Raw genomic sequence first — 72,089 nt, forward strand, 5'->3', positions numbered from 1 at the left:
TCTAACGTCACACAGAGCCATACTCGAAAAAAACTTTCCGAAACTTGTGACAAACCGGAAGGAGTATTTTTGGAACAGAAATACTCCTTCAAACGTACAACTTAATTTTTGAAACTTTGTCCATGTTTAGCATGGGAATCCAACTCTTTAACAGTGTAAAAAACTCAGTATGCATGAAATAGCATTTCACCCCCCCTTTAAATAAAATAGAAAATCTAACTAACCCCAAACTTTTAGACAATAGCGTATACATAAATGTTCACAATAATGAAACGAGCTGTTTTTGTCCACAGTGAGCTAAATGGTTTGGGGATTTAGTATCAGCTGGGAAAAGCCACAGGATACAGGATACAGCACACAAAACCTCCTCTACCTCTTCGACTGATATTGGTGTCCCCAGGTAAGACACTTCACCAAAAATACATATACTATATTGCTTGTTTTAATACATATTTCCGTAAAACAGGAGGAGAAAGTATTCATTGAGTCTTGTCGGATAGGAGATATGTAAAATTAAGTTTCTGAGTTGAAAATTCCTCAAGTTCAAGTTCAAGAACAGAATGTACAATAGCATAAGATGACAGAGTATGTTTCCACTGATAACCTGAAGTTCAGCAGGGCCAAAACAGCCACAAGCCAAAGGTGCTCAAGCAGGAGAGACCGCCTTGACGAGAGTGCTGTTGTCTGCTCTGACACACAACACAAACACATAGTTTGCTCAGCGGCCACACACACAAACGCATAGCCTGAAAAGAAGAAGACAGAGAGGGAGAGTGACTTTGTACCTCATCCAACTGAAACATGTAAATTATTAATGAGCAGGAAGTAGTGGGGTTTTCCCTCAGTAAATGGTAAATAAACAATTACTGCTCCCATCCTTTAGTTGATAGAGTCTGTGAAGGTCCCAGCACTGCAGTTAGGGCCAGTAAGCATAAAACTTCTGCAATTTTTTTTTTTTTTTTTTTGCAAGTTTCATTGTATTTCAGTACCTTTACGAGAAGTTGCCATCTCTTTAACCTCAAGACATTGCTGCTGAACAAGATTTGAGATGGTAATATAGTTTGTTCAATGCATCATACTACTTTAGAAGTTACAGTTGTTGGTTGGTTAGTCGAGAAAAAATTTGCTTTGTTCCAAAACCTAGAAAAATAACATCCTAACCTCTATGGAACCGAAAGTGACTGATGAGGAAGACTCTACATAGGCAGAAACTCTGTCAGCCACACAAACTGGACTGAGCATGCAATTGATTTCAGTACATTTTGTTGTTAGCACGTTGCTAAGCTAACTGTGTAATACTAATAAGCATTAAAATATGTTTATTCGTTGAAGCATAAATACATAGTGCACACACATATTTGGTATTTTTCAGCTGTGTTCTTGCTTTTTATTCAGTTATGAAAGTGCTTTAAACCAAATCATTGTATATATTGTAACTGGCAATACTATCATATTTTGTATATACAACATAGCTAGTTTTGCTGTTAAAGGGGTCATATGATGCTATTTCTATTTTTCCTTTTATTTAGTGTGTTATGTAGCTTTTTGTGCATGTATAAGAGCTGCAGAGCAACAAAGCTCAAAGTCTTCCACAAGAGGATTTATTCTAACTAAAAGAGAAGGTTGATCCAAACCGGGCTAAAGCGCCTCATTCAAACATGCCCCATGTCTACACGATGTGGAAATATTTGTGTAATGCCGCCCAAATGTTCACGCAAAGAAAGAAAGCATGGTTTCAGGAACCACAGTAGTGTTGATGCATCCATGTCAGGGAGACGCTGCGAGTTTCTTTGCTAAAGCAAAATTACTTTATTTGGCCTCCCGAAAGTAAATGCAATGAGGAATCATTTTGTTAAAATTTATTGACAACAGAACAGCAACAACCCAGATGTTCGAATTTGTGCAACACATTTTATGGACGACAGTTTTGTGAACCTAGAGTAGTCTACAAGGCTGGCTGCGCAAAGGCTATTTAAAAAAAAAAAGTGTCAATTCCGACTTTGCTATGACACTCTGGTGCTTCTGAATCAGCTACTGCAAGGCCCCGTTTACACTAGTGAGTTTTCGTTTTAAAAAGTCGTTAGAATGAAAATGATCCTTGTCTACACTGGCATTTCTGCTGCATTTCAGAAACGATCTACATTACACAACCTAAAACGCATTTCATGTGACTATTCATGCAGGTACAGCCATAGATATGAATAGGTAGATTCCCTATTTTTTAGATCTGTGATGCGTCTATGTGCTTGACAACAATGATGTTATTGTTTATGTCACAGGTCGGAGCAGACCACAGATGTCGTGGGTCTCGCCCCTCCCTAGTTTCCACCTCGAGGAGGTCCCAAGAACACCCCAATGACCAGACACACGAGAGAGAGAGAGTATAATTGAAACAACTTTATTTAAATTATTTAAAAAGGTGTGAAGGGAAGGGAAAAGGGAATCTAAAATCCACTCTCGAGGCCAGAGAGTATAGGTCCGAGTCGCTTTTGACTCTGTCACGGGGACTCTCAGGTTTCCTTCACGTGACTCAACAGGGTTTTCCTCAGTAGTGCCTTTGTGTTTCTCCTGCAGGAGAACCGTCGGTGGGGCCCTTCCAGTCCCTGCACGCAGAGTAAAGAAGGTACGTAATTCTGATGAATTGGGTGGGGTGCGTACCTGACGCCGTTCACCACGAGATTCTGGGTCCGCGGTTAGAAGCGCCTAAGAGGTCCACAGGTAAGAATGCAGGTGAATATATTGGGGTCTTGGCCTTCGGTGTATAGGTAAGTATGCAAGAAAGATACACAATCCTTAACTTCGTTAACATTTTCGTCCAGGTAAACCCTACGGATGGAGTTTGCAGGTGAGTATGCAAGGGCGATGCACTGGTATTTCACTCGGGGCGCACAGGTAAGTATACAGAAGGACATGAATTTGGGCGTACAGGTAGTATACAAGGGCAATACGCTGGCTCTTAGCTTTAGGCGTACAGAGGGGTATACAGGGGCAACTGGAGCTTGACTTTGGGCATGCAGGTGGGTATACAATGACAATACTGAATGGATACAACTCACAGACCCTCGAAGAGGTGGACGTCAGGCTTAAGCCCTTTTCAGCTCGGGAGTCTAGAGAAGGTGTATATGTCACGACAACTGTGGTCTTCTTCACCGGGGCAGACTTCCCAGACCAACACTCAACACGGTCACCTCCAACCGTGGAAACACTCCCACGATGACTCAGAGCCTCAAGCTCAGACCTGTAGGACTGGTAACAGACAGACAGAGTTCCTTCACAAATTTACTTAGCTTCAGTGAATATATGGAGAAAGACACCACCTCTCGAATTTGACCAAGAGTGGACAGGAGTACAGAGTGAAGTTGCTGCACGTTGGGCCTTCCACGGCCTCAGCTGGTGCCACGACGCTGGGTGACTTCAGGTAGGTTTGTGCCACCGGGTATGTACCTCAGGAATGACTCGAACGCTTCCCTTTCCTCTCTTCCAGACAACGGACCAGAGATCTAGACAGGGGCGAACCTCTGAAAGCACTCCACAAGCAGGTATTCATACACAAGGGCTACACAGCTGGATGTTCGTATAGCAGCCAACACTTCTCTCAGTCGTCGTCCCCCACAATATGCACACTGTTCCTTACTTGCTATTGTTGACACGTCACCACTCGGCGGAGTAGGGGTCCAAAGCCACGAGTGGGCATGTATATAAAAGACGGTCGTCTCACAACACCGGTGCACGTTCTTCTCCACAGGGTTTTCTCTCCCAGCCTAGAGGGTGATTACTGACGACATGACACAGCACGACACTGCAGACTTCAAGTGTACACACAGCAAAGAAAAGGACTCACCCACTGCACTCCACACACTCACAGTGAATTAGGGGCAAAACCACATAGGACCGGGGATTATTTCCTGGACGTTGGGGGCACCGATGCAACAGACGGCCAGAGGAAACGTCACAGCCACGACAAGGCACCAGATTCCTTTTTTGCTGGTCCCGGCTCACCCACCAATCCTATTACGGTGGGGCCCCTCACACTGGTCACAACTCACAAGAGGTATATGGATATTCCACACTTGCAAAATAACTGTAGACTCGATGAATATTTCAGTGTACTCACACTTCCATTAACACTGGATCTTTCCACTTCTCTTCCAGATAACCGACATCCGACACAACTGGCAGCACAATCTCCTTCCTGCAATCCTAGCAGATCTTCAATGTGTGATAACTTCACATCACACAATGCATCTGAACACAATGCTCCAATAAAGATATTCGTATACTCAGCCCTGTGTGTGTATCTCTCTTTGCCCAAGCTCCACAGTACACCATACACTCTCTCTCTCTCCAACTCTCTCCTCCGCTCCGTTGCACCCACAATAACTACTGGGAATCACCAACCACTTCCTGTGTTTCTGATGCCCTATTTATGTCCTCTTCACCAAATTGCCCAATCAGTGATCGCCACGCTCAACAAGACACCTGTTCTCAATAACACGCCGATTTGGTTTCTCCGGCGTTCCTGGAAGCGGCGGTGTTTGCGATATATGGTCCGGGCGGAACTAATCTTCCTCATTTTTGGTTCCGCCCTGTCACAGTCACTCCGTAACATTTATATAGTTGTCAAGGATACACAGAGCAAATGTGGGCAGCCATGCCATCGTTTTCAAAAGTCTCAGTTTTGTTCCGTTTATACTGAAATGCAGTCCCAGAGTTTTCAAACTAAAATGGGTCTGCAGAGTTTTCAAAAGTCTCAATTATCAAGGGTCTAAGAAGTGATGGTAAAACTAAATACATTATTTATTGTCTTTACATTTATGTTGATAGCTAAAAGTGGCAACTATGGAAAAGGGTGTTACATTTCCGACACGTGCCTGTAGTGTTCAGTCAATCACAATGCAATCGGTCAGCTGGCCAATCAGTGTTGACTGTTTTTGTTGCAAGGAGGGGCTTTGTAGAAAAAAACACATTTGAGAGAGACGGGACATAGAGGACCAACAATAATGTACAGTATTTGAAAAATAATGTATTTTTTGAACATTAAAGCATGTCAACATATTCTGTTACACTACATATACAAAAAATTATCTTTAAAATAGCATCATATATATAGCACCCCTTAAATGAAAATTTAGATGAAATTTAAATTTAATGAAGATTTATTTCAAGAAACTGACCATTGCATATGCCTTGTTTTCTATAAATTTCAGTCATCAAAACATATATTGGTTGCACTTTATTTTACAGCACGTGTACTAACATGTACATATAGTGTACTTACAGTGTATTTATCTAAGAAAGTTCTGGTAATACAAGGTAACTACATGGGGTAGGGTTATGTTTAGGGGTAGGTTCAGGATTAGTACCTAGTTATTACATAGTTATTGCAATTACTATGATAAGTACATAGTATGTACATGAGGAACAGGACTGTAAAATAAAGTGCTACCCATATTTTTGATGCATTATCAGATGAATAATAAAGCCCGCCAGTATCCAACAGCATGATACAACTTTATTTATTTATTTTTTCTGACAGTTTTGTTCACTTCAAATTAAGTATGGCATCAATTGTGCCAATTCTAACATAAATTATCTGTCATGATTGGTTGCTTTCATCCCATGACTAGCATAAGACATTCTAGTGGGCACCACTTAGAACATTGTCTGAAGATTTGCTCTTTGAACTTTTGCACAAGGCCAACCTCTGCAACTTACCATGGTTTCGTGGCTTGAATAAAGTCCTTTGTGCAGTGTATGTTTTGGAAGGTGGCAGCTGTAGGGGAGAAGCGTTTGATGTCTGAGTCATCCTACATCCAGTCCCACACATTCCCACACTTTGTCTCACCCTGTTAATTCCTCACTCTTTTGAAACCACTTTTCAAGTTGGAGAAGAATAAATTGTACCTCCGAGCAAGGATCCACGCCTCCCCAGTCTGATACCTGCTGTGATCACAGACTGTGCACTTTTGTGTTGTTATTATATTTCATGCTTCTACATCTGTGTGAATGTCCAACAGTAATCTGTGAATCTGTGAAAAAAAGAACTCGGTTTAAGAGGCACAAGAGGTAACCAAGTGTTTTATTGAAAATGGCGTTGCACTTTCCCTGTTCTGAAGACTTTTAGCATCCTGTTAAATTGAATGTATCCGCTATAGAATAACCCTTTTCTGACTTTTAGTCCATGTCAGTTAGGTTTGAGAACATGGTATTGTTCTTCTAAAAGACAAAATTTGCATTTAGCAGATGACCACCTTTTCTGGCAATTCAAATTATGAATACATTCTAATTCAAAGTATTATTAAATACTAAACTAGTTAGGGCTGTGAATCTTTGGCAAGGCAGCGATTCGATTACGATTCATAGGTTTTCGATTCAAGAATGATTTTTGCAAATTTAGAACGATTCAATTAGATTCGATTAACAATTAAATTTGATTCGATTCGGTTATAACGATTCTATTCTGCATTCTTTAAGTGCATTCACGGGATTATTTAAATGCTTCTACTAAATTCTTTAAATGCTTAGTCAGGGGGCAAATTTCAGTAGCATTTATTGTTAGAGAACCATAGGTTAGAAAAAAAAACTTTTGTCCATTGTTAACCCTTGTGGATTGTTCAAATTCACTACCCTTTCGAGTTGTTCGTGGATGAAAACATCCACTCAATTACACTGCTGTAAAAATGTATCAGATTCATATTTTTTTCATTTTGTTTTTTGCATAAATCTGTTAATCAACTTCAGTCCTGATTAAAACTACCAAATGTTTAAACAAATCCAAGAATTTAACTCTTTAATTGCCAAGTTCATAAATGATGTCACTGATTTGGGGGAAAAAACACACAAAATGACTTATTTTCAATATAAAAAGTGATTGTGGACTGGATATTTTTTTACCTTTTATCACAGTCTTGGGCATGTCAAAGATTAGAAACAAATTGGCTTTGATGCATTGTTAGTTTTTGTGCAGCATTAGATTTAATTTTTTTCTCCCTAATTAGTTGTTGGTGGCTGTTTTTGCCCCATTGACTTCCATTATAACAACATTTTTTGATTGCAAAGCCATGACACCATATAATCATGCATTCTTGATTGTTTGTGGTTTTCCCTTTTGGGAAGAGGTAAAAAAATATATATTTTAAAGTTGATCACTAGGTGGGACCCTTTAGATAGGCCTGTGCAAAAAAAAGGCTTAGTTTCTGGCTTGTATATGGAGTTATATGGAGTATAACAGCAAATTATAGTGTTTGTGTGTGTGTGAGATTCTTGATTGTTGGTGGTTTTCCCTGTTGGGAAGAGGGAAGAGCATGCTTGTTTTACAAACAAGGCCCAGTTTGACGCCGGATTTGCACATCGTTTATTTCTTAAGGATAATGCAGTCCCAATGAAAAAGGGTCACGATAGTGTGTTGGAACCGCAGGCGGTGAGTAAAACTGCTTCAAATATCTCTGTTGTTAACTTAGCTATCGGCACGTAAGCACATCAAGTAAACAACATGCGATGTTGTCATCAAACTGCACTTTCCAGATGTACAGCTTAAAAAAAAAAAAAAAAAAAGACAACATAAAGTGGAACTTAGTCATTTTCCAAAACCGCTAAGTAAATATATACAGTTTCAGTACATACCACATAGAGACGTCGTTGCTGATGCTTCTCTTGTTAAATTTCAGCCTCTGGATCTGATTCTGGATCATAAATATACGGCTGAATCTGACTGTTAGCCATGGTTTGTTTTGGATGTTTTTTTCCTCACGTTAATGTCACAGCTTCCAAACGCTCTCAACGCAAAAGCCTACTCGCGCTCGTGATTCTTTAGCTCTGCCCATACGTCACGCCTCCAAATGCTCGTGTTTTTCCGGGAAAAATCGGTACCTACTATCTTTCTCTTATGAATATAATAAAACTAAAGACTTTTTGGAGTTATGAAGGATGCAGTACTACTCTATAGGTACTCAAGATTAACAGGATATTGAGTGAAAACGAGCATTTGATTCTGAGAGAAAACGCGCCAGATGTCTGTTTGCAAATGAAACAAATGCTACTTTCATGCATCTGATTATCAGAAAAATCTCGCGCTCTTATTTCAGGGTCCTTGTTAATGCTGTGGTTAATTTTCCTTCGTATATTCGGTTCATCCGCATTGTTTAAAAACATTTATCATTCAATTGATCTGTGCGTATGATTTAGACACTTACATTTCTGCTCCGTCCATGCAATAAATACAGCTGTCGACACCTCCGGTAACTCCGTCGGTAATATGCAGAGAGCCATTGACAAACTACAGAAAAGTAAAACTACTTCAAGTTAGCATTACTGGCCACGAGTCCTATAGATCACACGTCAGCTGCGTCACAGACGAACGGAGTGCTAGCGCAATCCTGTGACAGTCTGAGGCGGTAAACAGTGGAGCGCGTGAAGGACAGATAAGAGGCACGATTCACAAACACTCTTGAAGGTCTCCATTAATTTGTGCGTGTAGTAATTTAATGTGTATACATTTTGAAAGCATTGAATCGCTATACAAATCGCGATTCATTCGATTCTTAGCATTTTGAATCGATTATTGCCCAAGATCGGCGATTCACGATTCAAAAATCATGTTTCAAGATTGATGCATATGATTCGACAGGGCTTGTAATCGATGCATCGAGAAAACGAGTGAATCGTTACACCCCTAATACTAGTATATAAAAATATAAAAATAAACTGAATGCTGCTAAAATTTTGGCTTCTTTCTAATTTGTTTAAAACATGTTCATCACATGATTTGATGGGATATTGAAGGTTTGATTAAATATTTCTGAATAAAATGTGATGTGCTTGACATTCCCTGTGATATAACATGATCAATTGTATTAAAAGCAAGAGAATATATTGTTAAAAACAATGGAACAATGATAATAATAAAGGTTTTAGAATAGGAAACCCACGTGTCACATTACAAGGCGTGATGCTGTTCTCGTCTCATTTCACACAAACTACACAGTCCCATCAATGTTTCACTGTTTGGATGACTCTTTTAAGTTGCCTCAAATTTAAATGTATTTTACAGTCATAGGAAAGATGTTTTAAACATAGTCAATATATAATAAATGTTTAATGACCCCTTTAACTTTGAATGCTGGTGTTTTTGCAAATAAACCTTTCTGCCTCAGGCTACAAGGACACTAATCACTGTGTGTGCAGAGTGTAAAGTTGTTTCCCTTGCTACCTGTTTGAAATTTCAAAGCGTTTCTATGAAATGTTGATGTCAAAATAAATAAATAAATATGATAATAATATAGTAATTATCTCAACTCTATCAAGGAGATTAAATACTTGTATGACACTTAGAAATATAAAGTGTGTATAAAAAACAGAAAAATATATTCAGTTGTCTTATTCTTTAGGTGATAACCACCATTTCATTCAGACTGGGCCTGGACAATCCAGTTTTCAAAGCATAGGTTTTACGGTTGTTGTTCTTCAGGGTGAGCTTCTTCTCTCATCTGTGTTACCATTTGTCATCCTGATAAAACTGTCATCTCCCACTCTGATATCTGACCTCTAGATTGACAGAGAACATAAAGTTGCCTTGTGGTAATATTTCGGTTTCTCTTTTTCTTCATAAAATCAAGGTTTCAGGCATTTCTTCCTGAATGATAGGGCCATATACAGTAAGGCAGGAAAAGTTTTTTTTATATATTTATATTTTAAAATACAGTTTCCATTGTGAGCAGGAAGCATTTTTTGTGCCATCCCATGATTCTTACAAAAATAAAATAAAAAATAATAATATTAGCGGCACTAAATAGAATATTTATTTATTTATTTATTTATCATTATTTGATAATAAAATATGAAAATTAAACAAAAAAATATTTTTTGTAGATGACTTCTGTTGCCAAGATTATAAGAATTAAGTTTGTGATCTCAAGAAAACACTAATGATATGTCAAAAATAATGAATTGTTGAAATTATCATTAATTTGTGATACTGTTTGATGCCAACAGTGTTGCAATGATTACATGTATCAGCTAACAAATGCTTTATGATAAAATCTGCATATTTCAGTTTGTCCTGTAGCAGTCCTACATGGATTTTTGTATCGATATATTGTCTCAAAATCAAGTCATCTGTGACTCTCTGTATGACAGTGCAGGTGCTTGCTGGCACAGGCCGTATATGGGAACATCTCCGATTATGAGTACTCTATACACCATATGAGTGGCACTGATGGATAGGTGTCAGTGTTCCCACTTTTTGTTGGTTTCTGTGACCTCTGTGTCACCTTCTCAACATCAGCTCTCCAAACAATGGCTGATCTACCAGTTCTCAGGGAAGGCAGGCCCTGTACGAGATCTGTTGTGACACCATCCTCAGATGTGTTTTTCAGACACTCTTCTGTGTACCCTGTCCCAGAATGTTCTAAAAAACCTGCAAATTTTCATACACATTAAGTAAACTCAAACTGAGCAGTGCCACAAGCAATAGAATCATCAGCAAAGATCTGTGGCTCTTTAGAGCATCTACACTCCCATATTCCGCCGCAGAATTCTTCAAGATTCTTCATTCTCTGCACCTGACATGGAACTTTAAGTGAGGTAATGACAAGCTGGAAAGCCGCCGCTACAGAGAGCAGCTGTCTACAAGCCATGGTTTGTGTGGGATGCCTGCTAAGAGCAAGCGCTGAGGTGTTGTCATCGAGGATCTCGGATGAGTGTCAAAACACCGGCTTCCAGATTCCTTTCAGTTTGCACCATATTATTTTTAGATACCAATTTTATCCAAGTCTTTGCCTCACTGTGAAGGCTTTGGCAAATTTGTCCACAGTGTGACAGATGTTCCCAACGTCTCCTCCCCAAGACGCACTTGTGCTTCAGGTTCTACATCGATGCTTTCTTGAGTTTCTCATCAGCCACCCATTGAGATTCCAGCATGTGGGATTGGGCTTTTGATATTGATATTACCCAGACTAATTAGCTCCTTTATTAGGCTCCTCCAAATTTCCCATGCTGTAATTTTGCCTTGCTAGTAAATACTGTACAAGTTAGCATCCATTTACGTTCATGCAACAGTACACAAATTGTGTTCCGCTTCATCACTGATGGTAGTCCAACAACAGTTTGGTCTTATTTTAGTCTGCCTACACTACTAGGATGTGTTTGTCCTCTCATTTGAAGAATCTGTTCTAATTTGTCCAGTCCTTCATCCCAAGTCGAGCATCTTCCTCCACCTACCAGGCATTGTGATATTCTTGAGTGCTTGTCTTTGTGTCCACTTGTCTTCCATTTTGGCCTTATTAGGAATCATCCATCAACTGTTCTCCGAGTTCGTGCCTTGAGACCCTTGTCTGTCTTCAAACTCCCATCTTTTTTGGCTTCATCCCTGGTTCTAAGTGGAGAATGTTGAAGATCTAAAATGTCATAAGATACAGAAACAAATTGAAGCTTATGCTGTGGTATACGAGCTAAATTGTTTACGTTTTATTCCCAGTTCTCTTGTAAGTCTGGGAGGTATTGTGGTATAATTTATTATTCAAAATAGAGATTTGTGTCAGTGTGGCTTTGATGGGTTTGAATGATGATTAATTGCAGTCGAAATTCCAGTGGCCTACGTAATGCAAGCCTTGCGCTGCCGTTGATTATGTAGCCTTGTTTGTATTTTAAGAATTAGATGTGTGATTGATATGCCATATGCTACCCAAAGCCAATGTACCCTAAACCGTTAAAAGCAGAGAATTGGGATTGAGTATGGTTACACTGTTTGACAGCTCTGAAGATAGGAAAATGCTTGCTCCTGAAAATTATATTGATTCGAGCAAATAGTTTTATTTCACTTTTTGAGAGGCAGCTCAGATAGAAAGTATTGTAGATGTTGTTGTTGGTGGGTTTTTATTTTTATTTTTTTGTAGGGGTTTTTGGGTGCTTGATACTAGCACAATGAGTTGATCTATTTAAATCCTGTATTTTAAACATCTAAAAGACATTAGATAATCTTAAGATGGTTGATTTTCTAAAGACCAACTCTTATCTCTATTTTGACCTTATCAGGTGAATTTGTGTGTCGTAAACAGGCTTTTCACTGAATATATCTCATTTCCATTTTCTGTATCACTAGGTATCATTCACTGTTGTTTTGGCTTGCTCCAGTGACTGGGGTAGTTGAGGCAAGTTTCGACGAAAGAGCTTCTGGACTGTCTTCTTTCAGTTTTATGGCTGTTTTTGAAATGTCTGGATGCGCGTAGAGCCATGTCCCTGGCTTTCTCTTTCCCCTGCATTCGAGTCAACCTTTGCGAACGAAGGCGAGTCTTCATTAAATGTGGCAATCGGTTCCACAAGATTGATACCAACTTTTTAAAAATTCACCACTGGGCCGAATTGAACACGAGCAAATGCTGATGCAGATGAACATAGAGAAGTTGGCCCCATCGTGAGAAATAAATCTGAGTTGCAGGCTTCAGTTCATAAATACCACAGGCTGTCAGGGAGCTTGTTTTATGGCCCCTGATAGAAATTACTGCATTTATTTATCTCATCACACCTGATAGATATGCAGAATTGCCACTCACGGCAGACCTGTCTTCAGTTTACTCACGAGTTGAATACTAGAGCTGACCCACAGTTCTCATTCATTAATTCAGATGAATATACAGTAGATCTCTGGTGGACAGAGTGTAAAAAAAAAAAAAAGAGAGAGAAGCGATGACTGTGTTTTGCTAATTCAGTTTTTGGTTTGGGGACTTCTACACCAAAGTAACCAACCAGATTTGCATTTGCATCCGTGCCCGGATTGAGTGCTTCAACCATTTCATCTATTTATTCCAAACGTACCCCTCCTCAATTTTCACCATCAAGACATCTCCTGCTTTGCATTGAGATCATATTTCAGAAGCTTTTCCAACATCCACTTCTGCACTTACCGTCCTGACTTACTCTCAAACTCAGATTCTTCCACAAGGCTAAATGACATTTCACTCTCCTTGGAGGTCACTCCTAATCTTCTTCCAAACAAGACTCTGTCTGACTTTAATGCATCAGATGCATCCTGTAACCTGTTGGAGATGCTCATTTGGTCTTCAAAGCATGTTTGAAGCAGAATTATGCAGCGCTCCTGATGCAGAGAGACTCAGGCAGCAAGGCACTGAATTTATTGATTCCTTTGATTGAGTCAAAGAGTGTAATTCACCAGCACCTGATTGATGAGGAGAGCGAGTTCAAACTGTCCATGGAGTGCAACACATGCTATTTTTGCTCTTTCCCAAAACTTTGGTGTGGTCAAGCAGTTTGACTTGAGACCAGTAGAGGATTCTTATGTTTGTGCAAAAAAACTAATAATAGTAGTTATTATTAATATTATAATTTGCTCTTTGACAAATTGCTTTTGTTCCTCTTGTCAGTCATCTAAATGCATAAATTTAATGAAAATGTATTATTAATAATAATGTTAATAACAATAATAGATAATGATAGTACAAATATAAAATATATAATAGTGAAATGCATTTATAAAAGTATAAATGTAGTGCTATGCCTGTGCTATGTGTGTGTGTTATGCCATACTGGCTTAGGAACCTCTTCTTATTACCACCGAATCTATGACATACTGTCACAGCCTCCTATGAACCACAGCAGGGAAAGAAAACAAAAAAATTAAAAGAGTTTAATGATCAGATTAAGTCTGTGACTTACAGTGGTTAAAGATGGAGATGTGCAATCCCTAACATCATTGATTCCTGTTACATTTATATTATATTTATATTACAACACTCTAAAGTGTTTAAAGAACTCTTTAAAGAGCTGATTCATTTGTGGAGCACAGTGTTGTACAGTCCCAGTAAAGTATGCCAAGTCTCATCAGTTTGCTTCGTGGTTCACAATGTGGCACTTTGAAGACAATTTGAATTGCACTGTGTGAATTGTGTTCATGACAGATTTTGTGGGGCGTGTTTGTCTTGTTTCTTGATTTGTATAATTCCTTCATAATTCTGCACAGGCAAATAGACAGTGCTGAAATTCTAGAAAGCAGAAAGTTTTCTATGAAACTGATGTGTGAAATCTCCTTCCAGAATCTTTTTATTGAATACATTAATTAATTTGAACATTTCAATTAAATATTTCCAATGTCTTTGTGCATTGTTAACCCTTTCCTTGACAATTTGCAGAGTCTCCGGCCTCCAGTTCTACTAAAAAGAACACCGTCAGGCCAGGCTATGAACACCAAATCTACAACTTCTACACCAAATCAGTTCAGTCCTCTTGTACCTATTATCTCAAAGGTTCAACATTCATTTTATCTAGTGTAGCAAACGTATACAGCATTTCTACACAATCTTCTGTGACAACCTTGACTTTAGAGGCATCCCAATGTCTTTCAGGTCCAAGATAACTTGAGATTGGGATGTGAAGGTATGCTTGTGTGCTATTTTTCTGGCTGGAGAGAGACACCATGTGGTTAGGATGAGCTAATCTGTAGCATAAAGGAAGAAATCATACTTTACTGAGGTGAATCCAGGTCCAGAATTGACATTTGGTCACACCTGCTAACAGCGAGTGAATTTAGAAAAATTGACCAGTTATAAATATATCTTAAGTGCTTTTTATTTTTTTAGATACATTCGTATACATATGCATGTCCATCATTCCTTCAATTTACTAAACCGTGGACACGATTACTATTGCGTTCGCTCGATTTACTATTGTGTTCACTCGATTTGCTAAATCATGCACAAAAAAAATAATAAAATAAAAAAAAATCATGTTTGTTTGTTTTGTATAATACCTCTTTGGTATTATCAGCCTTAAAGAGCCTTCAGTAAGTCACGTATAGATTTTATGCATACTGTAATTGTGTGATTACACGCATGTTGTTCATATCAAGGCTTCAGTGGTTAAAATAAGTGACTGACTCGTTAAACTCTGCCACTTGCCTTTGACGTGGTTAAAGTGACTGCAGATTGACTTGTTCTCAAGTGAAGCCAAAGAGAGAGGAAAAGTTCTGTCAGGATGAGGGATGATGCATGCTGCTTTCCTGTCGCCATGGTAATCCCATTTGACTGACAGGCAGACACCTGCTGTGCCACCAATCATCACTCTGTCACCACAATTAAAGTGTTCTATTGATCCTCCTTTAGCAACTTCTTTGTAACCATCAGGAACTGTGTTCACAGGCAAACTTAACAGCGGAACTGTATGTGGTCTATTTATACAGTGGATATTTTGATATTTTATTGATGGAGATAGTAGAGAGGGAATGTGTACAAAAATTGCAATGCCACAATGTATAATGCTGTCTTGAATAAGATGTAATTATACTATAAGTTAATTATGAATCTATTTTTACTTGAAATACATGTAGGTTTATTATTATTATTATCATTATTATTATTATTAAAGACTTATTGAATTTCTTCCTGAATTGAGTTATAACCTGAAAAGCAAGTGTGGGGTTTCGAATAGACAGATGGATTTACCTTAAACATTGGGGACTCCGCGCACCACACATGTGCATATATGTATGTGCGAGGATGATGACAGTTGGCAAGGTTCGAGCTGGGCTAAAACCATGTGTGCTCTGTCAGGCTCGTAGCACCAGCTCCTTCAGGATTGATGAATTGCCTGCTTTCTTGATTAAACCTTCCGTCATTTCCCAACAAAACACACACACAAAAGACTAGCGCATGAAAGACTAGCCCAGCGCAGGAGACTCGACATGTCTGGAAATCTGTCATCGTCAGTCACATTATGTACGGATTTGAGGTGCCGGGTGCTTTGACACTTATTAGCAGAGTATTAAAAACTAATTCTCATATATTTGGCAACCTTCATTCACTTGACAGTCCACGCTCATTTTAACAAGTTGAGTATTTCTAGACTTCTCAACCTCTTGCTTTGTTTATCCACTGCCTCTTTGAAGCAGAGCAGATTTTTGGTGTCATGTATTTTTCATTTAGCTTGATGGCTTGAAGGAAATACTTCCTAATTAGCGAAGGAATCAGTGTGAAAAAGAGTCCGCTTGCAACATCTGTGAGGTGATGGATTTGAATGCATTGTTTTTTGGGGATTATTAATACTAATGCTTAGTCACAGAAAGGGGAATATTATGTGTGGTTGAAAAAAAAAAAAAAAAAAATTGACATTTTCGTCTATAAAAACAGGGAACAGATACTCATATCCCCTATGTAACTTACATTAACATATCTATTGCAATAATCGAGAAAAGGACAACAATGCTTTTATTGAAGATAATATAACAGCGATCAATTATTCTTTGGTAGATTAAAAGAAGATCAATTAAGAGGTGAATGGAGAGAGAGAGAGAGAGAGAGAGAGAGAGAGAGAGAAATTCAGAGACGTTTCTGTATAGCCTTAAGTTTGTCAAATATCAGAGCGCATGACAATGATTTTTGATTTTCCGGAACTGATATTAGTCCTCTTATTAAAGTATGTGCATCTGCTTTTAATTTGCTCCAAATAATTGGAAAATGCAAGAGAGCTTTCCAATTAAGACGCCACTTTACACACTTTAATAATACCCCCATAATATTAGAGCTTATGAAATGACAGGTGAGCTGGTGTATGAATAAAACATAAAGGCTCATAATAAGAGACAGGGAAAAAATGGCAGACAGTTGTTGGGGGGGGGGGGGGGGGGGGGTTAAAATGCTTGACTTAATTTGCATATATTAATCTCTTCTTTTCAGCCTTATCGAATATTTGTGCGTATTTGAAGTTAAAATAGTGATGACAGGCCGGGGTACGCTTCATTTTTCCACGGATTTATTGCTCCCATAATTTAGGATCTTTAATAAGCCAATATGACTGATCCTCCGAGTTCTGTGGAATTTTCCTTAATTGTTCCAGATGGTGCTCACTGATTATGCAAAATGACTTCTCTTTTCCCCTGACTTTTTTTTTTTTTTTTTACCATCCCGACCACACTGTTTTTTGATTGACTAACAGAGAGAAAAAAAGGTTATTTTTGGCCGAGCACTTTCATTAGGAAGCCTCTCATCAGGTTTCAAACAAAAGTTCCATCTTATCTCCAGCTGCAGACTGCGCAGTGACTAGCGCTCCAGCTAGCGCCTGGCAGTCGAGGAGCTCGGATCCCATAGGCTTTTAATCGTAACTCTAATCTTGTGTAGCCCGGCAGCTCTCTCCACCTGTGTGGCCATATTTTACAATACCAAAACACTTTATGCTGAAGGATTAGAGAACACACACTTAGGATAGCGACACAAAATCTCATCTGCTAAGTGCCCTGCTCCATGGCTGGATGACTAGCCTTGAGGAGCCAGTTGATTAAAACCCCCCAAAGCTATGCCACTATTTCTCTGCTCTTCCTCTCTCATAGCTGAGAGCCCATTGAAAGTTCACCTTGATTCTGTTTAGCATCAGCTAAATTGCCCTAAATGAATTGTGTATGGATATTTGATGGGTGGCGGTGAGGGGACTAGGAGGGGAATAGACATAGACCAGATTTACAGCTATGTTTTACTTTTGATGGGTACACGATTCAAGCCATGCAGTTTCGGGGCAATAAAATCGTTCTGAAAGGGAGCCAAGGACTTCAGGTTGGCGACAGGGCATGAAAGACTGCATACAGCTTCTTTTCCAAAAAGCCATTAATGATTTATTCCCGTGGCCTGCGTAGAGGGAGCCTGTGGAAAATGCAGAGGGGGTTTACAACTTGCTTGGCTTGTGTGCATGATAGCAAACGCCACTAAACCTATAAATGGTGTGTCATCTAAAGTTTTGTTTCTGGATTAATCTGGATTTAAGACTTAAGTCTTCCTTTAGGGGATTTAAGTCTTCCTTAAGGGAGTCATTTGGCATTACTAGAGTATTGGGACCTATAGTAATATACACATTGTGCAACAATGAATAAAAATGTGCTCTTCTATTATTTTCTAAATGTGTCTGTACTGTAAGTTTCTTGGAGACTTAAGTCAAGCGTAAGACTAATGAGAGGCACGTGCCTGTGGGCCTAATCACAATCTGGGGTATCATTCCTCAGCCGTCCATCTCCCAGCCCAGAATAAGTTCTGTTCCTTCATTAGTCTCCAGCCTATCAAACATGGCCTCCCTCAATAGATGGGCCTGTCTAGCCTTCCCATTGCCCTCATGTTCAGCAGTCTTTGTTATCGCACATCTAATTAGAACTTGATAAAAATATTTCCCTCGAAATCCCGCCATTAAATATAGGTTAAGAAGATTTATGATCAAATATGCTCTTAAAGATCTTTTAATGGGTCTGTGGACTCGTTAAGTTGGTTATTAACGAGCCCCTAATACATAGTGCGATTTAAACTCACAATGAGATTCCGGGAATGGAGCCATTTCTGATAAGGGGGAAGTGGGCCCCCCAAAGGCTGCTTTGAAGTGTGCTGCCTGCTTTGTCTCAAAATTTATTAAGAGACTCATCTATAGCTGTATGAATAGTTTATTCTCTGAAACAATGGTCAAATTCCCACACCAGTCCTCTCAAAATAAATGCTAGTCAGCATGCTATTGTATGTGTTCATCACATGAATATCCTTTATTATCTGTAATGGGTCGTAGTTAATTTTTGTTCGTTTTTTTTTTTTTTTTTTTTTTTCCTCTGTTTTTCAAGATTATACGACAGCTTACAATAAAGAAAATCTTCATAAAAAGGTAATAATATACATGTACTACGTTTTTAGAAATGTTCTATTTGTATTCATCTCTGGTTTTTATACCATTTTCAAGGAAAGTTGCACTTTAATTTGAAAGTAATATTGTGTAACCAAGTAAAATAAATAAAGTTTTCTTTAGACCTGAAGTAAATACTTTATGTGCTAAGGAAAAAGACCATAACTTCGATTTTTTTTTAAAATTAGGTTATTGATATTTATGGGACACACAAGACATCCTTTATTAGGTGTATAAGTATCTTGAGTCAATTTTGTTGTTTTTCAGAGGAAATAATGTGTAGTCTTAACCGTACCTTTGAAAAGCCCTGGAGAAACCAAAGCTGAACACTGTATAACACCAGTTACCACTCTTTCACTTTGTTTGGTAAGCTCAAACTGTGTTTGGGCTTTCTGCCTTGGCATTGCATCAATATGAAGTTACCGTGCAGGCCGGTTTGGTGTTATACAGTGTTTGCCTTTGTTTCTGACGCATTTTAATTATGGTGCAGACAAACGAATTATATAGTCTGCGATCTACCAAAAAGCTCCATATAACAGAGCACTGTAAAGACTAGATACCTTGGCAGCAATATGTAATCATGAAAAACCTTTAATTTTAATTTTTTTTTATTTTAACCCTTAATTATTTTTTTTTTTTTTTTAAATGCAGATTATTAATCAGGCTGTCACTTCTAGTTGGATGCATGTGGACTCGAATACCATGATCAATCATAAAATCAGTAGCCTACTAACAGTTCGCAATGAAAACCATATATTACCTTTTCTTTTAACCTGATAAACTCAATCCATGGTGATGAACGTCATTGGACATGTTTAATCCACAAGCATTCTGAGCATTATTCCCATTTGTTGGCATTGACATCAATCCACAAGTCGGTCTTTTAAGTTAGTCTATTTCATACAAATCAATATAAAAGCAATTATGCTATATCTATTATCTTTTACGTTACTAAGCATAGCAAATAAATTGGTATCCACAGTATCCACTCATGTTTAAATTTTAGTCTGCTTATTATGATAAAAATAATAATAATAATAATAATACAGTCACATTACTACATACAATAGCCTATATGAGACAGCCTATGATCACTAGATTTTATAATGTGGAAGTTATCGCCTTTTGCCTTGGTGTGACTTCTCACGACAATGCAAAGGCAGAGTTCTTTAACTTCAAAATAGGGGTAAAAATCAAGTTTGAGCTCACAATTTTTTTAATGTAGATAATTTCCATTATTGTTAAATTTCCAGTGTCCTACCTATAATTAATTTGGCTGGACAAGTAAAAAAACTTTAAAGTCATTTTTTTCTCAGTTTCACACTCTAGCGAGTTAAGGTCTTTTGCCTTTGTAGGGCAGCACAGTCAATGAGGCTCCTGCTTCCTATCCGTGATTTACACAGTTGCTTCATTCGGGGGTCAGTGTCACACTTGCACTGTTTGTTAGGCCAAACTGCAGCTGTCAAACCTTCTGCACATACTCTCATCTCTGAATGACAAATCTGAGCTACAGTGTCTACTGAGCCTTATGTCACAATGAACGCAATGCTACAATGATTAACATAATTAGAGGAATGGCGGTGCGGGATTGGTCGATTGGTTTAAGGAGATGATGAATGATCCTATGACTGCATCAGTGGCTGCCAACGAGGCCTCTCATGCTGTCATCCCTCCTGCCTGAGTCCTGGCACACATCATTACTCACCAGGTCGAGGTGCCACTTTACATCGCCCTACAGCCGCCAACATGGAAAACTTAATAACACTCCCCAGCTCTGAGGGGATCTATTGGGGCTCTGTGCCAGTGATTGTTTACTGCGGGGTGCCATAGAAACTTAAGTGAAGGTATGGGATGCTAACTCAGCTCAAAATAGCTCTCGCACGGACTGCACAAATACAGTCACTGACCCTGATTGCATGACCCTTACACCACCTTCTTGCCTTAATTTGCTTCTCTTTCTAGTATAATTCAAGATCCCTTTCGAATACCTCCTGCTCAAGCATGGTGAGTTAGCATATCCACAGAACCGCTAATTAAGAGGGGATTTGGTGTAATTGGGCCTTCTGCTGCGGCCCATCCGGCACACGCAATTTAGCGATGGGTCCATTGCCAGCTCTGCCGCTCATGCGTGCTCTGGAGAGGCCGAGCTCATTTACTTAGAGTCTCAAAACAACTTCAGATCACTATGCTAGCATCATAGTACCGCTAGACCTATCACATGCCAGAGCTGGTTCAAATCTCTCTAGTATCCTTGACTAATCCATAGACCGCTTACCTTAGGAGGTTTTAACACATGGTTTAATAACTTGGTCCAAATCGGAGTTTGATTACACCCCTTGCTTTTATATATAAATTGTTTCTGTTTGTTTGTTTGTTTTTGTTTTCATTACTCAGTTATTGTGTTTACTTTTAATATTTGCTATCTGAAGAAAATGTATTTCGGAGATAAGCAACTGTAATAAATGCATTATTCTATAATAATCAGTGTCCCTGCTAGGGCTGTCACAATATCAGATTTTTCAAAGTATAGATCTTAAATAGCTAGGTTAAAATAGATTGTGTTCATGCCAACTGTGCACTATACTGGCGTTCACATGAAACTTACTCCAGACCACCTTTTCAAATAGACTGGGGTCAACGACTTGATTCAGACTCTTTTACCTCAAAACTTTTAATTTAAAAGCATCAAAGTGTTTAGTATTTCTCTCTATGACTATGCACATTTGTGTCATTACATGGAGAAGAAAAAATATGGAGATTATTTTTATCTAGAGGTCACGTATCTTGACCTCTCTTACTGAATAAAACGGGTGATAGGTGCTGGAATTACATTACATTACAGCATTGCTGAAGTGTGGGCTTGATGCCAGGCATCCAGTGGAGCATTTTCACTCTGAAAGACAAATAGAGCAGTGCCCAGTGGGTGATGCCTACTGGCACCCAACCCACTACCAGATTTCAAGGGCCACTTGTCAACCAGATGGAAAAATAACAATTCTCTGCTAAATAAACTTAATACATCTCCCTTGCCCCCTTACACTCTAAAAACTGCTGGGTTGAAAACAACCCAATTTGGGTTATTTTGACAACCCAGCGCTGGGTCAAAAAGGGACGAACCCAGCGCTGGGTTGTTTTAACCCAACCAGTTGGGTTATCATATTTAACCCAGCCTGCTGGGTTGCCTTTTTTATAGTTCAAAATGACTATATTGCAGGGTTTAAAAAAACAGAGCGGGTGTTTTTTTATCACTGTATTTCAGAAGGAAAACTACTGTATTTAGAAAATGTTCGATATCATTTCGAATGTGCTTGATAAGGCAGCGTTTGTGAGCTCAGTACCGCTCTGCAGCCGTTACAGGAGAAACCTACCTCTCCCGCTCTTAGCGCCTCCTGCTGGCAGAAAATAAACTCGCAGAGTGCAGCCATGTGGGGAAACAATGCATTTCTACGTTAAAATTAACCCAAATTGAGTTAGGCATTAAACCTACAAATGTTGTTCATTTTAAATATCACTTTTACACACAAATAATAATTACCAAAAGGAAAATATTTATTAAAAACGAGAGAAAAGTCAAAAAGTAACATGTTAGAAGAAATGCAGAAAAGGATGGCATTAACAGCTACAGAGTTCATAAATAAAGCATTGAACATTTGATGAATATAACTTAAGATCAAATTGGCCTTTGTTCAATTGTATATATTGTATAAAAATATACGAAAACACATACAATAAATTTACAATTAGTTAGGTTTTTTTCCAACTATTCTGGCATGACAGTACACAAATAAATCACAACATTAACTTTGATATTATAACACTTAACAGACGCATGTGTGTGTATGTGTGTGTGAAAGAATGTGAGCAGGTGTATGAATGACAGAGTGTAAACTCTTCTACTAAACAACACAGAAAAAGCATTTAACTTTTTTTTTTTTAACAAATTATACACTTACAGTTTGTTTCAAAGTCCATGAATACAGATCATGCATCACAGTCAATTTTCACGATCTCTTTAGCATAACTGAAGTAATCATGAAGAAACCCCATCTGCACAGCATCTGACATCTTCTACATCATCCAGGGCAGCGTCCTCCTTTAAAACCAGTGCTGTTTAGGGGAAAGAAGATTCTCCTCTCTGACCAGGATTCATCCAGTCACCGCCTGTTCTTCATCAGTGGCCTAAGAGAAACACATTTGAAAAAATTTAACATTTAATTAAACTATCCATTTTCAGGTAGAGGTGTATTCACATCCGTAAGGATAGGTAAATAATCGGTTTTAAAGTTTCAACACTTTGTGCGGTTGTTTAATGTCTCAGTCCACCACAGCGCTCCAGAATGCTATAATGGCAGCACTAGTGTGAGGACATGCGATATTGTTTGAATAAATATTGCTTTCAGAAAGCTTCTTTACTGAAACATTAAAACAGACATAACATTCACATACCTCACAATATTCATGTACATGGAGGGCTGCTCTTCAAACCGTTAGTTCACCAAATAATTAAAATGTTTATAATTTACTCTCCTCATGTTTTTCCAGACTCATACAAAATCTGCTAATTTTTTGGAAAACGTATGAATATATTTAATATTCTCTTTTTGTGTCCTCCATTGCTGGTCTGGGAGACCAGTATTTTATTTTGAACATACATGTTTGCTATCATATAATTTAAGATGTATTCATATATAAATATCAGAATTTACTTCTACAATAACTCTATATTTATGAAGCTTGAAAATACTGATTATCTAAACTATAAATGGATTAACAAATATTATGAGAAAACTAAAAATATATTAATTTATGTTGTAAAGACAGACAAAAGTCTTATAGGTTTGGAATGACTTGAGGGCAAGTAAATGATTTTTTGTGTGAACTTTACCTCTAAGAGCGAAGACCAAGAATAATGACTCTCCAAATCAGACAACTCCAAAGTTGGTTTGAGTTCTGCAATAAAAAACACAGACATCAATGGTCTTAATGAAATGAGCACGTAATCACACTGTTGTTGCATCAAAATGTGAAGTAAACTGGCAGGAGACAACAGAAAAATTTATTTTCTAAAAATAACTTACATAAAATCTCAAAGGAATGATGCTCTCCCATGTCTCTTGCTTTTAACATCTACAAAAACAAAAAACAAACATTATTTTACTCTTAGTAAAACACAACAACTGATAACATGAAATTATGAAGTTTACTTGCCTTAAACGATCTTTCCCTCTCTTCAGAAGAAGTTGAGAAAACCACCTCCTCACACAAGCAGACTTCTGTGTCCTTAACTGCAGTTAGAGTTCTGCAAAGAGGGACATCAATGGTTTCAATAAAATATTAACATATACATACATACATATATAAAATCACATTGTTTTTGCATCAAAATGTGAAGTTAACAGGCAGGACACAACAGAAACATTAATTTTCTAAAAAAAAAAAAGTAATAATAATTTAACTCACATCAGTCTCAAAAGAATGAAGTTATCTTGTCTCTGGATTTCAACATCTAAAAAAACACACACATTATTTTAGTCTTAGTAAAAATAAAGATAACTTGATGTTATTCTGAAGTTTACTCTCCTTAAACCGTCTGTCCCACTCTTCAGAAGAACACCTCCTCCTCATCCTCACACAGGTCTGTGACTCCTCACACAAACAGCTTCTGTGTCTTTAACTCTCAGCGCGAGGACAATGAAGACAGGAGCTGGACAAGTCTGAAATATTACATGTAAAACATACTTTTAACAGTTACCACTTCAACAGCCTCAAAATAATTATGCTAGTCTTTACTACACAATGCCGTTTCCTTTAGGAGACAAACATACATTCAGTTTAACCGCGAAAAAAAAAGACAAATTCACATGAGCGTAACCGTGACCATAACCGTCTGTTAACGCCTCAAAGAGAACAGATAATGTAAAATCTTATGTAAATTTGACAAAATGCATTCACAGACGTTATATTCAAAGTACATCCTCCGTTCAGTAACGTTACATGAGGCAGTTAAGACCTCCGTGTTCGAGGCGAAAACCGCGTCCGTTTTTTTATATATAACGTATATAACGTTAAGCTCCTTTGTTTCCGACTTTCATAAAACCTTCCGCCTTTCATACAACCAGGTAAACAATAAAAGATAACTTTACATTTTGAATATTTAACGTTACTTACCATAGTCTTTCACTCGCTTCTCGCTTCTATCACGCTGAGAAAATGGCGGCTGCTCGCACAGGAGACGTACGATTTTGACGTGACGTGCGTGCTCTCCTTCACGTCCGCGTCCTCAACCCACCCCGCTGGGTTAAAAAAAAAAGTTATTTTCAACCCAAACTTGGGTTAAAACATCCCAAAGTCCTATCAAACGGCCTCAACCCAGCAGTTGGGTTGAAAAAACAACCCAGCGTTTTTTAGAGTGTAGCTATTTGGTCTCTCCCCCTAACTCTTTCACTTTTTATGCATATAAAGGTTTGTCCATAATGACAATACTGTCATCATTTACTCATGTCATTCCAGACCTGTTTTGATAGATATATTGGCCATTCTTTTCTTTCTAATAAAAGTGAATGTGAACATGGATAGGTCAGCCATGATTTACTGACCCTCACATTGTTCCAAACCTGTATGAATTTCTTTCTTCTGTTGAAAACAAAAGAAGATATTTCTAAGTGTGTAGTTAACCAAACAGTTGCTGGTAGCCATTAGATCCCAAATACTGTGTAAATCAATGGCTACCAGCAACTTTTTCGGTTACAAACATACTTCAAAATAACTTATTTTATATTCAACAGAAGAAGAAAAAAGTTTGGAGTGACATGACGGTGAGTAATAACAGAATTTTCATTTTTGGGTGAACTATCCCTTTAACTAATTGAAAGATTTAGTCACAAGAGTTAACAGACCAGTGAAATGGAAGATATGTGTGAATAAGATAAACTTTTTTTTCTCACAAAACTGTAGAAGTCACATATATTATAAGTTTTGTGTCCGTTATGAACATTGAAACCTCACAACCCATTTGTTGTGACAGCATGGGAAACTAGCAACCAGTACATTTATTTTAAATGTGTGTCACCAAAGAAAAAAACTTATACAGGTTTGGAAAGACATGGTGGAGAATATATAATGACATATTTGAATTCTTTTTTAAATAGTCCATTAAGATTTAGTGTTGCTGCTTTTCTCTGAATTGCTCATTTCAGTTACCTACATTCCATTTGGGTTTTCTAGTTCTGCAAGTTCAGGCGGCATGTTGCTTCAAAGCAAAATATTAATTCTTCTCACTTTAATCTTTTCTGCATAAGTGTGATGCACAATGTTACGAAGTTAAGACAGAAAACGAATAAAAGACAGAAATCTGACAAAAGCAGGAGGAATGGCAAGGGCCACGACAGAGTTATTAAAAGGTGCTGAAAATAGCAGCGAGCCATCATCTGTTCTCATAGCATGGGTCGGGAGCACTGACACTTCCAAAACTCCTCCTGTCAGGGCAGGGGGCCATTTGTATTCTCTCTCATTAGGCAATTTGACTAATGACAGGATGGGCTTTGGAGGGGCTTGGGCAGACCTCCTCGCCCAGGCTCTGGCTTCACCAGGCACTGCCTCTATTGGAATGGCACAGATGGCAAACCCGGGTGACAAAATAAACGACAATATGTCTCTGAGATATCTTCAGGCGGCAGGCACAGTTTTTCTTTAAAAGCTAGAAGGTTTGTCGCTGTTAGACAGTCTGCGTGCTGAGAGAGCTGTTGGGATTTCCCTTGTGGTAAAGCAACCCAGCCATCCCACTAATCCTTCTGAGTCCAATCTGCAGTCCACTCCCACTGGGCAACCCTCTCTTCCAATCAGCTTCTCCAGATTTCACATCCATTTGCACTATTGTCTGCTGCAGTGACTCAGACCCAGTCTGCTGTTGCTCTCCTATGGTTTGGCTGGACATTGTCATTGTGAGCTGTGGGTGTGAGGAGATTAAATGTGTGTTATAGGGTAAAAAGAGAAGGGAAGGTCTGCATAGCTGTATGGAAAAAAAACATGAACTATTTATATAGCCTGAAAGTAGAACCATGTATAATAATGTTGGGTACTCACTACTTTTATTAAGTAGTTGATTACTCACTTCTTTTCAAACATTAGGGGATTTTTAAGTGTTTTTGAAAGAAGTCCCTTATGCCCACCAATGCTGCATTTATTTGATCAAAAAGACTGAAAAAAAGAGAGTAATATTGTAAAATATTATTACAATTTAAAGTAACTGTTTTAATTTAAGTTACTAATTTATTCCTTTAATAGCAAAGCTGAATTTTCAGCAGCCATTACTCCAATATTCAGTGTCACATGATCCTTCAGAAATCATTCTAATATGTTGATTTGGTGCATTCATGAAACATGAAACATTCATCATCATCATCATCATCATTAGTAGTAGTAGTAGTAGTAATGTTAAAAGCAGTTGTGCTGCTTAATATTTAATATGATTCTTTTATGAATAGAAAGATGAAAAGCATTTATTTGAAATATAAATATTTTGGTACATCAAAAATATCTGCATTGTTACGTTTCATCAATTAAATGTGCCCTTGCAAAATCAAAAATACTAATTTCTAAGAAAAATATATAATAAAAGTGTACTAAATTTAGACACAGTTATGGATTTTTGGATTTAGGGACTTTCCTCTCCTCATCAAACTTTATGCTTTGCCATATTATGGCTTAAAATCTGAGAAACAAAAATTAAATATGAGCTGGTTTAATACTTTGTACTGTTACAAAGCGTCTGTTTTTGTCTGAGTAGCCTAAAGAATTATTTCAAATTTATTTTATTTCACTCTCATCACTTTGTCCCCCTCCTCCTCTGGGGAAGAAATACTTTTTTTTGTTTCATGAACTGTGTTGTACTGGCTGACCGAGTCTTCCATCTGTCAGTCTTTTAGCATTAGCCTAGGTATAAATCTGATGTGTGTGCGCGCCGTTGTGGCGAGGGTGGCTGGCGGAAGCCCTGTGTGACAGTGCATCCAACAATGGAAGTGTGAAAGATTAGAGCTCATAGCAGAATGTAAGGGAAGTCTTCTCTGCCTGCAGCAGCCATCCGTCAGGGCTCGGGGACTGTGAGGATGACAATGGCTAAATGTTTCACAACACCTGACACAGCTATTAATAAGGTAATGATCCTCATAGCCACACTCATACTCATCATTCACTCACTCTAACCAATCCCGGTGCTGAATTCATCACTCTAATCAACAATAATGTCATGATATCACCTGTCTACCAGGTCTAACCACTTGTCAAGTATTGGCAGACTGAAAATCCCTAATGTAGTATTTGTTTTGAATAAACAGATTTTATTCAACACTGTACTGCAAATCTGTGTCCATCAACACTGTAAAGATCAATGAGCTCTGTTGTACTTATAAGATGTTTTGGTCACAGCCAGATCATGTAGTTCAACTGGTAGAGCATATATATGTGTGTGTATATATATATATATATATATATATATATATATATATATATATATATATATATATATATATATATATATATATATATATGTGCGCACACATACATTCAGTATAATAAAGACTTATTACCAATCTTTAATAGATTGAATAGATTTGTCTTTGCAGACAAAATCTACTTTGTAAAAGGAATGTGAACAGTTAATTAATATAATTTTGATACAAATTGTAGTTTTGATATTTAGATATTCAATTTTGATCATTTTGTGTAGTTTGGTTCATAGTTTGACCAGGATTATGGCATTTAACACAACCTGTGCTAGCATCTATCTAATTTGACTAGTTTCTACTAAAGCTCCTGTATGCGATTTTTGTAATTGACTACAAGAGGGCGCATTTCCAACAATAACAAAGGCGAAGCTTGATGACGATATGAAGCAGGTGACGATGGGAGATGTCGTTTTTAATGCGTTTTCACTATAGCAATGTATCTAAATTGGATAAACGAATCATGATCACGGATGAGGTAATTAATTCGTTTTTGTATTACCTGTATATCTGATCGTATTATTTTATGTCATCATAATTAATGAACTGCAAGGAACGTGAAATGTTATACTATATGTAACCCCTCTCTCCCAGGTCCTCTCTGACGTTTAACGTGCTCAAACCAATCGTTCTAAAAGTAAATTTGAACGAACATTTGCAAGTAATGACTAAATATATTTTTAACAACACATATCCGATTGTATTTAATTGTACTGCCATAATCTCGGTCATCACACGTGATAAAAATCCTTACCTTATTACAAAGAGCAATATAACTTTGTTTATAAGTGCTATTACTGAAACTGAAACAGTCCATTTGCCACGTTATGTTATTTTCTCACAGGTAACGTTATTGATAAAAAATGCTACAGTGACAGAATGTACAGGCATGTGGTATAATTCATATCTATTAAAATCATCTTTACTGTAACTATTACGTTACTTGTACAATAACAAAATATATAATTGATTTGCTTACCTGTCTATCAATACACTCGCGAGAGCAGAGTCTCTGTAAAGTCAAAGATTTTCGCGCAGCTCTCTCCATCTCGTAAACGCCTGGCCACATTTATCCTGGTTTTATTCCTCCGTTTGTCACACAGTCTGCGTGTATCCGAATATGGACGCTTACGTTTTACTGGCACTTCAATACTCGCCAAAGAGTAATCGTGATCCATAACAACGACAACCAAACCATATGCGCGGCTATAACATAACCACCACTTCCACATTTGACCATGTGATATTCCGGTGTGGTGGAACATCACATGGTCTACACCGGAAACAAAGTATGGAGCGGACATTGTGTCACTGAGAGGCGACATTTCTTTTCCGGGACGGCCAGTTATTTAAAATCGGAATTTCTCTGAAATAAAAAATCTTTGGAGACTTTTGAGATATTGTAAGTACACAACTGGAGGAAATATATCAAACTGTGCAAGTTATTTTCTGAAAATTTATTACAAAATTCCTCCATATTGGAACTTTAAGTGACAGATCATTTTTTTTACAGCCTTAGACACTTTATGAGACAACAATTCATTGCTGTCTTCTGTGGAGCACTAAAGCTGATTTTGAAATGAACCCAGGGTTCTTGTTGACTGATTATATAAGCAGGTACGGCGCCAGAATTTTCCCTCTACCTGTGATAAGGGGGGGCTAAGAAAATAAATGATATTGATGACGTCAGATTTACTTAAAAAATAAATGGGGCTAAACCAGGACTATTACAAATTCTGACAGGGCTATAGCCACCCCTAGCCCCGGTGTAGCACCGTCATAATTATATTATTGGTTGTGTTTTACTATTTGCATTTTGCATTGTTTTTTTTTTTGTTGTTGTTGTTGTTGTTTTTCTGCTGTCTCTGACCTGCAAAACATTTTTTGGTCACAGGCTACCAATTCAAACACCAACTACTGTTTTGCTTTACAACTACTTGTCCCAGTGTTCCATAATATGATCTCACCCAATAATTTTCATTTACTTCAAATATATTGCCTGAACACTGGCATTTATGGTGCATTTGTACCAACAGACCAATTCAAGCTGCCTCCATAACCTCCGTCATGCTCTTCCAGGGAAGTGAATAAATCAGGCTGCCTGTGGTCTAATCTATTTGAGTAGAATCTGCCAGGCACCACACTTTACCTTAACAACTTCAGTCCAGGCAACAGCAGTCTGGACAAACATTATCTGAACACTCCTCCCCAATGTGACCCCAAACTCACATATATTATTCTGTTCTCTTCAACCAAAAATAAATAAATAAATAAAAAAATAAAAAATAAAAAACAGCAGCACTGATCCAAATACTTTAGTAAGTGAATAATGCAGTACAAACCTCTATAAGAGAGGAGCTCTTTGCCAGGATGTGCTGAGCTCATGATTGGGTGACAGTGTCATCATTTATAATATGTTCACTCTTTTCCTCAAGACGTCTTGTATGTTCAAATATTCATTAAGTTTACTGGACATGCTGTGGAAGAGTTGAGGACAAAGAAGTATTCAGCTTTTGCCAAGGTAATGAAACCGTATGACAGTTTAAGATATTCTTTCCTCCTTCAGCAGCAAAAACACTGTCGACCTCCAGGTAACTTACGAAAAGAGGTCCTCCGGTTTCCTCCTTCCATTCCAGCAGATCCCATGTGTGGTTGCTAATATATAGCACCGCTGTGAGATGCCATATTAAACATGTTTTCCATGAGCAAAGTTGGGCACTTTCTGATTTTAATTTTGTATTTTTTTTTTTTGTGGGGGATAGACATTTTTCTTCAGTTCAGTCAATGGGAGCTATTGTGCGCTCATGTCACCCTGTGTTAATTTGGGCTCTAATGTATTTGATAAACAAAGGGGCGCTCTTTAGCCTGACAGTCGTGACACCCTGATTCTTGTGTGGGCACCGTGTGGTGCAGGGTTACGCCGTTAATAACCCACTGGCAGCCATCAAAGGCGCTTTAACCATGATCATTATGATAAAGGGCATACACTTAATTACAGGCCTGCTTAATTATAGCTCTGTTGAAGCTCGTTTGTTTGGTAGAATGCTAATTATACCACCGCACTCTTGGCAAGTCTTTCAATCCACCTCTCTTTCTTTCTCGCTCGCGCTTTCTCTCAGAGAGCCGAACACTCTGGCTCATTTTCATGCAAATTGATATCCGGTGAATGTTTTGTCTTTCTCTTTCCCCTTTTTCTTTCGACGTGTGCGAGTGGGGCTTTGTTTTTGGAGTCGAACGTCTCCCTGACAAGACAGGATCAGGAATAATCAAGAGTAATTAACAGGGAAAGAAGGAGGGGAGCGAGCGGGGGGCCCTCAAAAACATTGGAGGATAAAAAAAGGCTTTCATCTCACTTTGTCTGAGCGGGTTTCTGAGGAGATTTGGGAACTTTCAGTGGTCTACTAATTTTCGACCATTAGATTAAGTCAAATGCATTTTCAAAACGTAAAGAAGAGAACTTGATATTGAAGGTGTTTGTTTGGAATATTACTTTGATATTTTAATATTTATTTTTAATATTTATTGTTAGATTGTATATTAAATTAAATTTCACAAATAAGTTATAAAATGACAAAGTTACAAAGGGTAAATAACTCCTAGAATTAAGCATGACATTGTGAAGTAGAAAGGCAGAAATTGTATTTTCTGGTAAGACATACTCCAATAATATTCATTTTATTTACAAATTAAAAAAAAAAAAAAAAATGTACATTTGTGTTGTAATATATTATTATTATTATTATTATTATACTTTTATTCGTCATTTTAAATATATTTATGTTTAGGTAATTTTCCAATTAATTTCCCTTTTCAGTAAGTGAGCTCAAAACTTTCTTGATGATTATGTCGAGTGTAGGCAGCTACAATGAAGTGACACAAAAGTTTCATTATTATTATTGTTTTTAAAAATTGTTAGTTATATTGATAACAATACTAATAGCAGTAATGCAATGAAAATGTTGTTTTAGGAGGTAATAGTGCAATTCAGTTAATGACCTAAAAGAAAATGAACTTAGTGACACAAGAAACTGATAATGGCTTTCATTTTTTTACAAGTCATTATTAAATATCTGGAATAAATAATGTGAAAACAACAGGATTTTGTTTTAAATTGGCAGTTTCTCTGTTTAGTTATACATATTTACTATCACGCTGAGCCCCCTTCTCATCAATACTTTTCATGGTGCAACTCTCCTCTGGTTAGAGGCAGGAGACCTAGCACGAGGGGAGGGGGATTCATTAATTACAGCCTAACACAGGCTCCACAGATGAAGGAAAGCAGAGATAGTGTAACAGCACTGGGTTCAGTGAGGTGGGAGACAGCACAAGATTAATGGAGTAGCGAGGGCTGACGGTGACGGAGTCAGAGCGCTGCCCTGATAATTACATTCAGTGTGAGAGCATCCACAACTATTGTTCTTCAGCCGCATCTTCGACCTGGAACGTGGTTTCCCTGCCACCCTGTCAAAAATGCAAACCGGGATGTTCTTGCTCTGAATCAGTCACTATTGGTCATATATTGCTTGTGTATGATCCTGTGACTTAAAAAAATAAATAAAAAATAATAATAATAATAATAAATAAACAAATTACGTAAAAGCAAAGACAAAGGGACATTTTAAAGGACAAGTTAGATATGTATTGTTTTTTATTAATATTGTGATTATTATTAAAAGTAGTTATATAAAGTATATCAAGTGAGTAAACCTTTATTTACATAGCTCTTTATACAATTACGGATTGTGACAATGCAGCTTTAAAGAGTAAAAACTGGGAAACATGAGCTTATCATGCAAGAAGACAATTGAAATCACTCAGTTGAACAAAGTCAGTTGATTCAGAGATGTCCTCATCCAGTTCAGTTCAGTTTAGTTCAGTTCAGTTCTCTTCAAATAATGTCTGTATAGTCATCAACACTGTTGCCAGAAATATATCTATATATACATACATATAATTGTATTGTTATTATTTTTAAGTTATAAAGACTTTCTGTATTATATTTATCTACTTTTACACTCAGTAATATTTTTTGTAGTTCATTTGTATATAATTGTGTGTGTGTGTGTGTGTGTTATATTTATTTATTTACTTTATAAAGTTTATGTGTCTGTTCTTACCAAGTGTTCCACTAAGTAATATATCTATGTTAATGTAATTATTTTGTAGAGCAATAATTGTTATTATTGTATTCATTAATTTTATCAGTATGTAATGAGCATTACATGGATGCTGTAATGTAAAGTTCTGCTGAAATCTCAGTTTTAAGTGAGCGTATAATGTAATTCAGTTGCATTTACAGGCCGGGAGCTGAATAAATGTTTCCAGTAGGAATCAGCACGCATTCCTTCATTTGTCTCTGGATGATAACTTCTCTGCTCAGGGCCTTGACGCACATTGTAATTGACTGATTGCTAATTCTATTCATTAAAAAGAGGCATTTTGTGAAATTAAACATATGCACATGTTATTGCGGGAAAGCGTCGTAATCACAGTCGGATCTTACGATAAGACTGCTCTCTAACAAGCCTCACTTGAACCATTTTTTTTTAAGATGTTGGTTCCAGCAATTAAGCATTCTTTTCATTTCCCAAATGATTTGCAAAACTCATAGAGATTATAATTGCTTTTATCCACGCATATCTAATTTGTGTCGTTTTAAGTGTTAATTATTTAGTGATTTGAGATGACATCTTTATGTAGTTTGCACAGCTGAATTTTTTTTTTTATCTAAGTGAGGCTAATAATGCATTTTCAGCTTCCTAGAAAATGTTATAGATATATAGATATTATCTACAATACGTTATTTCATGCATGCAAATGTGTGTGTGTGTGTCTGTGTGTGTGTGTGTGTGTGTGTGTGTGTGTGTGTGTGTGTGTGTGTGTGTGTGTGTGTGTGTGTGTGACTACGCTTGGTAATGGGAGAGAGAAAGAGACTGAGAGGACACCCAGGGAGCCGACGGTTAGATATTCAAATGAAGGAGGAATTAATGAAGACAACATGTCACATATTTTCACAGGAACAGGAAATGAAGATCTGCTCATCTTGGAGGCTGCGGCCCATATTCCACGTCACTGTCCTGTCACGGGCCTGTGTAAAAATAGCAGGCAGTGATACATGCACTCCGTGATAACATCAATTCCTTTCTATCCATCATTTATACATGTCCGTACACACACACACACACACACACACACACACACACACACACACTTGTTTATTTATTACTTAGTCAGGTGCTGTGTGTGACTTTTTATTATAACTAAGCGGGGTGTGACGTGACATGTTGGTGGAACTTGCAGTTTTGCTGCAGGTAGATGAGAGAGAGAGAGAGAGAGAGAGAGAGAGAGAGAGAGAGAGGGAGAGAGAGATTTCTGAAAGGAAGAAAAAGGTTGTTGTGTGATCCTCCAGCATCACCTAGTGCTGTGAATCAGCATAACATCGTGCAAGGGCTTTTTGTAAAGCTTAAAAGCAAAGATTTTTGTTTTGTTATTTTTATTATATTTAATTTCAATTTTAAAATAATAAATGTTAAAAATAATAATAATAAATGGACACATTAAATCCATTCAGACTTTATTTTATTTGTAATTTACAATTTATTATATATAATTGTATGTACAATTGTAATGGCCCCAAGTTTGTTTATATATATATATATATATATATATATATATATATATATATATATATATATACTTTTTTTTTTTTTTTTTTTTTTTTTTTACAAGATATAACAGGCTATAATTATTATTTAGTGTTGTTCAGAATGTAACTGAAGATATAAATGGGGGCAGTGGTTTGGTCAAATTGAGTAGGCATGTGATCTCCCTGTGATCTCCCTGTTGACTATAGCTTCTTGATTTAGTGGCTGTGTTTCTGGACACGAACACAAGAGGGAGCCATTTAGCAGCATTTACTAGGCAAAGACCAAAATAAAAGGCTTTGGAGAGGGCAGGAAGATCTAGGTGTAACAGTTGTTATTGATGAAATAATGCAGCTTTCAGTTTAGAAAAACAACAGTAGTTGATGACAGACAAATCATAAAAGCTGTAAAAATGAACCCTAAAATACGTGTCTGTAAATTCATCAACAACCTCCATAAAGCTGGGGTGATGCTCTGTCAATCTACAGTCCGCAGGAGAAATTGACACAGAATTACAGAAGCTACACTGCAAGATGCAAACCTCTGATCAGCACCAAAAATAGAAAGGCAAGATTCTTCACAAATGTGAACCAGTAGAGTTTTGGAACTGAGTTGATGGGCCGATGAGACAAAGATTAACCTTTATCTAAGGGATTGGAAAGCAAAAGTGTGGAGAAAAAAAAACTGCAAATGATCCTAAGAATACAACCTCATCTGTAAAGCTTGGTGGAGGTGGAGTCATGGCATGGGCATGCATGGATGTCTTTAGAACAAGACCACTTAATTTTAATGATGACTTAATGTATGATAGCAGTAGCAAAATTAATTTGGAAGGGTAAAATATCATCTTAGCTACCAATATTCAAGGAAATGCCACCAAACTTATTAGAAAGCACTTCATATTAGATCAGCACAATTACCCAAAACACCCTGCCAGTTTAATCAAGGACTTTATCAGGGCAAAGAAATGTTGCCCAAATCAATCTCCAGATTTAAATCTGACTGAACCTTAACCAGCTAAAGATGAGACTAAAGACAGAAACTCCCCAAAACAAGAAACATTTGGAATTGGCTGCATTAAAGCCAGGGAAAAGCATTTCAAAGCATAAGACCAAGAGTCTGGTGATGTCTATGGGTTGCAGACTCACTGCTCTGATTACATGCAAGGGAACTGCAAATAAATGCTTTTTTTCTAAACTTTTAATATTTTACATCTGCCTTAAATTCAACTGTTTCAATACTTATGCTCACATAAAATAGTGGGATGAACTCTAAAGTTGCTGTCCTTTTTACTTGGTTAAACATGTATGTGTCGAAAGACCTAATAATAAAATGTGACATTCTGTAGTTTTGTGGCATATTCATCTTTTAATCATATTTACAAATGTCTTGACTCCACAGCAGAGAAAGTAAATTTGTCTTACTGTTCCAATACTTATGGAGGGCACGGTATTTATTTTAATTCGTCATCTTTAATTAACACTGTTAAATGTAATGTTTACCTAATCTTATAATTAATATCCTTACTGTACAATATGATGTTGTAAGGCTTAAATTAACTTGTAACATTGAAAACAAATGATTTTAGGTTTAAGTTTTAAAAAAAAGTTAACTGAAAAGGTGCATCCTTGTGCCTTATTTACTCCTAAATAATACATATTAGTAAAAAAAAACATATTACATACATGTAATTACATATATATTAAAAGTGCATGAGAATATACAGTGACAGTTTTATACCATTTTTCTGAGCGTATACTGTAAAATGATATGCTCTTATTGCAGGAAAATCAGGGGGCCTTCTTGAGCCTCTGATCACCTCACCGTGGACCCTCACCTCCAGATGGGGCTAAATATGAAGTCTCTCTCAGAACCACAATTCCCACCCACAACATCACTGCCTCTTCAAACAACCACCCCACATGGTTTCACTTTCAGCTGTGCTATGGCTTTATGATAGGGAAAATAATAATAATATCCCAAGACCGCACTGTAAAATGAAAAGGACTGGCTCCCTTTCTGGTCTGAGCCTTTAGTGTGTTTAATCCATGTGTTTGAAGGCAATGGTTTGGAATAAAATAAGAAGACAAACTTTTTTGGCAAGTCTATTTGTCTTATAATTAGATAGCAAACTTCTTTTTTGTATGCTTCTATATCTGTTTGATCAAAAAGCAATGCAAATTCAGGATGAGAAATGGTTTCTGTTTTGTGCACTATTCTGTATTTCTTTATTTTTCTAGGAAATGGGGGGAGAAAGAGGTGAGAGGTTTGTCAGACCATGACTCGGTGTGCATGAACGGACAGGACTGTGTTTTCGTAGGCCGCTGAAATAGCCATCTGCTTCCAATGTAGAGAAGAGCATAGGGAGCAATCCATCGCTGGGCGCGTGGACTCAACCTTGTTAGTCTCTCTTTTCTTTTCACAGACACTCACACACAAAGTAAGACATACCTGAATACATGGAAACTTGTCCATGAGAATAAGCTGGAATCCCATGATGGGTCTTTCATGCATTCGGATGGACAGGCTCTCGGAGGGGAATCCTACATAATGAAATTTACAGAGTCTAAACCTTTGATAAAGCACTGGCTGAACTCCTCATGCACTGCACTAGCACACACTACAGTGTGCATGATACTAGTACATAGTACTAGAATGCAAAAGACTACAAATCCTTGTGGAAATGATCGTGGTATAGTTTGCAGCTCATACATTTAAATATCTATTTCTATCTGGCCTAACCCTACAAATGTAAGGAAGATGGAAAGGAAAAATGTAAGGAAAGATGATCCCCTTGAGAACAATGTGAAGTTACTTAACTTGTAATATATTTAGATGTAGAAATTTTGCATGTTAGCATAGCCACTTTTCTTTCGTAATATATATATATTATAAAATGCTATTTATTCCTGTGATGCAAAGCTGAATTTTCAGCATCATGACTCCAGTCTTCAGAGTCACATGATCCTTCAGAAATCATTCTAATATGTTAATTTAGTGCTTAAGAAATGTTTTTTTATTATTATCAATGCATTTTTTTTAATAAATTATTTGTAACATATACATGCCTTTTCTGTCAGTTTTGATGCTTGATGAATAAACTTTTTATTTTTGTAAAAAAAAAAAAAAAAAACTATTACATATATGCATAATAAATAGATAAATGCATGTCCTAAAATCTTTCATAAATGGCTGAGATTCAACAGAAAGATATGAATAAGCACTGAATGATTGTTGCATACTTCGTACACATCCATACACTCTTATTTTGCCAATCACCGATACAAGAGTTATTATGACAAGCCATAAAGCTTGAGCACATTTATTTTCATGCTTTTCTGTGTTGGTGACATCATCTCAAGGTTAAGAGAGCAGGCCACTGCAGGAGAAGCGTAGAGGGAGATTGAACCATGTGGTCGCTGCACTTTTCCATTAACAAGCTCAAACTGGACTTGAAGGGGAGACGTAAACCATCACGTCTGGATCTGGCACCATCAGAGAGTGATATCAAAGAGCAAGGCAAGTGCAAGGACTCTTTCTCTCTCTCTGTTAGAGTACCTCAGCCATATGAGGCACATTAGAGTAATTGAGTAGCAATGGGCCCGGGCGTGAGGTGATATCGCTCGCTCTCTCTCTCTCTCTCTCTCTCTCTCTCTCTCTCTTTCTCATTCCCCTGTCCTGTCCCACACACTTACCCCCTCCAGTAGTCCATATCCTAACTTTGTCTAAGTCTGGAAGTTTAACTTTAAAGACATGTTATTTGATGGTTTTCCCCATTTTTTTTCATCATTCAAATAATTTTCCCTTGGTCTTGTCTGAATTTGTATTTTATTTCATGTCCCTTTTTTCTTCAGAAACAACAACAACAACAACTTTGTTCTGAATTGCATTTATAGTGCATCAATGGTGAATGTGGCCTCTGACGTTTATTGTTTTATGTGGTGTTTTATTTTTATTTTTATTTTTATTTGATTTGTTATGGTAAATTTTGATATTACTTACATTATAATTAACATTTATGATCAGCATGTTTGTTGATTTGGTGTTTTAATGCTAAACTTTTTATTATTATTATTATTATTATTATTATTATTTATAATAATTATTACTATTATTAAAGGTTTAGTATTTTTTTTAAACTCTAAATTAACAAATATTCTGATTATAAACATCTTGATTATAATATCTAAATTGTAATTAAAAATAATTTATATATGTATACTACTACTTCTAATAATAATACACTTATTGATTATTGTTAGTGATACAATTTTGATAATATAATCAACACATGTATAGTCAACGTGTTGATTTAGTGTTTTAACAATAAGACCTTATCTGAATTTTCATTTCCTAAAATGAAATTGTTCATTCTTTTCTCCCCTTTAGGACACCACAAAGTGGTCTGAACACAGAGATCAATTTGCTCCTTTTAAGTGAGATCAAAGCGACGTGGCCCCATGTCCAGGCATGAAGGCCAATTAAACCTGACCAGAAGGATGCTGGTCCCAATGGACCACTCACCACTGGACACATGCTATGGATTTAGCAATATGCTATAAAAATGCCACAAATCTCTATATTTATCATTTGTTTATCATTTGTGTTAATTCAGAGGCCAGCAACACACAACTTCTCATCCCTTACTTATTATAATCATATTTATAATAAATGAAAGCCAATGTGAGGTGATAAAAGAGAGAAACAAAGTGTCAGTACAGGAGTGAAGGAGCGTGAGATTGGAGTCGGAAGAGGAAACATCGAGTCTCAGTCCACAGACAGGTGCAGTGACCCTATCCACCTCTGGAGGTGCCACTTGCATTTTATGGGACATTTATTGTAGGCCAGTGGTTTTTACCGAGGCCACCTGGATGCAATAAGAGTGCAGCTCCTGAGCCTGCTTGTAGGAAACTCTCAGGAGCTCCCGCGGGAGGCAGGCCCTGTTAAGTTGTTTATGATTCAAAAAGTGGTCCAGCGGGAAAACACTGACAACTACAGAGAGGGATTTTTTAGAGGGAGCTTGTTTTCTTGTTATTCCCAACACTGCCCCAGAGAGCAGTTTTCCCTCCTCTTTTCCGGAGTAAATCCATGGGGAGAACAGGAGTGATTTAGATGTTTCTTAAACTGTGCTTAATTGTGTTTGGTGGAAGGGTTACAGTGATTTGATAACCGGCCAGTTGGTTTTAGGTTTTGTTTTTTTAAACAAAAAACTTTATGAACTACAACAGAAATCAATCAGCTTGATTCAATTAATGTTTGGAAATTAAAGTGCGGCGAGTTGAAGTCCCTTGTGTCCAGATGGGCTGCTCTAATAACTTCATTAGGATTGACATGCTTCCTGTTCAGTGATATATAGGTCTGTGGTCAGACCTTTTAGCTTAAATCATAAATTCAATGGCAAAGACTTTTAATGTCAGAATTATAAGACATTTTTTTCTCTTTATATATATATATATATATATATATATATATATATATATATATATATATATATATATATATGAAGAGTTCAGGTGCAAAAGCCACCTTCAAGTCATTTTACTTTAATGGCAATGTGCAGGTATATATGTATATATATAATTTAAAATGTAACATGTAAATCATAACAACTATCAAATGTGAATGTACTATTGAAATAATAGTATTATTTATTATTTCAAATAATTTAGTATCATGACAAGTATCAAATACTTTTATTTTTGTGTGTATTTTATTCACTATAAAACTTAGACTAGATTAAACTAAATGTAAAAATTTTAGCATAATTTATATTGTTTATTTGAAAGATCTTATTATTATTATTATTAATAATGTTAAAAAAGTATTAATAATTATTATTTTAATATTCAGCACCATCTGAATCATAAGAACTATTCATGTTTAATGTTCTTAAATTGAAATACAATTGAATTAACATTATTATATATTATGTAATATTATTTTCAAATAATGTTATATATTACTTCATTATATTATATTATATTATATTATATTATATTATATTATATTATATTATATTATATTATATTATATTATATTATATTATATTATAAGCATTTTGATATGGAATAATGTATATAGCCTATCCTATGTTAGTCTTGTTAGTCAGTTAGACACCTGGAAACGACATAAGACTGAGAACTTCACAGCTCTAATGCCGCAGGTCTGTTCTTTTCTAGGCTTTAACCCATCTTCCATGCTGACCTTTGATGAGGGAGACCACAGCAATAAATCCTGTGCAGAATCCACTCACACCTTCATGTTTCAGCCCGCTAACTACATTTGACCATTCAGGGGGTTTCAAACGGCAGGTTCTAATAGCCAAGCAGACGGACCAGTAAATGATGGCCAAGACACGGCTACAAATCTGAAGAGTTTAAACCAAAGCTGCTTTTCTACCCTTACACTTATGGCTGTATCTGTATTATGTTGGCCTTATCACTCAAATTAACTTCTGTGGTAAATTAGCTAAATTCATTTAATGTTATGATGTCTGATTAAGGTCTTTTCATCTCAGCATTCATTTCTTATTTCAGCAGAAAACAGAGATCAACAGCTCTGCCAGGTCATTATTTATCCATGATCTTAAACACACGGGAAAAGGATCAGCGCTTGGATCGGTTTCAGTGCTCTGAAAGTCTTCTTTTGCTCTCGTGGGATACACGGAGACCCCCCGGGTCAGCACATGCAGGGAGCATTGAATGTGTTGATAGAGATGAGGGGGCGCTGGATAGATTAGAAATGCTAGCTTTTGACAGACGCTGCACAGATCTTCATCTCCAGATCCAGCTGAGGAACATCTGTGGCAATCCACACTCAGATGCAGATGCTGAGAGCTGGGCTGTGAATTACATTTACAACACAGCAATGGCGAACGCGGCCTGTGAAGTTGTCATGTTTGTTGATTTAGGTGGTGTTATATATATTACATTTACTAGTAAAAAAAATGTATTGATAATGCTTTTACATATATAGTAATACAATTTTAATATTATTTGTTATCGATAAGAAGAAAAATACTATGAAATACTTCATGTGAATAGAATAGTTCGACATCTAAAACTATTTTACTATTTTCAAAGTGGTTCAGTGTTCATTAAATTATTATGTAGAACATTAGTATTTTTAAAAATTTATTTGTCAAGACAGCATAAGAACCACTATTAAGCAATACAACTTTATATATATATATATATATATATATATATATATATATATATATATAAATTGAAAAATCTGAAAGAAAGAAAGAAAGAAAGAGAGAGAGAAAGAAAGAAATATACTATTATAAATTAGTTTAAGTTGTTACCTAAAATCATGTATCAATAATGTTTAAAAAATATTATGGTATATGGACATGCATCAACAACCATCATCATTATTATCATTATTATCATTATTATCTAAGAAAGTAATAATAACTAGGTTGAAAATATAAAAAAAGAGAGAGACCAGAGACCTGACAGTCATCAAAGCACCTGGAATTTAAAGTTGAAGTCTTGATGTGAAACATTAAGCCATTACCTTGTTCCCTGTGTTTTCCCTTTAATCTTCACAGCACACTGTTGGTTCGCCATAATTACAAACCAGTGACAAATTTTCAGACATGAGCTCTCCTCAATGTGGTGACTCGAATCTATTTAGGACTTCTCAGTGTTCAGGCCACAAGACTGGTTTACACACATTGCATTTCAAGAGCTCTGACTGAAATTATTCCTCCCACAAAAGAGAAACAGGGGATGTATATTGTAAATGGCACGTATCCTAAAATCAGACTCGGAGCCGCCACTGAGCCTTTGCCATGGGATGAATAAATCAGTCTGGAGAAGAACCCAATGAACAAGACAACCATCTGCTGAAAAGCATCATAAATCGTATCTCGTCTAGATTGGGAAACATTACCATCCCTTCAGTTGCGCTGTAAGGATTAGCAGTCGTAACAAAAGCCTTAACTCTTAACAACAATGCTAATGCTAATAGATTAATTGTGATATTATCATAATTATGAATGCACATTGCCTCCCTGCTAAAAAAAAAAAAAAAAAAAAAAAAAGATTATTTGTAGGTACTAGCAGTGTATGCTAGTATTTTTTTTGCATTAAAAGGAAAAACTACAAGCGATTCACTGTGACATTTTCCAGATTCAATGGAGAAATCAAACACATCTTTTCTCAAAACAGTGTCTTTGTTAGCTTAACCTAAAAAAGTCTGTTTCATCTTAAGTTAACTTTGATCTGTGTCGGATCCTGACATTTGATAAAAGACATCTGGATGAAATAATACAAGTGCAATTTGTTTGGCTCTAAAACCTTTTCTTTTATTTCCATATAGTATGTAGTGTGTCATTAAAAACTTGATTCCATCATATACCTCATTTCATACACTTATGGAATGTTCATAAACTTAAAACTCTGCTGAAAGTTTACTCAGGCCTTCCAAAATGTATAGTTTGTTTCTTCATCAGAACAGATCGTTTAGCATTACATCGCCTGGTCACCAGTGGCTCCTCTGCAGTGAATGGGTGCCGTCAGGATGAGAGTCCAAACAGCTGATAAAAACAAAATAAATTAATTCACATGACTCCAGTCCATCAGTTAATGATTAGTGAAGTTAGAAGCTGTGTGTTTCCAGATTAACTTTAGAATGATGCTTCTGGTAAAAATGCAGAAATCTATAAACTATAGCGCTTCCTCCAGCAAAAAAAAAAAAAAAAAAAAAACATATTTGTCTATAGCTGTTTTGGCTTGAAACCAGTTTGATCGGTGCATATTTCTCTCCTGATTCAGACGGGACAACTTATTCAGTGAAGAAACAATACTATGGATAATGCACTTGTATCAATTTAGGAAGCAACAATGTAATGTAATGCTAAAATTTTTCAAATCTGTTCTGATGAAGAAACAAACTTATTTACACCTTGGGGGGGGGGGGGGGGGGGGGGTCTGAGGGTGAGTACATTTTCAGCAAATTTTCATTGTTGAACCTGAGTCAACTAGACACTATAAGCAGTCAGCTGAGCTCTTATTTAACATTTGAGAAGATTTTATAATTAAAATGGTTATTATTATTACTAGACTGCTGTTTGTTTCATCACGTGTATGTCAGTGAAACTGAAGACGATGATTGGCCACTGGAGGGCGATATTGACCATCTGTATATCACTGAGATTGAGTCCATCCAGGGGAAACTGTTCTAAAGATCTACTAAATACTGTATAAAAAGTCATTCATCGATATAAATCTGTTTTTAATGCAGAATATTAGTTCATATAAATTCAAAAATGGAAAATATATGAAAATAATATACTAATCAAATTTTAATGAAACGTCATGACAACTACTTAAAAATGAATTAAAAAGTAAATGTTCTGTTTATCACCACATATCGTGTAATGAAATGTGTTTGCTAATATTATTTTAGTGGAAAACGTTTTCATTGTTGACCTACAAAATCTTACTTAAGAATTGATGTGGATTATAATGAAACTTCTGGAAAAGCACGTATTTCTATTGAATGCGGCACCAAATGTAATATGCTACTTTAAATGAGAATTAGTTATTCTTGTTTAGTTTTTAACTGTTATTTAATTCTTTGTCATTCATATTTTCAAATGAGTGAAGATAACTTAAAGCTGCCATTTATCTTGTTTTCAAGTTTCTGAAAAGGGCTGATTATAGCAAACACTCGTTTAAAGATCAAAGTTGACCCAAACTTGAAAGCTCACTGCCACGTACAATTTACTGTGTCTGCTTCTCACTGCCATGAGCAGGGTTTGCTTTCTTTTTCGGGATTTGTTTAGATAAGTGAAGGGTTAATCAATATGATCCAAACAGCTCCAAGATTTGCCCGATATCCAAATACAAGATTTTATGTGTAGGTTAACATCTAACATGCATCTTTACTGTGTACTTTTAATTACATAGTATATGGTCTTTTTAATTATTTGATATACATATTTTTATAATGTAAAGAAAAACTATTACTTTAGAAAATCATTAGCTAGCCTACTTTACCGCGGTTATACTGCAGCTAAATTTGATTGCATTTCTTGTTGACTGAAAGTTGTTGAATTATTATTATTATTATTATTATTATTATTATTATTATTATTATTATTATTCGTTTAATTAACCAATTTTTGTTTTGTATTCATTTCTATTATTAGTAGTAGCAGTATTTATTTTATTTTTTATTTTATTTTTTCATGAGGCAAGTAAAGAACACTATCCAGAATTGCCTAAGGGTAACTTTAAAGGCATTTTGATAAATTTGTCAATTTAAATTATAATAATCTAATATATATGTAAATCTGTATATAAACAAATTTCGATGACGCTATTTCGTTGCAATCAAATGCAATGTGATCATCGTTAGATGGCAGTGATGCTCTCAGAGCGCATCTCCTGCGCCGCGTGTCATCTGTGAAAGCTCAGAGTCCGTGATCACATCTGAGGTGCTGCTACAGAGCTGAAACACATTCCATACTTCCTTTACAGAGACACTATGGTTTTATTCACATAGTTTACAGAGTAACTATTATTATTACTATTTTTGTTGCATATGTCTGAGTTTTATTATATTGTTATCAGTGATTAATACTGATAACAAGTTTGGGCAAATTAACTATGTTAAAAAATGTGAACTGACTGATCATTTAATATCTCGCATTACACTTGAAGGGAACGCTCTCTCAGGAAACGAAATTATTTGGCAATGTTATGTTAATTAGATTTTCTTTTTAATAAAACTAAACAAAATTCCAAAATGCCTTCCTTTGGATTTTACATTTTCGTTTGAAGAACGTACAACTTAATTATTATTATTATTATTATTATTATTATTATTATTATTATTATTATTATTATTAATGAATCCGTAATTTAGCTATAGTTGTTTAGGTACATAGCCTACATAATTAACTATATTTAATCTATTTTCTCAAACTTTGATTAAGTATGGAAAAAACATTGTCCCCGGATGCAGGAGCCAAGTATTGATATTTTTATTCTTGTGAACATTTATCATGTAAACGCGCTTAAAAAATAAAATAATAATAATAATAATAATAATAATAATAATAATAATAATAATAATAATAATAATAATAATAAATAAACAGCTGGATGAATTAGTTGAATGTCTCAAATAAATAAATAAATAATAATTGTCGTTGTACATTTTCAGTCAAATATTTTGGAAATAGTTCAATATATAGTAGTGAATCTTTTTTTATTATTCTTTCTTTTTTTTCATTATTTCATTATATTCATTTCTTTATAAACAAACAGTGCTGCGTTGTTCTTACCTTGTGGTCGAATTATCCGAGTTGTTTAACTAAAACAGTGTAGCAAAGCGTGCAAACCTTTATTGAGTTTAGATTGGCTTTATCACCCTCTCTCTCTCTGACTCACTGTGGTGCACGTGCCACACACCTGCCGCTCAGAAAGGGAGGGGTGTGTGAAAAAAATACAATTAAAGAGACTTTCTCAAGCAACATGACATAAATCACATGTATGTGCGTTTCTTGCTTTTGGGCCTCGCTGTCAAAATTCTTCAGAGACCAGAGTTCAGAACACATCGTTCACTAAAATCCTTTCAACTTTTGTGGGCACAACTTTTGGGCCTTTGCGCCACCAGTGACGGAAGTCAAAAGACTTTTAAGGGACTCTAAACATGTAAGGCGTTCGCCCTGATTGCCTTTCATGCCTGTCCAATGAGATCCGTCTTTATGAAACACTTCGTAAACCAGAGTTCCAAACAAAAGGCCAAGTCCCAGAAACACACAAGTCACGCCACCAGCATATTACTGACGGCCTTGGACACAGTTCATTCCTCTCTGTAGCAATTACTTTCTTCGTAGCACATCCCTGCTTGGGAAAAAAAAAACTTAACCAAGCCTAAGCTCGTTTGCTGGTCTTAGATCGCACACTAATCTAAACCGTTTTTCTTTTCCAACAGGCAAAACTTAGTAGGCCTAATCTACGCAGGCTATACCTCCAGCATATTAATTGCTCCAGACATCTTTATACAATATACGTCTATAATTTTAAATAGCAAGCTTTTATGAGTATAATTTTCTCAACATTTACCTAAAGCATTCATTTAGCCTAGTCGTTTCTTTGCAGATCATAATTGAAACGCAAGGGGGAGACTTGCACAAATCTTGTACGACCCTCGGGCTCCAGTTTCACTACAAAGGATGTTCAGTGAACCTCAATCAAGGTAAATGATCCATCGATCTCCCCTAATGATGATGAGACACAAGGTTTTTTAACCTTAAAATTGTAAATAGTGCCACATTTTTTTTTATTTGTTTTGTTTTAATTAAAGACGCACTCAGTATTTATTTTCTTTTGGTGATCTGAATTATGCAAGACCTATCTGCAAGAATGCAGCATCGCCAAAGTGAACGTTTTGCGAATTTCCTAGGACACCTCAAAAATAGCGAATCATTTTATTCTTAAATATATGTTAAGATGTTTTGCTTCTCATGTGATCTCATATGTCATCAAGCATCACGGGCGACCCGCTCCATGTGGAATACTATACGAAATCTCCCACTTTGGAATAATAATAATAATAAATAAATAAATAAATCAGAAATGCTATTGGTTATTTAGGTTTAAAAGCTATATGTTTATTACAATGTAATAGCAATGAAAATGATATAGCCTATTATTTGTTATTTTATATATTTCTATATTATATATTAGCATCTATCCACATTCCTGCTAATGATTAAAACTATATTGTTGTTACACTAAATAATAATAATAATAATACATTTTTACGATTTTAAACAACGCCCACAATTTATCATTTTTATCGAAATTTACAGTTCGTCCTTTGACTCACCTGCTGCCTTTAGATTGATCATTTGAGCTGTAGCCTTTCTGATCATCACGCGGCATTGCTGCAATCTAATGGAGAAAGTAGCCTACTAAAAATACATCTTTAGTTGAGTTCGACAGAGAATAAACCGTTTAGGAGATCTTAATGACCGGTTTTCTTAGTGTCAGCTGAAGACATTTATTTTTGAAGGTGATGGGCTGGTGGGGGTTACTCGATAATGAAGGGTCGTCATAGGTATCTCACTTGGCGACTGCTTGAAGTCTCCTAAATGGCTCGGAGGTAGTGCGGAATCCCGAGAATGAGGCGGTAACAGGGGAGCGTGACGAATTCTGTATAACGCGAGGAGTTCAGCGCGTGCATTCCTCCCTCTCTGTGTAGCTATATGATGTTTGGAAAAGAGCGTGTTAACTCTCATGCTTGAGTATGGCTTGAGGCGTTGAAGGCAAGTCGTTGGAATTAGTAATATATAAAATTAAAAAATATATATGACGTTTGAATGGCCAAATCCTATTATAGGCATATATTATGAGATATGCAATGAGCTAAATCAATAGGCCTATCTATCGCACAATCATTTTCTTTTCTTATTTTAACGAATTCAAAACAGAGGCTTTTTACACTTTGAGAGGAAAAAAATATAATAATAATAGAGAGAGAGAACGAAAACTTGACATGAGTGTAGTTTAGCAACGACTGAGGACATATGCAATTAATAAAGACCTGAAGATGAAAGGCGCAACTATTTGTGGTTCTCAGCCCAAATATCCAGCACTGGGATACTAACAATTGCTCTCAGTGTATAGTCTTTGTATATAATTGTTAGTCATCGTTAGCCTGTCTCAAACATTTGTGCAGCAGTGGGCTGCCATTAAATACAGGTGATTTATTGTTTTCCTTCATGATCAAAACGGTGAGCAAAAATAATATTTCCTTACAATACTGATATAAATTATGTTGTGCAAAATTGTATTTGTCATTTAAGCAGTTAAGCGATTGGTCGTTGTTTTTAATAAGAACGAAATGTCTAATGGGTGGATTTACTGGGATTTACTCTCTTGAATAAAATGGCATGGTAACATTATAATAAAATTACATAGAAGCTATACATTTTAATAATGTATAAAAGATTCGTCACTTATCTGTTTTATCATTTCATTTGTTCAGATCGTCCTTTTTATTGTATTATTGTTTCTTTTTTTCACAAAGCTCACTAAATAAAATCTGGGACATTTAACTCATTAACTCGATTTTGATCTTTTCTGTGTAAATGGTATTCTTACTCCATCTCTGCCATCCTATTCCTATGACTGCACAAGGTTTTTTTTGTTTTTTGCTTTTTTTTCATCGGACTCTGTCAGCTGCTGTCTGTGGTTATCGGCCCTGATCTCCAGGTGCATCGTAGACGAGGGTCAGAAGGTTCGAGTCTTCATAATGGACACAAAAGCACAAAGCATGCGGACGGGCCAGGCGTGATGCTCCGCTACCTGATATCAAAGCCAGCAGCCTCTGCATGAGAAGAGAGGCCCTCGGAGCAGCCGGAATAAAACCAAAGAGTAACATGCGCTTCAAGGTTTTGAAGTGACACCATCTATTTACATCAACAACAATAACAGTAACATTTTACATTACAATAGGCATGTTACAAATTGGGCGTGATTGTGATTAATTACAAAAGAAACAACATCGCGTAATTGCATGCACTGCCACAGATTAATTACGAACGTGTAGCTATTCATCCTAATCGCACTGTAAGAAGTATTGGCTACATCTGCTACTACTACTGATAATAATAATGATGATAATAATAATAATAATAATAATAATAATAATAATAATAATAATAAAGATTAAAATTAACATTGATAATATTTTTGTTTTGTTTTTGTTGTCGCTTTGTTGACAGATAAAATGCATTTTCCTTATGTGTCTCTCTCTCTCTCTCTCTCTCTAGTCGTGCGTCTAATTTTGTTAAATTGACGGAAGCAGTTGTTCATTAATACGCAAATCACGTATTGCCCAAAATGTTATCAAATGCGTGCCGCTGTTCTGTGTCCATAAACGCATTACTTGTTTAAAATAATAATAATAAAAAAATAATGATAAACAAACAAAATAATAATAATAACTGGCCTTGAAATGCAACATTTAACATAGTATGTCAGGCATCAACATTCTTGAAGTGATCAAAACCATGAATATATAAATAAGTGTATGAAAAGGCTATGTAGACTGGTTCTTTCTTTCTTTCTTTCTTTAGGCCAAATCTTTGTCTGAATTAGACTGTGTTTTTAGACTCATTTGTTTCACCACAATTTTTGTAACATTGTTTACCATCCTTTTGCGCCTCTAGTTTGAGAGGCAATGCGATTTTGGAGGCGGAACACATTTAGTTCCACTCGGCAGAGTGCACGAACACTGGCGCACCAATAGCATCCCTATGTCAGTCAATAGTCTGCAAAGTGACGCGACCAAAATGGGAGGGTGCTTTCCCTCATGCCTATCTCAGTTTTGAGCTTTCTCAAGCTACAGGGAGCCGAATGGCGCACTAATTTAAGAGTTAACGTTTAGACATCTCCTTTATGGTTTTGTGGAATTTACCACTTATTTACTGAAAACTTTTTTTGCGGGACGAGACGACTTGTGCACGGTGTAGGAAAGGGAGGATCTTCCCTTGCAGCTCGTGACAGCACAGCCGGGATACAAACTTTGCGCTTTGTGCAGAAAACGTCTAGATTGACTTGGCCATTAACTAACAGGTGACTTAGTGCGTGTTTTAAGTTTTATAATTATGTCTTGTTCTGCTTCTGTGCCGAGGTTTGATCAAAAGCAAATACTTATCTTGCAAGTGGCAGTTGCAATGAAAAGTTTTCTTGAGCTGGCCATCTTAGAGGCAAAGCCGTGAGGTTGAGATTTCTTTAATGTTGTGTGCTATAGTTGTGGGATTTGAAGCATAGACAACTCTGACAAATGTGTTGTTGTGGATATTACAACAGGTCCTGAGTCACTAGGACGGCGCTTTCTTGCTGGTAACAGTGGGGATATTTAAAGATGCTGGACGGTATAAAAATCGAAGACCATCCGCTGCGGTCGGGACAGGCGACGCTTGGAGTTATGCTGGGTAAGTGATTCACTTTCTTCAGTATTGTAGCCTACCAGTGTGAACACGTTCCTGGATTACGAAAATATAATTTCTAGGAATTTTAATGATGCTGTTTTTATCAAGATGTACGCGAGAATGAAAACTGAAACTGTGGTATTTAAACTATGCAGGCGGCTGGGATGCATCCTCCTGTGTCATGCATTTTACCGGCCGGCCGCATATCTGTCGAATAATCAGGGCTAATTCTCACGGAACTGACGTATAAAACATTTGCTGAAATTTTATGCGCAACGTAATGCATTTATTTTGATACCGTTTTTTTTTCTTTTTTTTTTTTTTTTACAGAAACGGTTATTCTTATTTCTCCTTCACACACTTATGGCTGCTTCATTTTAACTAATAACTGTAACGTTTAAATACTAACGAAAATAAAAATAAATAAATAAATAAATAAAATAGGCCTACCGCAAAAGAAATACACACACAAATTGAAACACACACAGTAATAAAATTAAACAATAACAATAATAATAAAACACAAGTAAATAAGCAATAACAAAACAGCTATTATTATACAATTATTTATATTATTATTTATAATGGCTGGAAATTTTTACTCCACAGTTGTTGTTGTTGTTTTTTTTTTTTGTTTTTTTTTTTGTTTTTAGTAGCCTATATCTACATAAACAAAAAGTAGGTACAAATATTATTTAAGAATAAAATTTATGTAAACTGTAGTTTTGGCTGATCCTTTCGGTCTACTTTATGTTCGTAAACTTACTTTATGTAAATATTCGTGTCATTTTTGGTTTATTATTACAACTTGATATAATAACCACTCGTTCATTAATGTATGCCATTTATGTAACCTTATATAAAATCATACTGATAATGTTAATAATAAATAATTATATGAAGTTTTAAAGTTATTAAAATGATGCATTTGCTCTCCAGGGACGGAGTGCCATCACCAGGCGGTGTGTGAGGGGTGCCAGCGGCCGATATCCGACCGCTTTCTGATGCGCGTCAACGAGTCTTCATGGCATGAGGAGTGTTTGCAATGTGCCGTGTGTCAACAACCGCTCACCACCAGCTGCTACTTCCGGGAGAGGAAACTTTACTGCAAACACGACTACCAACAGTAAGGGCATGGATTATTTGAAAGAAATCATTGGCGTAACACGCACGCAGGTTCAGTGCTTCTTGACTTGTTTTCATTCAACTGTGATTAAGCAGAGAGAGTGACACATTTTTCGTTTTTACGCAATAGCACTCACCGTAGGCTATTTGTGGCGTTGGTGGTATATGATTTTGTTGAACTTGTCAACATCTTAAAAAATCTGTTGTTTTTACAATTGAGAGGCCAAGTGCACTGTGGTTTTGCCGAAGAATCGTCTTTATATTTATTAGGCTTTTATGTGTTATAGCCAAAATGAATTGAGTTCCTTAGTTCTAAACTGAGAAGTCAGTCCTGGATTTAGTGAGTGATAGTTTGGCTTGAATTTTCATTTCAGTTTACGCTGCACAGGATCCTTTTGTTGTTATTGTTGGTGGTGGTGGTGGTGTTTTTTTTTTTTGTTTTTTTTTGAGCTATGATATTTTGCAACGCAAGGACCATCAAAATTAAGCGATTTAATTTAATTTAGTCTTCTCTTCGGACATTCGATCAGTCGAGGACAACATAATTATTTGTTCACCGTTCACCTGTCATAGGTAGCTACAGTAGGTCTATATCCATTTAATGCAGATGGATGCGTGTTGATTAATCTTATTTTTTACGTTTATTTATACATTATTCAGCCTACATGCCCTTCATAAATGGTCAGAAATTATGTGATTTAAGTGAGACATTTATTATTATTATGGTATGCCACACACAAACATACACACATTTAAAGTCAAGAAATTAGCCTATAGCTATATAATTTCTTGACTTTATAAAACGTTGTTGTTGTTGTTGTTTTGTTTTGTTTTGTTTTTTTAATAACGCACTATTGTTTTTTCTTCTTTTATCTTTTTTTTTATTAATTTCTTTTTAATTAATAAGTTTTTTTTTTCATTAGTTTATTTTGCTAATTTATTATCTATTATTATTATACCTATACTTATTATTGTTGTTGTTGTTGTTATTGTATTTTACAATCTTCGGCCGTTCTGTCGTAGAATGTTTTTAATATAATCACACCTTAACCATAACATCATGATTCTTCAAACACTAAAAGTGAAGCATAGCCTATATACAAAATGCCTATTTTTTTTATTTTATTTTTTTTACCGGCACGGTATAACATTTAAAATGTTCTCGAATCGCACCTCTTATTCCTCGGTTATAAAATATTGTGTAGTCATATGGGATAGCCTAGATTAGTCTGAATTCGCACAGTGGGTGAGTGCTGTGTTGATATTGACCCGGTCCTGAAGCTGGGAGTGGACCGCAGGGCGCCTTATGTTGCATGTCTTCTCCCCATGTATGTCACTACTTGTGCAAGCTTTTGTGTCAGGGGTTTTGAAATATCGCTCCTTCTCTCATGGTAAGGACTGGGAGGTCCCTATACGACACCATGCAATAATTAAAGGGCCATATCTAACGCCAGACTTCAATAGTCGCCAATTTTTTTTCAGCTTCAGCTTTAATGTTAACAAAAAATACTTTATTATCTCTGGACTTATATTTCACACACTGGAGACGGCAGCTAGCTCTGAGACAGGCCAAACATGTGAAAATGTTTTCCTTTAGTGGCCTGTGGTATTATATGCTATATTTAGATTTCATAGTCTATATAAATTACTGTTTGTTAAGGCTACCTGTTATTGGAAAACATCTCTCAATTTTGTTTCTTTGCGTCACTACTTGTAATCTTAACTACGTTGTATTTTTATAAGGCATTGTGAATGTCAATCAGGTGTTAGTTTCATGTAAATCAAATTTCCCTGGTCTCATCTTCTTTTGCTCTTATTACCAAACCTGCCATTTGATAAACAGCCGTTTCGTCTCAGCATGCACACCTCTGCTATGGGGCTCCTCTCACACGCGCGCTACACAGGTAGCTAGCAGTAATATTTGTTTATTTATTTCGCAATGACGGGCCACTTAGTAGATGTAATTTGCACCTTTTTGACTTTTATGACGTTCATTTAGGTTGTACTTGTCAACCCCGCGAAGCGCCCGTGGCACCAGGTTGAAGCCTTTGACCGTTTCTGGTGGAACTCCTCCTAATGACATACTAGCATAAATTGATTCATGCCCTATAATCATTAGAACCGTAAATCACGACATTGGGCAAACGTTCATATTCACACCTCTCTGTCAGCTATTTACAGCACGAGCTTACCGGCGGGAATTTATAGCTTGTTTTGGCGCGGAAATTTCAGCTCGCTCTAGCTCAAGAGTAGGCTAACTTGGAATAGCAGGCTCTCGTTATTAGAGGATTAGCTTTGGAATTACGATCTGCAATGTTCTTTAAATGGCTCTGCAGACCTTTGCATTAGCGCCAATTAAAGACACAGGTTATGGAAATATAATTGTGTTTTTAAGCTTTTAAATTCTCTTTAATGTGTCTGAATTAATTGGAATTGCAACGCCATTACCATAGGTGGAGCCTACACTTTCTTTCTTTCTTTCTTTCTTTGAAAGAAATAATATTAAATAACCCAGATAGACTTTTATAAATTATAATTTACAAACATTTACGAAGTAGTTTGGACAAACACCTTTTATTGTCTTAAAATTAATATCATTTTCTTTTCAGTAAATGTTATTATAATAGCTTTATATTCATATATTTTTTAAACATGTAAATGTATTTATATATATATATATATATATATATATATAAATATTTATTATTATTATTATTATTATTATTATTATTATTATTATTGTCTATGTTTAATAAATAGATTTACTACAAAATAAATCAAAGATTGTTGCTTCTAATGTTATGAAAATGAGAATAATGCACTTCCTCTAGCTTAGAAGTTGTTTTTGGCAAAAAAAAAAAAAAAAAATGTTGTATGTGTATGTGTGAGAGAGAGACATACTGTAATGTTTCTTACTGTTGTATTTAACTCATTGTGATTTGAATTATTCTTAGATAGACAGCAGGATTTCTGTACCATGAGTGCAGTAGATAATGAGGGATTCTGAGCACTCAGGGTTTGTGTATGCATAGATAGATATGCATGCCTTAACTTCTGCCATTCAATTTTACAGTGTTGTTTAACAGAAGTGTATATATTTGTGTATTATTCGAATGCTGAGTGGTTGAATGTTCTTGTCTGGCCTTAGTGTCAGTGAAACCTGGCTCAAGTCTGCTGTTAGTCTTGGTCCAGGGATAATTTGCTTGAAGTAGGAAGTTGTGGATGATCCCCTGGTGTGCTGATAGTTCTATTTTAGCACCGTGGGGGCGTCCTCCTGCGATATGTTGTTTTTTAATTAGCTCTGCTTTGTGAGCGGGATGCCGCATTCCCGCTGACATGAGTGGATTTTGGGCCTGGCAGTGTGTTTTCTACATGACTGGAGCCGTACACCCTCCCAAGACACCCTGACATTGTTTTGACCAAGAATGCCTTTACTGTCCAGTTACTGGTTCAATTAAAATAACCTTTATATCAGCATGATGATTTATTAATGATTTGTGATTGTTTTTCTATATTTGTATGCATGTAAAAATGAAAACATCTGTGTTTGGATGAATGTGTGAGAAGTAGACTTACGCGTTTAGAGAAGTGAGGCGGGTACTAATCCTGCAGCGTTCAGGGGCTTTTGCTTGCTGTGCTGCAGGCCCTCGTAGCGCTCTGCTCTGGGATGAGGCCGAGCCTGAGCCAGCCTGTTCCTCTGCAAGGAAGTATTAGGTTTTGTGTCAACATTAGCCCAGCCTCTCCTGGCAGCATTAAAATGATGCAATCATCTGTCATCTCAAGACTAGTGCCACACAGCCCCCACCACCAGACGTTTAACGCTTTGACCTAAAGGGATGTTATTCTGGTGTAGAGGGAAGCGTTAGATGTCTGGGTTTTGCTTTTAAATTCACTTGTGGAATAGAATATTTAGTTTTCTCTGTGTGTCTCTTCTCTTTTAGATGTGTGATTGTTGTTAATGTCCTTGACATGTAACTCCATCTCTGTGATGGTGTTTAACCATGGAAAATATGTATGCTATGACTATAAGTGGAATGTGCCAGCCAGCTTTAAAGAATATTTATTTTGCTATTATAAATACATTACATGCACAAGCTTATATTTCTTGAGCTACACCATAGAAAAAATGTCACAACCACTAGTTTATTATTATTTTTTACTCTTATTTAATGATTTTGAAAGTGTTTTTTAACTAAAACTAATTATTAATCCATTTGATCCAATTATTAATTCACTTCATACCAGGTATGGTTTATACTTGAACTTATATGTTCATATTTATATTTTTATATTTACATATACAGTCATTTGTAATAATTTATTTTACTAGTTATATAACAATTACTAAGAATAATAATAATAAAAATCTATGGATGTTAGCTTCACCTCTTAAAACTTAATGCTAAATGAAATATTTTACAATAATGTATTACAATAAGATATTTATAATCTTAATTGTAAGCATTGGTTAATTATCTAGAATTAGATCATTTATGTGAAGTGTGTAATTTCTTCAACATTATAACATCACTTAAATTAATTGCAGAAATAATGACAGGAACACGCCCATTGTCATCCATTGGATGGGCAAACAGATAACCCCGCCCCTGAATAAGAGCTGTTTCTGTGTTGGACTGGTTGAGATGCTGAGCCACAGTGTTTATTTCAAGGGAATCAACTTACAATTTAGTTTACTTAGTTGCACACATAAATAGATATATCATCCACTATGCAAATAAAAAGATCCCTTCTGTTTTAGCATGCTATTAAGAAGCCATAAGCACAATATCTCTCCATCATTCCTCTCTTATGTTGCTGTAGGCTTTTTTTGTCTCTGTTCCACACTGTTCTCAACATAGTGATGAAGTTCAGTGTCTCCACAGTGTTATTCCTACACAGGCTTTTCACAGATGCAAGAAAACACTGGCACTGGTATGGCAGGTGATGCCACGGGGCATGTGGCTCGCCTACGGCTCACTATCACACCCACATAACACATTCACAACCAACGCATGAAGACATTATGCAAGTGGATTTGTCTCAAAACAAGAAAAACTGAAAAAATGTATATGCAAAAACAACATCAACATAATCCAGTGATAGAACAAATATTGGTTTGTTTCAAAGTCTCCACATTCTCTAAATAACACTGGACTATTAAGATGTCTTGCGAGAGTGTTTCAACTGTCTTGTCATAGACAAGAAGATTTAAGCTTGGCTCACGTCTTAGATGCAAGTTATGAGGATGATAATCGAATCTCATCTTGGACTTCTCAGACTCTTTCTCTCCCTCTCTTTCTTTTTCATATCCTAATGAGATTAGCCTCCCAATCGCCATAGTACTAGCCAATTTGAATGACAGGTCTGCTCCGCTATTCAAGGCTATCTTACTAAGCTCTTCGCCGCATTGTCCTGAATGGAGGGACTGACGGAAGCTGTGTGCCCTAATCCTCTTATTTGTGTCAGAGGGAGAAAAGAGGGAAGAATGAGGTGGAATGGGACAGTGATTTGGAATAGCACCACTGCCGCTTCCTCCCTCTGAAACCTCTCTCACAGCCAAGTGAGCATGAGGGGGATCTTACGAGGCTCAGGCTCACAGACAAACAGAGCCACACATGCATTAGGCAGTTTGCTCCCTCCATTTAACCCTTGTTCTGAAACCATTTTCACAAAGTGCGAAGCTCTTGATGGTGGAATAAATCGCATTTTGAGTAGCATTTTGTAATTTCAGCAGGTATTCATGCTCACCCTCGTGTGGATTCAGACCTGACTTTCTTTCTTCTGTGGAGCACAAAAGGTATTTTGCAAATGTTCTTTGAAGAACTTTGCTTGGACACCAATGTTCTTTGAAATGTCTTCTTTTATGTTCCATAGAAGAAAGAAAGTCATGTTTGGAACAAAATGTGGTTGAATAAATGATGACTGAATTTTCCTTTTTGGGTGGACGATCTCTTTAAATGTCAAAACCTGCATTACTTTATTAGAGCATTTTAAGGGTCACTTGAAAGAATGACTTTTGCTGGTTCTTGCGGGATGCTTTGTGGTCTTTTGTGCCTGCGCAGTTCAGCTCCTTCACGTGGAATAAGCTTTCTCTGGGTCGGACCCTCCTGGAGCTAGAGGTATTCTGTCTTCAGCTGGAGCTCCCACAGTTCTTTATTTACTCATTCAACTAGTTGGAAGTCTGTTAGACTCCAGATCAGATGCTCTGAAACCAATCAGATTACCCCAACCAGCCAATTACCTTCCTCTTCATGACCACAGTTCTAAAGCTCCGCATTCTGCATTGTGATATTTCTTCTTTTTCTTCATAAAGGGAAACAGAAGAGCCGTTGGAACGTCCTTGAGTGTTGTCATACCACCAAAGTCCTTGTTTGGTCCTTTCAGGAAAATTAAGTTACTCTGGTCAGGAAATGAATTCTTACAATTTAGCACATCCTGGTATTTGCAGTGAACTTGACAGGCTGCATTTGGTGTGGCTACAAAATTTTGTGTGGTTGTAACATTAAACCTTGTTGATGGAATCGTATAAGTTTGGATATATCTGCTTTTAAATCCTTCAAAAATTGGCCCTGTTAACGCCCATTGTAAATGCCTTATTATAAGCTTCTGCTCAAAACTGTGAAATTATGTACTTCTTAATTATGTTCACATCTTAATGTGTGTGTGTGTGTGTGTGTGTGTGTGCTTCATTGGTACATGAAAATTTAGTGGCTTTATCCTCTTGTGCATCAAAGCAGAGGTGTCATTGCTCATTGTGTGTATCCGGGATGAAATCCTGAATCCTGTGGTCTAAATATTCCTTATCTCCCTCCAAGGGTTGAGGGGAAGCTGAAGTAGGAGACAGGTTAAAGTAAACTGAAAAAAAAAAAAAAAAAAAAGATGGTGTTCTGACCAACAAGACCTCCTGTTTCCCCACCACGGTCCTGATCTTCTGTCGTTATGGTGAACACTGCTGGACTGGACCAAGGAAAACAAACGTGAGCAGGAGATGGTGGGAATCGTATTTCCATACCTCCATGGGACTGTGAGCCCCCCACAAGCAGCTAAAATGATTTGTGTTGGAGGCCAAAAGACCCATGGCAGCTTCAATAAGTGGAGGATGGAAATATTTGGATAACAGTCAATAGAAGGCACAGTGAAGGAGAATGGAGTGGATGAAGGAGAGGCATGAAAAAAGAAGCAGCTAACTGGATTGCAGATGTTTAAATCTTTTTTTCTTTTTTTTCTGTCAGACGATTCAGAGGAGTTTAACACAAAGCCACAGCAGTGTAAACACATTTGGCTTTAATTTTATTGTCGTAGAAATTAAAAGAATATTCCGGGTTCAGTGCAAGTTAAGATTGATCAACAGCATTTGTGGCACAGTGTTGATTACTACAAAGCCATTTGTCCCTTCTTTTCTTGAAATAAATAAAGAAATAATACTGTCTGGTTTAATAAGTCACACAATGGTGGACAAATGCATACATTTAAATCTAAAATCAAATTAACCATAAAAAAGGAAGAATGAAAAATAACTTTACAGTTTACATAAAATACAAGTTTAAACAATAATTCATAGAAGTGCTTTTCTAAAATTAGGAGCTTCATATTTCTACTTTTAAATCATTTACACTAAACCTTCGCCCCTTTAACTTCCATTGTCAATGCCTCGTTGTAACCTTGATTGCTGCTTTTGTAAAAAAGCAAGTCACGTTAAAAGTCTCAAAAGTTCTGTTGTCAACAGAACTTACACTGAATCCAGAATATTCTTTTAATAGAAACAGAACAGATCCTATTTTTTATTTTAGAGAAGATTTTAACCTTGATCTTTGTGATGTCATCTTTAGGTAAGGTCTCATGTTACTTTTTCACTAAGGGATGCCACCTTTGTGAGACGAAAAAAAAAAAAAAATCCAGAAAGTATGATACTGATCGTCTGTGCCTTTTTCCTCCTTTCTCTCCCCCTCTCTCCTGTATTTCCATGTCTCTCCTGGCTGGATGCTAATATTTCTCTGAAAAGAGCTATAATACATCTTCCTGGGAATTTCCACCACTCACAAGTGCAGCAAAATGATCTGCTAGTCAAAAAAAAAAAAAAAAAAAGGCAGATGAGGGAATGAAATATTGAGGATTTCTGAAAATCAAATAAGGGAAAATGATTTATTCCATAGTGGCATTTTAATGAAGACTCATGTGACTTTGTTTACATACGAGCGACAGCAGAAAACCTAAAATATTGGCTGATTAATATCGAGATATTACACGTTCTTTGTTTTTGTGTCAAACAATGCATCCTCTTTATCCTGTTTTACCCTGTGAATGCTGTTGTTTTGATAGTACACTTCTTACCAGTGCTCTCTATTGCCCATCCTTTTTGGCAGGATTCATAACCACAAACACAAACATGCTGTTCAGACATAATAGTGTTTCGAAGAAACATTGAACCTTAGAACTTCTTATTCAGCAGTAAGGCCTGAACGAGGAGCAATGCTAAACTCACTCCAGTCACATATGGAGAATAGATAGACCTGAATTATGCATATTTCACCCCTCAAAGAGTCAAACATTTCTGTTATGGTCTCAAACATGTTCTCCATCTCAGACCAATCCATCTCTTCTCCTGGCTTCCCTGCTTCTGTTGTTTTTTTTCCTTTGGAGTGAGTGAGTAACTCCATTCCCCCCTCCTGAGGTGGGCGTCTGTCTGTTGTCAGGCGTGAGGAGCGGCCCCTGCCCCTGCAGTTAGCAAGGGGAGAGCGATCCTGACCCCCGGCCCAGAACATGAAACCAGAGCCGATGTGTGGCGCTTGGTGCTCAGCTGGAGAGGCGGCAGAGGCCGACCTCCAGCTTCACATCACACCGTGCGCCAGACTCTTCTCTGCCCTCCTTCTTCAGCTCTGTAGTGGTTGGACACAGTGCCAAACCACCTGATGGCAAAGCCTGAACGCCTCACTCACCCAAAAACATCTCCGTCTGTAAGATAAACAGTCTGTTGCAATCCAAACAGTTTGCTGTCACATTCATCCTCGTTTGCATAAGTACTCTTTGCAAGAGTTAAGAGGATTACAAGAGTGTTATACTATAAATGTCTAAAATAATACACAAATTAAAATATCTAATGGAATAAAAGAAGACTGTATTTAAGTACAGAAACTATACTAGACTCTTTATTTGGCTTATGTCCTTTCTTATTTGTTGTGAGGGTCTGGATTGGTGTTTTAATTTAACTAATAAATTCTTGTCTTGAGGTGGATACTTAAATACCGACATAAGGAACATTTTCCGTGTCGGCACGTCTGTCGTTTTATTCGGAACTAGCAATAAAGATTCTCGGATGAATCAGTTCTTTGAGTCTTTTTTTTTTGTTGTTTGTTTGAATGAAAAGTTCAAACAGATTGACAAAACTATATTAATCGGTTCACGATTTAGTCTGAATCAGTCAGACAGTCGTTTGGTGCAGCTGTCACGCAGTAAAACAAGGCAATACTTAAAACATGGAAAACAAAGAAAATACATTGGATTGAGTGGAATATTTATCTACAAACCATTGGAAATGCTCTCATTTTGCTGCATTGAAGAAGGACTTTAGGAGGTTCAACACCAGCATGTGAAAATTGTGAATGACTGTGTTCATTTGAAGACTCTTTAAATGAAACAGTGTCAAGATGTATGAAATCATTAAAAATAAAGGCACTTGAGATTATTTTTACATGTACTGTATAAATACTATGGTGCAAGGAATACCACAATGATCAATACCATGATATTTATTTTAAAACACAACATGGTATTACCATTTAAATCCATCATTGTACCTTAGTACTGCTACAAAAGGCTAAGTTTTTGAAAGATAATTTTGAGTTAGGGCAATGTCATTAGAATAGTGTTTTTTAAGAAAAATATTTAGACACATTTTTGGATCACAAACCACCAGATTATTTGAGAATAATTGGTAAGGTGCTTTCCCAACCAATCTACAATCTATTAACAAAGCAAAATCAAAACAAGGACAGAAATGTATCATAGCTTTCAAAAGAGATCTCTGCAAACTTATCGTCCATAATGTTGGACCCAGTGATGTAAGCGGAGAAGAATAAATGATCTGCTCTGAAGTGTTAAGTGCTTTAGTGTTATGATATCAAATGGAGCATGAAGGGTTGGACAGAGGTTTATGATTTCACATCTGTATCCCTTTCATTGCTCTTTCCTGTCATTTCCCAGTCTCAGAGCAGCTGTCTGTCACTCACATGTGGGCTGTATTTGCATACAGTTGCTGAATTGTCTTTGTATATGTGACTACACTGCGTCATGTGATGAAAAAGAGTTGATCGCTCACAGTAAACCATTCAATCTCAACTGGATTTTCTCTGGGATGCTGACTTGTAGCAAATTTTTATTGGTTGTATATCCTTTGTGATATTTAAGCCCTCTTAATTGTTCTGTCATTGCTACATCACATCACATGATTTCATAGTTGGTTGCCATTTATTATCTACATTTGCCATTTTCTGTCCTCCTGTTGTCCGCAACAAAACTACAACCTAATTTTGAAAAAATACTGCCATGCGATGCTCACACACGCACACATGATACTCTTTAAGAAACCTCTTGGTGGTGTGGTGGTGCGGGTGTTTGCCTTTATAACAAAGTGGCTGCGGGTGTTGGCGTATTGGTTTTGTGGTTTTTAAGTAGAGCTGATGTTTCAGTATCTGACAGGCTGCGAAGCTTTTGAAGAGCTGATGTTCGGGTTATTCGCAGTGGAAGGGTAGCTGCTGTATCCTCTCAAGATTTTGGCCTGATCCACCAGTTCCACGCTTGCAGGCACGCACATAAGCACCGCACATCTGCATCCCACATGCTTAGATACACGCGTACACATGTTGTCGGATTTGAGACTATAATCAGATTAATTGGTCCATCTTTCCTTGGAAACCGAACATGCATTGTACGTTAAAAATTTTTTTTATAAGAGCCGTATTGATGTAACATTAACCAGAAGCCGTGCTCGGAGTGTGGGGTCAGAGGGAAACTTGAGGGCCCCTGACATGACATCCTAATGAAATAAAGACTGCAGAAAGAGAGCGAATGCAAGAGAACCCTCTCAGCATTAGCTATTAAGAGAGAAGAATGATTCCTTTTCTCCGTACTGTGCTCACAAATTATACCTCTAAAAGCGTTTTCTACCTTTTTTGTTTTTAAAAATGTTAACTGTTACCTCAGATGTTATTTCTCCCCATTTGAGAAACATGAGTAAAAATCAGTCATGGCCCCATGAGGGAAGCCGAACATTAGTTGAAGTATGTTTCTAATCCTTATTAACATTCTCCAAAGTCATGCATGAAATATGTTTTGTGCCACACTACGCACCATGTGTTTTTCTTTTTCTCCCCAAGTATTTTTCAAACAGAGATCCACTGCACACTGCTGTGCATTATTTTATTATAGGGTTGAAGCTCACCGCAAGCCCTGCGAGTTTAAGAGAAGGAAAAACCGGCCTTGATTTTCCACTAGGGTTTCATTCGCTTTGTCCCAATGCTCCCTTCTGCTCGATTGTTGATTCGTAGTGATGTCATCAGTGCAGGTACAACATGACGTTTTGTTTCTGTTCACAAACAGTCTGCTGTTCAGACAGGCATTGCATTATTCCACCACATGTTTTCTTGATACCTCTCCTCTTTCTCTGTGGCTGTATTTCTCTCTGTCAGGTTCTAAAGTCTCCCAAAAAAACACATCAAACTCCAGGGAGAGATGTATGATCAATCAAAAGGCTCAAGCATCATTATACAAGTATCTCCCAACCATGTGGGTTTTTTCCCCTCCTTGGGAGACATGCGAGCAGCTGCGAAGGAACTCTTTTGCCAGCTATCAGATGAACCTCAGCAGACATTCGTTAAGGATTATGAGAGAAGTTTTTCTGTTTTTCATAATTGAAATGACCAGTGAGAGAAAGACAAACGAGCAGCTCGAGAGCCAAACAGGAAGAGTTTGTGGACCCTTGGCCGAAGTTCATATAGTGTATGAAAACACTTAATTTGAAGATGTGGTCTTTTAGTTCCTTGTTGTATGTAATGAGCTGAGAGCTGCGAGACAGAAAGCAAGGAAAAGGGGGAGAGAGAAATAAAGTGAGCGGTTTCTAAAGGGGACATTAACATAGGGTTTGGTAGTATTAAAAGAGATTTACACACCAATGTTTTAAAGCCGTTTTCTTTAGCTCACCAGCTCCTCTTTTACGGATATTTCAAGGAAGCTATAAAAGTGAAGCGTCAACTGGAGCAGAATCCCTGACGTGGCATTGGAGATCGGCCCCTCAAGCCACACTGCATCTGAGACCTGACAACTATTGGGGTGCTTGGGTTTGAGTTCAACCGCAGTTGGTGAAAGTCAGAGCAAGATAAATAAGTAAGCAGCGAGTGCTCTAAGGTTTCACGTGACTTTGTTAGGATATGTTTTTGCCTGTATTCGGTGAAGACTCGGATTGTATAACCCGTGATTGTGTTCCTCATGATACCTACTCTTCTGCGGAGGGCCCTGTTTGTGACCCTAATTCAGCAGTGTTGTCTGTTTCCCATGCGGTTCTTTTGAAGCATGGGGTCTGCGTGGTCCAGAATGCCTCTGTTCTGTGTCAGATGTCATACTCCCCTCCGGGCTGACCAACAGGCTCTCTTTGCACCCTGATGTGCCCATAACATTTAACGGTGCTTTGGCAACCCTAAATGGAAACTCTTACTTTGCCTCCGCAATCAGTGTTCATTTCTTCTCTGGTTGCATTTGTATTTCTGTTTCCTTCATTATTATTTAATTAGTTATTTAATCCTGAGTCTTTGATATCTGTGAGGACGAAGACTTCAATGGAACATTGATGGAGAAACATACGTCTTCTCACAGGGGTGCACGAAAGAGCAGTGATTTGTCCAGTGGTTTAGTAGGTCTTTTGAATGTAACATAAGAGAAAAATGGCAGTATTTGCATGTTTTTCTAGGTGTATATCATTGTTGAGGACCTCTAAACAGGGGTGATGCTCAGTTTTATACTAACAATCCAAGTTAAATTTGCTAAATCCACCGTGGGATGCATTTTTAGAATGCATTTTTAACACTAGTTTCTCATTCCACTTAGGAAAGGTGTATATTGAATGGATATAAACAGTCATGACATGGGATTCAGAGTGTTTAGATAACTTTTATCTCAAAAACGTCCTACATGTACAATTCCCCAGTTACATAAATTAGTACCATGCCACTATTAGTTCTTGGTATTTTAATGACTAAGCTTGTATCTTGATTATATTCCAGAGTACTTTATGTTGGGATGTGGACATCAGAGACTGATTTCTGTAACGTGCACAATTCTTTATCTCGGTTTTCGTGTCCCGGCTGTCCTCCTCGAGATGGACACTCACCCTGTGGCGGCAAACCACCAGCGGTCTGTAGGTAATTGCACAAGTGGTTGAAATTTCAAAGTGATGCGCTCACTCTCTGTCCTCCAAATGTGTTTAGGTGCTAGACTGGGAGCTTGTAACGTATTCTTAAGATATTTCAGATAGAAAGAGATGTCGTTTTCCAGTGGTTGCATGAGAGTAGATGTCCGTTTCATCCTTGAGATTTGTGACTCTGGGGACATCCATGAGATACATTGCATCAAGCCCAGGATGCACTAAAAGTGTCCTTCGCAGCTAGCTGTTTATGTGGAAGGTTCATAAGACCCACAGGATCAAAGAAAAGCAGGAAAAAAGGGCATAGAAGGGAACAGGAAAAATAAACAGAGAGGGCATGTTTTTTCTAACTCTTTATTTTTTTGTTGTCAACACTGTTAATCATGTTAGCATCGGCTTTACAGCTCCTCCCACAGCAGGGGCTCATGCTGTGGAGAGTAGCCCGTTATTTTAATTTGTTGTTTTTATTACTGTGAAGAAAAATAAAACTGAGAAAATGCAAAACAGATCTCTTAAACATAAGAACAATGGCAGTTAAAAATGATCAAAAAAAAAAAAAAACTTTACACCACAGACCTATATCCTATTCTCTGCATATTTTTTTTTTTTTTTATTGCATTGTAACAATTTGTTCTCTGAAAGGCCAGTGAGCAAATGAAGATCATACTTGACAGTTGCTTATTTCTTTCCTACATTCACCATCCCATTTGTTTATTTTCCAGGTTTGCTTTGCATGGAAACATTCATCATTCTGCTGTATAAATGATACGATGTCTGTCAGGCAAGTTTTCAGAATAAATGCCAATGCTTTCGTGTTCAGCGAGTCTTAATTGACCTGATTGCCACACGTATCTGTTCTCCAACATTATGAAAACACAGCTGTTTATATTACCAATACATATCCCCACACATTCACCACTTTCAAAGCCAGCAAACTAATTCCCATATGAAGCAACACATTAGTTTTTGGTACTGCACAAGATTGGGCGAAACTATTAAGGCCACACAGACCTCAGAAGTCCACAAGCGCATTTCACCCCCATAATCAGAATTTATATGCCAGTGGGGTCGCAAGCGATTTGTTTTGGCTGTCCGTTGGAGTGCAAACACGTGCTTATGAAGAGGCTGGTGCAGACGGAACGGGCGAAAGGCCTCAGAAACCTGTGGTTCCTGTCTCTCACTTCATCTGTTTTACTCTCTTCGAGTTTTAATTGGGAGTTATTGCTCGTGAGATAAGTGTGGGGATAAGCGCTCTGTGATCTATGAGGTGCTTGGACATCGCCGGTGCCGTGCAGTAACAGAATGTGTTTGGGGTCTTGGGCTTGATCCCTGTTCTACTCCTCTTGCCCTCTTAAGATGTCTTCTGATCTCTTGCAAATTTATGAATTCCCTGTCCCCTTCTCTTATGAATTAAAACAGATTGCAGATTTGCATTGTTCTGTAACTTTTGATTTCAAACACTTTCGTTAAGCATTACCTGCACTCTTCAGAAAGAGTGACACAATAGAACCATTTTGGGTTCCCCAAAGAACATTTTCAGTGAACAATTTTTAAAAGAACCTTTTTTCTCTTAATGCGAAGGATATTTCAATAATCTGAAGAACCTTTTCCCATTATAAAGAACATTTTGTGCACTGGAAATGTTCCACACTCTTAAAATTACGTTTTGGCATCTATGGTTCAAGGAAAACCTTTAACATCCATGAAACCCCTTTCCATTTCTTAAAAGTGTAAAAAGATTCTTTAGATTATTCAAATGTTTTTCACACTAAGACAAAAATGGTTCTTTCAAGAACTGTTCAGTGGAGGGAACCAAAATGGTTCTGTGGAATTGCTTTTGGAACCTTTGTTTTTACGGATGCTATATGTTTTTCGAGGTGTCTCTCATGCCAGTGATGGTGCACATAGGGTGACATTCCAACTCTAGCCATGTTAATGCTCCGCCTAAGGGGGGTATTAAGGAATGTGATGGCTTTGAAGCTATCCCCTCTTTCTCCTTAGCTTTCTCTCCTTTGCTTTTTCTGGTCTCCCAGCGTTCGCCTTGATCCCTCCCTCCTCCTTTTTTTCCTTCTCCCTCTCATTATTTATGGCCGTACCCATCCTTCACCTGTGAATAGCTGGTGAGGATGAAAGATTACTTCTCTTCAGGCGTGCATGACTGTTGTTTCACATGGATTAATGGGGCAAGGAGTGCTTTCCCTAAGCACAAAGAGACAAATTTGAGCATTAAATTAGACAACTCTTACATGCCAAAAGTGTTTGCTCATTGGACAATCGCCAACTTGTTTCCAGAGCCTGTCAGAGTAAATCACCTTAGATTCACTGATGAAGGCTAATCCTGTAAGCAACCATAAGTACGCTAAGATTTTAGACTTGTTATATTCTTTTAGGCTAAAGTAAATCTAGCTTCGGGCAGTATATTTTCAGACTGCAGGATTATGCTCTGATGTTTCATGGGTTACAAAAACTGGAAAAGAAAGTTTTTTTTGTGTTGAAGCTTAATGTTGGATGTAATTCACTTACACCAACATTCTGACATTTTGTGATGTGCAGTTGTGATGGTTCATGCTCTGTAACTATCAGCACTCTTTTGAGAAGCCTGTGAAATGACTGTGAGCACAGTTTTATTGTGCTGTCTGTACTGAGACACCAAGTTGAAACACGACATATCACATATTGAAGGGCTTGTCCTTTTTTGTTTAAATAGTCTATATCCTTAAGTGTGTATGTCAGCAGTGAACCATTATTTCAGTGATGCACTGATGTTAAAACTGTCCAAACAGTTAGCTGGTAATTATTAAAAATAGAAGACTAAAACCTAACACACACACACACACACAAATAATTTAAATGTCACAAGTGTATTTAGGCATCACTGCATTGTATGTACAGTATGAAAATAATGACATTAATTTTTAGTGTTTTCAAACTGTTAGTTAACATTAGTTGACAAAGGTAATGTTAATATATATATATATATATATATATATATATATATATATATATATAGACAAAGAGCGACACAGTTTCCTGTTAGGAGCCTTTAAACACAGCTCACTGCACATTAATCATCAGATCATGTTGTGATCGCTCTTTGGGACCGCGGGTCACGTTTAGCCACGTCTGTGTCTTAGGACCCCTGTGCTGACTCCCTCTGTGGTTGTACCTGTTCCTCCATTATTAGCTCTGGATCCAGAGAGTGGCTGCTGTCTCCTCCTCCCCCCTCAGGGAGAGCCATAGCTGGGCTGTGAGATGAAGTCGGGCAGGGGTGGTGGGGAAAGGAGTGCTGGCTTTGCTGTAATTACTCCATTGATATTCCTTCCACAATAACGCTGTCACCGCTTATTTGCATAAGTGCTTCTCCGCTCTCGTGGGAGCAGATGAGCACCAATAGAGGAGGAGAAACCTGGAGGAGTTTAGTTTTCGGTTCAGATTAACGGGTTTGGCTCGTGCCGTCATCTGTCCTGATCTATTCTATCCCCTTAGAAATACACAGATATATAATGGCGTGGGCAGTAGTCGAATGCTAGGATAGTAGAGAAGGGATAGGAGATTGTCTCTCAAGTTGGACCATCAGTGTCAGGATGCTGCTATGATTAAAAACCACATCCAAGGTGATTGTCATTGAGAGATCTGTATTGATGCAACAGAGCTGAGGGATGACAGTTGAGATCACACGGCTTTATTGAAATTCTGATGTATATGAAGTATATGAGTGGTTCACATACTTTTAGTTTTTTTATTTGAAAGTTGGACTCACTCTAATACCACTCTGTCGTGATCATAACAGGTAACATCCCATAATGCAATCACGTCCACAAGAATTCACCACAATACAGTTACAATGTTAAAGTCTTCATAATTCATGTGAGATATGAAAATTCTTTCTCTAGCCGTGATCTAAATAAATAAATAATTGTGACCCTGTATTTGAAATCCAAGCTAAAGTCTCAAAATCTAATAATGAGATAACAAGCATCAACGTTTGATTTCATCAATTAATTTCACTATGATTTCAATCTTTTACATGGCCTTACTCAGTCAGTATTAAAGATATAAAGGTTATTTCACATAATGTTCTTTACATCTTTATGAAGGATGATTTTATGTAGAAAACAATAAATCACAAAAAAAACTAAACTAATTTAAATACTTCAGCTGGGTTTTCACCGGCAGGATCACAAATAAATGCCTTTGCCATTTTGGAAAATAAATTTAAAGTAATAAAAGTCTTCAAGCATTTTGTATAAAAGAGAGATGGAAATAGTAGATTATTACACTGTACAAATGATTTCTTAAACTAAAACTAAATATAAAACAAAGTTTTACAAGGAAATAGTATTTAAGTCTATCTTTTAATTTTGTTTAACTCTCTTTTAAAGTGTGTTACTTGACATTTCTTTGTAATTAATATAGAAATTTACTAGCAACTACTAGAGTAAAAATTATTTATACCCCAATTTTCATTTCAGTGTATTGAACAGATAAAAAGTCAATAATTCAAAAATAACATATTTAGGGAAAATTCCTGAAAAATATGATGGCATTTTCTTTTTACAAATAGGAAAAACATGAATACAACTCTCAGATCAACTATAGCCCATCACGTCTGTACAGAAATTGCACAAACACGATTTCACTATAGTATATGAAATATGGTGAAAGCATTACAATGTAGTTGTAACGGGGCACAAAAAAAAAAAAGCCGTGTTCCTATATTCAGTGAGTGAGAAAGCCTGGAGAAGAGCTAGAGTTCAATGATCACAGAATGTTTGAGTGTGGAGGCAAACTGCCATCACTCCATTCAATTTACATACTCAAAAACCCAAGCAGTCATTGCTTGTAAGATCAAATACATTTAAACAATGTCTCATATGGTTAACAAATTTGTTTATTTAACCCTAAATATTAGACCTTGTATTGCAGCCATCAAAAACATCTGCTTTGCCAAAATGGTTCCCTGTTTCTTTGATGGTGTGTGGATCTATCCAGACTTGCCTGCACAGAGTGCACGCTGGGTAGATTTTGTGGATGTGTGCGCCCATGACAGGTCCTCCATCTTGGTAGCGGGAGGTGTTCAGAGCCTTTATTTAATGTCACTGATCTTCGCCTCAGTGCTGGCGTGATGAGCATTGGTCATTGGCTGTTTCTCCTCTATTGCTTTTTCTGAGCAGGCTGAGGCCTCCGTTCCTTCCCCTCAGAGTCAGGCCCTCAGGCTCCACATCATTTATTGCTGTCAAGAGTCAGGGAAGGAAAAAAGATGGGGTGATGAGAAGCAAGTGCGAGAGACGGGGAGAGAGAGAGAGAGAGGCAGGAGAGGCAAAACAGGAGAAAGTAGCGATTCCAAAGGGGGCGCGCAAAAAGCGAAACACAGGCGATTTAGTCAAATCTCAGCTGTTGAATATTTAATGGAGCCTGCAGTGTTTATTTAGTTAGCCTGTCGATTTTTAGCACACTGTCAATAGTAGGCTCGCACGTCGGTCCCTGATGATCTTTAGTGTCTTCACTCCCTCGGGTCCAGATGCTAAACACAATTATGGATTTTTCCCCTCCCTCTCCCTTTTCTCTCTCTCCTCCACCACCGCAATGTGTTTGATATTTTTACTGATCTAATTTGCAATCTGGTAGTTTATTGTTTGGCATTTTAGTGGCGCTCAAGTGGCGAAGCAAATTCGATTTCTGCTCATAATTCTTCATAATATCATTAATGCTGTTAGCGCACAGGCGCGGGTCTTAAATAAAAAAAAAATACGCTGAGAATCTGTCCACGGATGCGCACATTCCTGCTTTTATTGTCTCTCCTCCCACTTTCATTTCACTCATTCGGTTTTTAATTAAAAATCCTTGCTGTGGTTTTCTGTCACTGTGAAATATGAAATTATAGTCGTATTGTATTTCAGAGGAAGAAACAGGAAGCTAAGCCTCCACCAGGATGTATAGCAACATCTCACAGACTGACAAACTGGAAAAAAAAAAATCACGTAAGGAACATGAATAAATAATTGATTGAATGAATTCCATGAGGGGAAAAAATTCTTTTTTTCCATTGTTAAAATAAAGGAGGGAATTATTCAAGCTACCGTTAGGATTTGCATCAAAACAAGGTTACTTCAGCATTGAATCTCATAACATTCTTTGACAATAATATTTTTAGCAGTTTGTTTGTTGGTTCTTGCCGTTTTTATTCTGAAATGTACATTAATCTTCACATTTAAGTGTGCAAGCCACGCTAGATGTGCTTGAGCGCTAGCTGATGGGGAGCACGCGGCAGGTTAATAGTGATGGTGTGCCACGTGCTGATGGTGATGGTGTGCAGCTCTTGTGAGGGATCTATTTGCTGATGATGGATGAGCGGTAAGCCACCCAAAGCCTGCGATTTTCCACACTCAAGAGAGTCTGTCTGCTTTTTAAGTGGACGAGCACAATTAGCAGTGAAACCAGAGCGCAGGCTAATCTGATGGCACGCTTGACAAACAGAGAGGTAGAGAGAGGGGGGAAAAGAAATGTGCTCTTTGCAACCAACCTGAAAAGAGATTAGAGCAATGGTTCCTGTCTACTATGACTGAGAATGCCAGGGATGGATAAGCAGAATTGGGTGTTTCTTCAACTATAGGCACTTGGGATGTTCCCAGGATTTTTTTTTTTTTTTACTGAAACTACATGCATACTACATACATAACAGATTTCAGATTATATATTTCACTTTTTTTGTTATATTAGTGTTACCTTTAAACTTTTTACTATGCTTTCAACATTTAATTTAACTTTATTTTAATTTAAATGTAACATTATTA

At 36.9% G+C, this 72,089-nt stretch overlaps 1 protein-coding gene, 1 long non-coding RNA gene and 1 pseudogene across 2 annotated transcripts in view; 2 read left to right on the plus strand and 1 right to left on the minus strand.

The window, feature by feature from the left end:
- The window catches only part of LOC128018126 (multivesicular body subunit 12B-like), a 20,560-nt pseudogene extending 17,942 nt beyond the window's left edge, over positions 1 to 2,618 (plus strand).
- Positions 2,619 to 22,218: 19,600 nt separating this feature from the next.
- LOC128018043 (uncharacterized) lies at positions 22,219 to 23,937 on the minus strand. The gene is made up of 3 exons (XR_008184702.1): positions 23,727 to 23,937; positions 23,534 to 23,598; positions 22,219 to 22,827 (listed from the first exon to the last, which is right to left on the minus strand). It is a non-coding gene; the product is annotated as an uncharacterized LOC128018043 (long non-coding RNA).
- A 26,187-nt stretch (positions 23,938 to 50,124) lies between these two features.
- LOC128018489 (LIM/homeobox protein LMX-1.2) overlaps positions 50,125 to 72,089 on the plus strand; it is a 59,792-nt gene continuing 37,827 nt past the window's right edge. Inside the window, exons 1-3 of the mRNA XM_052604029.1 lie at positions 50,125 to 50,400; positions 50,638 to 50,762; positions 51,699 to 51,885. Of these exons, the coding sequence (XP_052459989.1) occupies positions 50,693 to 50,762; positions 51,699 to 51,885 (257 nt within the window). The 5' untranslated portion in view covers positions 50,125 to 50,400; positions 50,638 to 50,692. The remainder of the gene's footprint in view (positions 50,401 to 50,637; positions 50,763 to 51,698; positions 51,886 to 72,089) is intronic.

This window comes from Carassius gibelio, chromosome A8 (genome assembly GCF_023724105.1).
Source record: "Carassius gibelio isolate Cgi1373 ecotype wild population from Czech Republic chromosome A8, carGib1.2-hapl.c, whole genome shotgun sequence".
NCBI classification, from domain to species: Eukaryota; Metazoa; Chordata; class Actinopteri; order Cypriniformes; family Cyprinidae; genus Carassius; species Carassius gibelio.